Genomic DNA, 71,034 nt, shown 5'->3' with positions numbered 1-71,034 from the left:
GAAGGAAAACTGAAGTGGAAACTGCCGGACCATACTGAAGGCCGCCTTGGTCTTCTCACGTGTAGTTCTCCTCGGGAGATATTGGAGGACTTTCCAAGACCTGTCTTTCAGCAGAACCTCAATGCTCTTGCTCGGCCCAAGTACTAGTCAGCATATAGGCCTCAAAGAGATGTCCTGCAGAAATCAGCAATTCAGAAGGCCAGGTTGGGATGTGAATGATCCTGCAAGGGCGGCACAGACTGATGTGCCCTGGCAAACTGACAGAGCTCTACCTGCTGTCTCTAAGAAGGAACTGCACTTTATATCCTAACCTTCCACTGACTTGCCCGGGAAAGCTGGGGCTAGAAGGGTGCCGGAAGGAACGCAGAAGTGCACACCGCAGAACCATGCTGAAGATTGCGTGTGGCTTCTCACGTGGTGTTCTTCTCAGGAGAAAGGAGAGGACTTTCTAGGACCTGTCTTTCAGCAGAACCTCAGGGCACTTTCCAGGAAAAAGTGCCTGTCACGCTCCCGGCCTCCTGGAACAGTGCTGCCGAAATCAGCAGTGCAGAGAGCCAGACCGGCACGGGAAGAGTGTTGGCTATAAGGTGAAGCGTGGAGGGAACTGGAACTGGCAAGTGGACAAAGCTCTGGCTCCTGTCTCGTAGAAGGAAGTGCACCTTTTCTCCTACCCTTCCCTTGCCTTGCCTGGGAGAGCTGGCGCTCGAAGCACGCTGGAAGGAAAACTGAAGTGGAAGCTGCCCGACCACCCTGAGGACTGTGTTTGGTTTCACACCTGATGTTCTTTTCAGGAGAACGTAGAGGGCGTTCCGGGACCTGTCTTTCAGCCAAACCTCAGTGCACTTTCCAGGGCAAAGTGCCTGTCCCTGTACAGGCCTCCGAGCGATGTGCTGCCGAAATCAACAATGCAGAGAGGCAGATTGGGGTGTGAGAGGTATTGGATGGAAGTCCAAGCGTAGAGTGCACTGGCAAACGGACAAAGCTGTAGCTGCTTTCTCTGGGAAGGAAGTGCACTTTATATCCTAACCTTCCTTTGACTTGCCTGTGGGACAGTTGGACGTAAAAGCGTGCTTGAAGGTAAACTGAAGTAGAAACTGCCGGACCGTACTGCAGACTGCGAGTGGCCTCTCACGTGAGGTTCTTCTTAGGACCCAAAGGAGAGGAACAAGCAGAACCTTTCAGCAGAACTTCAGTGCCCTTTCGTAGCCAAAGCGCTAGTCACGGTGCAGGCCTCGTAGAAATGTGCTGCAGCAATCAGCCCTGGAGAGAGCCACACGGTGAGGTGAATTTCATTGCCTTTGTATGCATGAGTGCGTGCAGTGGACTCGCAAACTGACAACGGTCTTACCTGCTTGCTGTGAGAAGGAACTGCACTTTGCATCCGACCGTGCTTTCGCTTGCATGGGAGAACAGGCCCTAGAAGTGTGCTTGAAGGAAAACTGAAGTGGAAACTGCCGGACCATACTGAAGGCCGCCTTGGTCTTCTCACGTGTAGTTCTCCTCGGGAGATATTGGAGGACTTTCCAAGACCTGTCTTTCAGCAGAACCTCAATGCTCTTGCTCGGCCCAAGTACTAGTCAGCATATAGGCCTCAAAGAGATGTCCTGCAGAAATCAGCAATTCAGAAGGCCAGGTTGGGATGTGAATGATCCTGCAAGGGCGGCACAGACTGATGTGCCCTGGCAAACTGACAGAGCTCTACCTGCTGTCTCTAAGAAGGAACTGCACTTTATATCCTAACCTTCCACTGACTTGCCCGGGAAAGCTGGGGCTAGAAGGGTGCCGGAAGGAACGCAGAAGTGCACACCGCAGAACCATGCTGAAGATTGCGTGTGGCTTCTCACGTGGTGTTCTTCTCAGGAGAAAGGAGAGGACTTTCAAGGACCTGTCTTTCAGCAGAACCTCAGGGCACTTTCCAAGGCAAAGTGACTTTCACTGTACAGGCCTCCGAACGATGTGCTGCAGAAATCAGAAATGCTGGCTGGGGATCTAGCTCAGTGGTTCCGCCGCCTGCTTCGCAAGCAGAAGGACCCGAGTTCGATCCCCGGTACCGGAAAAAAAAAAAAAAAAAAAAAAAAAGGAAAGAGGAAAAAAAAGAAATTCAGAAATGCAGAGAGGCAGGTTGGGAGGTGAACGGTGTTGGCTATCAGTCCAAGAGTGGAGTGCACTGACAAACTGGCAAAGCTCTAGCTGCTTTCTCCGAGAAGGAACTGCGCTTTATATCCTAGCCTTCCCTTCCCTTGCGTGGGAGTGCCGGCGCTAGAAGTGTGCTTGAAGGAACACTGAAGGTCAAACTGCCGGACCACACTGAAGACTGACTGTGGCTTCTCACACGAAGTTCTCCTTAGGACAAGGCAGAGGACTTTCTAGGACCTGTCTTTCAGCAGAACCTCCGTGCCCTTTCCAGAAAAAAGTGCCTGTCACGCTCCCGGCCTCCTGGAACAGTGCTGCCGAAATCAGCAATGCAGAGAGCCAGACTGGCACGGGAAGAGTGTTGGCTATAAGGTGAAGCGTGGAGGGAACTGGAACTGGCAAGTGGACAAAGCTCTGGCTCCTGTCTCGTAGAAGGAAGTGCACCTTTTCTCCTACCCTTCCCTTGCCTTGCCTGGGAGAGCTGGCGCTCGAAGCACGCTGGAAGGAAAACTGAAGTGGAAGCTGCCCGACCACCCTGAGGACTGTGTTTGGTTTCACACCTGATGTTCTTTTCAGGAGAACGTAGAGGGCGTTCCGGGACCTGTCTTTCAGCCAAACCTCAGTGCACTTTCCAGGGCAAAGTGCCTGTCCCTGTACAGGCCTCCGAGCGATGTGCTGCCGAAATCAACAATGCAGAGAGGCAGATTGGGGTGTGAGAGGTATTGGATGGAAGTCCAAGCGTAGAGTGCACTGGCAAACGGACAAAGCTGTAGCTGCTTTCTCTGGGAAGGAAGTGCACTTTATATCCTAACCTTCCTTTGACTTGCCTGTGGGACAGTTGGACGTAAAAGCGTGCTTGAAGGTAAACTGAAGTAGAAACTGCCGGACCGTACTGCAGACTGCGAGTGGCCTCTCACGTGAGGTTCTTCTTAGGACCCAAAGGAGAGGAACAAGCAGAACCTTTCAGCAGAACTTCAGTGCCCTTTCGTAGCCAAAGCGCTAGTCACGGTGCAGGCCTCGTAGAAATGTGCTGCAGCAATCAGCCCTGGAGAGAGCCACACGGTGAGGTGAATTTCATTGCCTTTGTATGCATGAGTGCGTGCAGTGGACTCGCAAACTGACAACGGTCTTACCTGCTTGCTGTGAGAAGGAACTGCACTTTGCATCCGACCGTGCTTTCGCTTGCATGGGAGAACAGGCCCTAGAAGTGTGCTTGAAGGAAAACTGAAGTGGAAACTGCCGGACCATACTGAAGGCCGCCTTGGTCTTCTCACGTGTAGTTCTCCTCGGGAGATATTGGAGGACTTTCCAAGACCTGTCTTTCAGCAGAACCTCAATGCTCTTGCTCGGCCCAAGTACTAGTCAGCATATAGGCCTCAAAGAGATGTCCTGCAGAAATCAGCAATTCAGAAGGCCAGGTTGGGATGTGAATGATCCTGCAAGGGCGGCACAGACTGATGTGCCCTGGCAAACTGACAGAGCTCTACCTGCTGTCTCTAAGAAGGAACTGCACTTTATATCCTAACCTTCCACTGACTTGCCCGGGAAAGCTGGGGCTAGAAGGGTGCCGGAAGGAACGCAGAAGTGCACACCGCAGAACCATGCTGAAGATTGCGTGTGGCTTCTCACGTGGTGTTCTTCTCAGGAGAAAGGAGAGGACTTTCTAGGACCTGTCTTTCAGCAGAACCTCAGGGCACTTTCCAAGGCAAAGTGCCTGTCACGCTCCAGGCCTCCGAACAGTGCTGCCGAAATCAGCAGTGCAGAGAGCCAGACCGGCACGGGAAGAGTGTTGGCTATAAGGTGAAGCGTGGAGGGAACTGGAACTGGCAAGTGGACAAAGCTCTGGCTCCTGTCTCGTAGAAGGAAGTGCACCTTTTCTCCTACCCTTCCCTTGCCTTGCCTGGGAGAGCTGGCGCTCGAAGCACGCTGGAAGGAAAACTGAAGTGGAAGCTGCCCGACCACCCTGAGGACTGTGTTTGGTTTCACACCTGATGTTCTTTTCAGGAGAACGTAGAGGGCGTTCCGGGACCTGTCTTTCAGCCAAACCTCAGTGCACTTTCCAGGGCAAAGTGCCTGTCCCTGTACAGGCCTCCGAGCGATGTGCTGCCGAAATCAACAATGCAGAGAGGCAGATTGGGGTGTGAGAGGTATTGGATGGAAGTCCAAGCGTAGAGTGCACTGGCAAACGGACAAAGCTGTAGCTGCTTTCTCTGGGAAGGAAGTGCACTTTATATCCTAACCTTCCTTTGACTTGCCTGTGGGACAGTTGGACGTAAAAGCGTGCTTGAAGGTAAACTGAAGTAGAAACTGCCGGACCGTACTGCAGACTGCGAGTGGCCTCTCACGTGAGGTTCTTCTTAGGACCCAAAGGAGAGGAACAAGCAGAACCTTTCAGCAGAACTTCAGTGCCCTTTCGTAGCCAAAGCGCTAGTCACGGTGCAGGCCTCGTAGAAATGTGCTGCAGCAATCAGCCCTGGAGAGAGCCACACGGTGAGGTGAATTTCATTGCCTTTGTATGCATGAGTGCGTGCAGTGGACTCGCAAACTGACAACGGTCTTACCTGCTTGCTGTGAGAAGGAACTGCACTTTGCATCCGACCGTGCTTTCGCTTGCATGGGAGAACAGGCCCTAGAAGTGTGCTTGAAGGAAAACTGAAGTGGAAACTGCCGGACCATACTGAAGGCCGCCTTGGTCTTCTCACGTGTAGTTCTCCTCGGGAGATATTGGAGGACTTTCCAAGACCTGTCTTTCAGCAGAACCTCAATGCTCTTGCTCGGCCCAAGTACTAGTCAGCATATAGGCCTCAAAGAGATGTCCTGCAGAAATCAGCAATTCAGAAGGCCAGGTTGGGATGTGAATGATCCTGCAAGGGCGGCACAGACTGATGTGCCCTGGCAAACTGACAGAGCTCTACCTGCTGTCTCTAAGAAGGAACTGCACTTTATATCCTAACCTTCCACTGACTTGCCCGGGAAAGCTGGGGCTAGAAGGGTGCCGGAAGGAACGCAGAAGTGCACACCGCAGAACCATGCTGAAGATTGCGTGTGGCTTCTCACGTGGTGTTCTTCTCAGGAGAAAGGAGAGGACTTTCAAGGACCTGTCTTTCAGCAGAACCTCAGGGCACTTTCCAAGGCAAAGTGACTTTCACTGTACAGGCCTCCGAACGATGTGCTGCAGAAATCAGAAATGCTGGCTGGGGATCTAGCTCAGTGGTTCCGCCGCCTGCTTCGCAAGCAGAAGGACCCGAGTTCGATCCCCGGTACCGGAAAAAAAAAAAAAAAAAAAAAAAAAAAAAAGGAAAGAGGAAAAAAAAGAAATTCAGAAATGCAGAGAGGCAGGTTGGGAGGTGAACGGTGTTGGCTATCAGTCCAAGAGTGGAGTGCACTGACAAACTGGCAAAGCTCTAGCTGCTTTCTCCGAGAAGGAACTGCGCTTTATATCCTAGCCTTCCCTTCCCTTGCGTGGGAGTGCCGGCGCTAGAAGTGTGCTTGAAGGAACACTGAAGGTCAAACTGCCGGACCACACTGAAGACTGACTGTGGCTTCTCACACGAAGTTCTCCTTAGGACAAGGCAGAGGACTTTCTAGGACCTGTCTTTCAGCAGAACCTCCGTGCCCTTTCCAGGAAAAAAGTGCCTGTCACGCTCCCGGCCTCCTGGAACAGTGCTGCCGAAATCAGCAATGCAGAGAGCCAGACTGGCACGGGAAGAGTGTTGGCTATAAGGTGAAGCGTGGAGGGAACTGGAACTGGCAAGTGGACAAAGCTCTGGCTCCTGTCTCGTAGAAGGAAGTGCACCTTTTCTCCTACCCTTCCCTTGCCTTGCCTGGGAGAGCTGGCGCTCGAAGCACGCTGGAAGGAAAACTGAAGTGGAAGCTGCCCGACCACCCTGAGGACTGTGTTTGGTTTCACACCTGATGTTCTTTTCAGGAGAACGTAGAGGGCGTTCCGGGACCTGTCTTTCAGCCAAACCTCAGTGCACTTTCCAGGGCAAAGTGCCTGTCCCTGTACAGGCCTCCGAGCGATGTGCTGCCGAAATCAACAATGCAGAGAGGCAGATTGGGGTGTGAGAGGTATTGGATGGAAGTCCAAGCGTAGAGTGCACTGGCAAACGGACAAAGCTGTAGCTGCTTTCTCTGGGAAGGAAGTGCACTTTATATCCTAACCTTCCTTTGACTTGCCTGTGGGACAGTTGGACGTAAAAGCGTGCTTGAAGGTAAACTGAAGTAGAAACTGCCGGACCGTACTGCAGACTGCGAGTGGCCTCTCACGTGAGGTTCTTCTTAGGACCCAAAGGAGAGGAACAAGCAGAACCTTTCAGCAGAACTTCAGTGCCCTTTCGTAGCCAAAGCGCTAGTCACGGTGCAGGCCTCGTAGAAATGTGCTGCAGCAATCAGCCCTGGAGAGAGCCACACGGTGAGGTGAATTTCATTGCCTTTGTATGCATGAGTGCGTGCAGTGGACTCGCAAACTGACAACGGTCTTACCTGCTTGCTGTGAGAAGGAACTGCACTTTGCATCCGACCGTGCTTTCGCTTGCATGGGAGAACAGGCCCTAGAAGTGTGCTTGAAGGAAAACTGAAGTGGAAACTGCCGGACCATACTGAAGGCCGCCTTGGTCTTCTCACGTGTAGTTCTCCTCGGGAGATATTGGAGGACTTTCCAAGACCTGTCTTTCAGCAGAACCTCAATGCTCTTGCTCGGCCCAAGTACTAGTCAGCATATAGGCCTCAAAGAGATGTCCTGCAGAAATCAGCAATTCAGAAGGCCAGGTTGGGATGTGAATGATCCTGCAAGGGCGGCACAGACTGATGTGCCCTGGCAAACTGACAGAGCTCTACCTGCTGTCTCTAAGAAGGAACTGCACTTTATATCCTAACCTTCCACTGACTTGCCCGGGAAAGCTGGGGCTAGAAGGGTGCCGGAAGGAACGCAGAAGTGCACACCGCAGAACCATGCTGAAGATTGCGTGTGGCTTCTCACGTGGTGTTCTTCTCAGGAGAAAGGAGAGGACTTTCAAGGACCTGTCTTTCAGCAGAACCTCAGGGCACTTTCCAAGGCAAAGTGACTTTCACTGTACAGGCCTCCGAACGATGTGCTGCAGAAATCAGAAATGCTGGCTGGGGATCTAGCTCAGTGGTTCCGCCGCCTGCTTCGCAAGCAGAAGGACCCGAGTTCGATCCCCGGTACCGGAAAAAAAAAAAAAAAAAAAAAAAAAGGAAAGAGGAAAAAAAAGAAATTCAGAAATGCAGAGAGGCAGGTTGGGAGGTGAACGGTGTTGGCTATCAGTCCAAGAGTGGAGTGCACTGACAAACTGGCAAAGCTCTAGCTGCTTTCTCCGAGAAGGAACTGCGCTTTATATCCTAGCCTTCCCTTCCCTTGCGTGGGAGTGCCGGCGCTAGAAGTGTGCTTGAAGGAACACTGAAGGTCAAACTGCCGGACCACACTGAAGACTGACTGTGGCTTCTCACACGAAGTTCTCCTTAGGACAAGGCAGAGGACTTTCTAGGACCTGTCTTTCAGCAGAACCTCCGTGCCCTTTCCAGGAAAAAAGTGCCTGTCACGCTCCCGGCCTCCTGGAACAGTGCTGCCGAAATCAGCAATGCAGAGAGCCAGACTGGCACGGGAAGAGTGTTGGCTATAAGGTGAAGCGTGGAGGGAACTGGAACTGGCAAGTGGACAAAGCTCTGGCTCCTGTCTCGTAGAAGGAAGTGCACCTTTTCTCCTACCCTTCCCTTGCCTTGCCTGGGAGAGCTGGCGCTCGAAGCACGCTGGAAGGAAAACTGAAGTGGAAGCTGCCCGACCACCCTGAGGACTGTGTTTGGTTTCACACCTGATGTTCTTTTCAGGAGAACGTAGAGGGCGTTCCGGGACCTGTCTTTCAGCCAAACCTCAGTGCACTTTCCAGGGCAAAGTGCCTGTCCCTGTACAGGCCTCCGAGCGATGTGCTGCCGAAATCAACAATGCAGAGAGGCAGATTGGGGTGTGAGAGGTATTGGATGGAAGTCCAAGCGTAGAGTGCACTGGCAAACGGACAAAGCTGTAGCTGCTTTCTCTGGGAAGGAAGTGCACTTTATATCCTAACCTTCCTTTGACTTGCCTGTGGGACAGTTGGACGTAAAAGCGTGCTTGAAGGTAAACTGAAGTAGAAACTGCCGGACCGTACTGCAGACTGCGAGTGGCCTCTCACGTGAGGTTCTTCTTAGGACCCAAAGGAGAGGAACAAGCAGAACCTTTCAGCAGAACTTCAGTGCCCTTTCGTAGCCAAAGCGCTAGTCACGGTGCAGGCCTCGTAGAAATGTGCTGCAGCAATCAGCCCTGGAGAGAGCCACACGGTGAGGTGAATTTCATTGCCTTTGTATGCATGAGTGCGTGCAGTGGACTCGCAAACTGACAACGGTCTTACCTGCTTGCTGTGAGAAGGAACTGCACTTTGCATCCGACCGTGCTTTCGCTTGCATGGGAGAACAGGCCCTAGAAGTGTGCTTGAAGGAAAACTGAAGTGGAAACTGCCGGACCATACTGAAGGCCGCCTTGGTCTTCTCACGTGTAGTTCTCCTCGGGAGATATTGGAGGACTTTCCAAGACCTGTCTTTCAGCAGAACCTCAATGCTCTTGCTCGGCCCAAGTACTAGTCAGCATATAGGCCTCAAAGAGATGTCCTGCAGAAATCAGCAATTCAGAAGGCCAGGTTGGGATGTGAATGATCCTGCAAGGGCGGCACAGACTGATGTGCCCTGGCAAACTGACAGAGCTCTACCTGCTGTCTCTAAGAAGGAACTGCACTTTATATCCTAACCTTCCACTGACTTGCCCGGGAAAGCTGGGGCTAGAAGGGTGCCGGAAGGAACGCAGAAGTGCACACCGCAGAACCATGCTGAAGATTGCGTGTGGCTTCTCACGTGGTGTTCTTCTCAGGAGAAAGGAGAGGACTTTCTAGGACCTGTCTTTCAGCAGAACCTCCGTGCCCTTTCCAGGAAAAAGTGCCTGTCACGCTCCCGGCCTCCTGGAACAGTGCTGCCGAAATCAGCAGTGCAGAGAGCCAGACCGGCACGGGAAGAGTGTTGGCTATAAGGTGAAGCGTGGAGGGAACTGGAACTGGCAAGTGGACAAAGCTCTGGCTCCTGTCTCGTAGAAGGAAGTGCACCTTTTCTCCTACCCTTCCCTTGCCTTGCCTGGGAGAGCTGGCGCTCGAAGCACGCTGGAAGGAAAACTGAAGTGGAAGCTGCCCGACCACCCTGAGGACTGTGTTTGGTTTCACACCTGATGTTCTTTTCAGGAGAACGTAGAGGGCGTTCCGGGACCTGTCTTTCAGCCAAACCTCAGTGCACTTTCCAGGGCAAAGTGCCTGTCCCTGTACAGGCCTCCGAGCGATGTGCTGCCGAAATCAACAATGCAGAGAGGCAGATTGGGGTGTGAGAGGTATTGGATGGAAGTCCAAGCGTAGAGTGCACTGGCAAACGGACAAAGCTGTAGCTGCTTTCTCTGGGAAGGAAGGGCACTTTATATCCTAACCTTCCTTTGACTTGCCTGTGGGACAGTTGGACGTAAAAGCGTGCTTGAAGGTAAACTGAAGTAGAAACTGCCGGACCGTACTGCAGACTGCGAGTGGCCTCTCACGTGAGGTTCTTCTTAGGACCCAAAGGAGAGGAACAAGCAGAACCTTTCAGCAGAACTTCAGTGCCCTTTCGTAGCCAAAGCGCTAGTCACGGTGCAGGCCTCGTAGAAATGTGCTGCAGCAATCAGCCCTGGAGAGAGCCACACGGTGAGGTGACTTTCATTGCCTTTGTATGCATGAGTGCGTGCAGTGGACTCGCAAACTGACAACGGTCTTACCTGCTTGCTGTGAGAAGGAACTGCACTTTGCATCCGACCGTGCTTTCGCTTGCATGGGAGAACAGGCCCTAGAAGTGTGCTTGAAGGAAAACTGAAGTGGAAACTGCCGGACCATACTGAAGGCCGCCTTGGTCTTCTCACGTGTAGTTCTCCTCGGGAGATATTGGAGGACTTTCCAAGACCTGTCTTTCAGCAGAACCTCAATGCTCTTGCTCGGCCCAAGTACCAGTCAGCATATAGGCCTCAAAGAGATGTCCTGCAGAAATCAGCAATTCAGAAGGCCAGGTTGGGATGTGAATGATCCTGCAAGGGCGGCACAGACTGATGTGCCCTGGCAAACTGACAGAGCTCTACCTGCTGTCTCTAAGAAGGAACTGCACTTTATATCCTAACCTTCCACTGACTTGCCCGGGAAAGCTGGGGCTAGAAGGGTGCCGGAAGGAACGCAGAAGGGCACACCGCAGAACCATGCTGAAGATTGCGTGTGGCTTCTCACGTGGTGTTCTTCTCAGGAGAAAGGAGAGGACTTTCTAGGACCTGTCTTTCAGCAGAACCTCCGTGCCCTTTCCAGGAAAAAGTGCCTGTCACGCTCCCGGCCTCCTGGAACAGTGCTGCCGAAATCAGCAGTGCAGAGAGCCAGACCGGCACGGGAAGAGTGTTGGCTATAAGGTGAAGCGTGGAGGGAACTGGAACTGGCAAGTGGACAAAGCTCTGGCTCCTGTCTCGTAGAAGGAAGTGCACCTTTTCTCCTACCCTTCCCTTGCCTTGCCTGGGAGAGCTGGCGCTCGAAGCACGCTGGAAGGAAAACTGAAGTGGAAGCTGCCCGACCACCCTGAGGACTGTGTTTGGTTTCACACCTGATGTTCTTTTCAGGAGAACGTAGAGGGCGTTCCGGGACCTGTCTTTCAGCCAAACCTCAGTGCACTTTCCAGGGCAAAGTGCCTGTCCCTGTACAGGCCTCCGAGCGATGTGCTGCCGAAATCAACAATGCAGAGAGGCAGATTGGGGTGTGAGAGGTATTGGATGGAAGTCCAAGCGTAGAGTGCACTGGCAAACGGACAAAGCTGTAGCTGCTTTCTCTGGGAAGGAAGGGCACTTTATATCCTAACCTTCCTTTGACTTGCCTGTGGGACAGTTGGACGTAAAAGCGTGCTTGAAGGTAAACTGAAGTAGAAACTGCCGGACCGTACTGCAGACTGCGAGTGGCCTCTCACGTGAGGTTCTTCTTAGGACCCAAAGGAGAGGAACAAGCAGAACCTTTCAGCAGAACTTCAGTGCCCTTTCGTAGCCAAAGCGCTAGTCACGGTGCAGGCCTCGTAGAAATGTGCTGCAGCAATCAGCCCTGGAGAGAGCCACACGGTGAGGTGACTTTCATTGCCTTTGTATGCATGAGTGCGTGCAGTGGACTCGCAAACTGACAACGGTCTTACCTGCTTGCTGTGAGAAGGAACTGCACTTTGCATCCGACCGTGCTTTCGCTTGCATGGGAGAACAGGCCCTAGAAGTGTGCTTGAAGGAAAACTGAAGTGGAAACTGCCGGACCATACTGAAGGCCGCCTTGGTCTTCTCACGTGTAGTTCTCCTCGGGAGATATTGGAGGACTTTCCAAGACCTGTCTTTCAGCAGAACCTCAATGCTCTTGCTCGGCCCAAGTACCAGTCAGCATATAGGCCTCAAAGAGATGTCCTGCAGAAATCAGCAATTCAGAAGGCCAGGTTGGGATGTGAATGATCCTGCAAGGGCGGCACAGACTGATGTGCCCTGGCAAACTGACAGAGCTCTACCTGCTGTCTCTAAGAAGGAACTGCACTTTATATCCTAACCTTCCACTGACTTGCCCGGGAAAGCTGGGGCTAGAAGGGTGCCGGAAGGAACGCAGAAGTGCACACCGCAGAACCATGCTGAAGATTGCGTGTGGCTTCTCACGTGGTGTTCTTCTCAGGAGAAAGGAGAGGACTTTCTAGGACCTGTCTTTCAGCAGAACCTCCGTGCCCTTTCCAGGAAAAAGTGCCTGTCACGCTCCCGGCCTCCTGGAACAGTGCTGCCGAAATCAGCAGTGCAGAGAGCCAGACCGGCACGGGAAGAGTGTTGGCTATAAGGTGAAGCGTGGAGGGAACTGGAACTGGCAAGTGGACAAAGCTCTGGCTCCTGTCTCGTAGAAGGAAGTGCACCTTTTCTCCTACCCTTCCCTTGCCTTGCCTGGGAGAGCTGGCGCTCGAAGCACGCTGGAAGGAAAACTGAAGTGGAAGCTGCCCGACCACCCTGAGGACTGTGTTTGGTTTCACACCTGATGTTCTTTTCAGGAGAACGTAGAGGGCGTTCCGGGACCTGTCTTTCAGCCAAACCTCAGTGCACTTTCCAGGGCAAAGTGCCTGTCCCTGTACAGGCCTCCGAGCGATGTGCTGCCGAAATCAACAATGCAGAGAGGCAGATTGGGGTGTGAGAGGTATTGGATGGAAGTCCAAGCGTAGAGTGCACTGGCAAACGGACAAAGCTGTAGCTGCTTTCTCTGGGAAGGAAGGGCACTTTATATCCTAACCTTCCTTTGACTTGCCTGTGGGACAGTTGGACGTAAAAGCGTGCTTGAAGGTAAACTGAAGTAGAAACTGCCGGACCGTACTGCAGACTGCGAGTGGCCTCTCACGTGAGGTTCTTCTTAGGACCCAAAGGAGAGGAACAAGCAGAACCTTTCAGCAGAACTTCAGTGCCCTTTCGTAGCCAAAGCGCTAGTCACGGTGCAGGCCTCGTAGAAATGTGCTGCAGCAATCAGCCCTGGAGAGAGCCACACGGTGAGGTGACTTTCATTGCCTTTGTATGCATGAGTGCGTGCAGTGGACTCGCAAACTGACAACGGTCTTACCTGCTTGCTGTGAGAAGGAACTGCACTTTGCATCCGACCGTGCTTTCGCTTGCATGGGAGAACAGGCCCTAGAAGTGTGCTTGAAGGAAAACTGAAGTGGAAACTGCCGGACCATACTGAAGGCCGCCTTGGTCTTCTCACGTGTAGTTCTCCTCGGGAGATATTGGAGGACTTTCCAAGACCTGTCTTTCAGCAGAACCTCAATGCTCTTGCTCGGCCCAAGTACCAGTCAGCATATAGGCCTCAAAGAGATGTCCTGCAGAAATCAGCAATTCAGAAGGCCAGGTTGGGATGTGAATGATCCTGCAAGGGCGGCACAGACTGATGTGCCCTGGCAAACTGACAGAGCTCTACCTGCTGTCTCTAAGAAGGAACTGCACTTTATATCCTAACCTTCCACTGACTTGCCCGGGAAAGCTGGGGCTAGAAGGGTGCCGGAAGGAACGCAGAAGTGCACACCGCAGAACCATGCTGAAGATTGCGTGTGGCTTCTCACGTGGTGTTCTTCTCAGGAGAAAGGAGAGGACTTTCTAGGACCTGTCTTTCAGCAGAACCTCCGTGCCCTTTCCAGGAAAAAGTGCCTGTCACGCTCCCGGCCTCCTGGAACAGTGCTGCCGAAATCAGCAGTGCAGAGAGCCAGACCGGCACGGGAAGAGTGTTGGCTATAAGGTGAAGCGTGGAGGGAACTGGAACTGGCAAGTGGACAAAGCTCTGGCTCCTGTCTCGTAGAAGGAAGTGCACCTTTTCTCCTACCCTTCCCTTGCCTTGCCTGGGAGAGCTGGCGCTCGAAGCACGCTGGAAGGAAAACTGAAGTGGAAGCTGCCCGACCACCCTGAGGACTGTGTTTGGTTTCACACCTGATGTTCTTTTCAGGAGAACGTAGAGGGCGTTCCGGGACCTGTCTTTCAGCCAAACCTCAGTGCACTTTCCAGGGCAAAGTGCCTGTCCCTGTACAGGCCTCCGAGCGATGTGCTGCCGAAATCAACAATGCAGAGAGGCAGATTGGGGTGTGAGAGGTATTGGATGGAAGTCCAAGCGTAGAGTGCACTGGCAAACGGACAAAGCTGTAGCTGCTTTCTCTGGGAAGGAAGGGCACTTTATATCCTAACCTTCCTTTGACTTGCCTGTGGGACAGTTGGACGTAAAAGCGTGCTTGAAGGTAAACTGAAGTAGAAACTGCCGGACCGTACTGCAGACTGCGAGTGGCCTCTCACGTGAGGTTCTTCTTAGGACCCAAAGGAGAGGAACAAGCAGAACCTTTCAGCAGAACTTCAGTGCCCTTTCGTAGCCAAAGCGCTAGTCACGGTGCAGGCCTCGTAGAAATGTGCTGCAGCAATCAGCCCTGGAGAGAGCCACACGGTGAGGTGACTTTCATTGCCTTTGTATGCATGAGTGCGTGCAGTGGACTCGCAAACTGACAACGGTCTTACCTGCTTGCTGTGAGAAGGAACTGCACTTTGCATCCGACCGTGCTTTCGCTTGCATGGGAGAACAGGCCCTAGAAGTGTGCTTGAAGGAAAACTGAAGTGGAAACTGCCGGACCATACTGAAGGCCGCCTTGGTCTTCTCACGTGTAGTTCTCCTCGGGAGATATTGGAGGACTTTCCAAGACCTGTCTTTCAGCAGAACCTCAATGCTCTTGCTCGGCCCAAGTACCAGTCAGCATATAGGCCTCAAAGAGATGTCCTGCAGAAATCAGCAATTCAGAAGGCCAGGTTGGGATGTGAATGATCCTGCAAGGGCGGCACAGACTGATGTGCCCTGGCAAACTGACAGAGCTCTACCTGCTGTCTCTAAGAAGGAACTGCACTTTATATCCTAACCTTCCACTGACTTGCCCGGGAAAGCTGGGGCTAGAAGGGTGCCGGAAGGAACGCAGAAGTGCACACCGCAGAACCATGCTGAAGATTGCGTGTGGCTTCTCACGTGGTGTTCTTCTCAGGAGAAAGGAGAGGACTTTCTAGGACCTGTCTTTCAGCAGAACCTCCGTGCCCTTTCCAGGAAAAAGTGCCTGTCACGCTCCCGGCCTCCTGGAACAGTGCTGCCGAAATCAGCAGTGCAGAGAGCCAGACCGGCACGGGAAGAGTGTTGGCTATAAGGTGAAGCGTGGAGGGAACTGGAACTGGCAAGTGGACAAAGCTCTGGCTCCTGTCTCGTAGAAGGAAGTGCACCTTTTCTCCTACCCTTCCCTTGCCTTGCCTGGGAGAGCTGGCGCTCGAAGCACGCTGGAAGGAAAACTGAAGTGGAAGCTGCCCGACCACCCTGAGGACTGTGTTTGGTTTCACACCTGATGTTCTTTTCAGGAGAACGTAGAGGGCGTTCCGGGACCTGTCTTTCAGCCAAACCTCAGTGCACTTTCCAGGGCAAAGTGCCTGTCCCTGTACAGGCCTCCGAGCGATGTGCTGCCGAAATCAACAATGCAGAGAGGCAGATTGGGGTGTGAGAGGTATTGGATGGAAGTCCAAGCGTAGAGTGCACTGGCAAACGGACAAAGCTGTAGCTGCTTTCTCTGGGAAGGAAGGGCACTTTATATCCTAACCTTCCTTTGACTTGCCTGTGGGACAGTTGGACGTAAAAGCGTGCTTGAAGGTAAACTGAAGTAGAAACTGCCGGACCGTACTGCAGACTGCGAGTGGCCTCTCACGTGAGGTTCTTCTTAGGACCCAAAGGAGAGGAACAAGCAGAACCTTTCAGCAGAACTTCAGTGCCCTTTCGTAGCCAAAGCGCTAGTCACGGTGCAGGCCTCGTAGAAATGTGCTGCAGCAATCAGCCCTGGAGAGAGCCACACGGTGAGGTGACTTTCATTGCCTTTGTATGCATGAGTGCGTGCAGTGGACTCGCAAACTGACAACGGTCTTACCTGCTTGCTGTGAGAAGGAACTGCACTTTGCATCCGACCGTGCTTTCGCTTGCATGGGAGAACAGGCCCTAGAAGTGTGCTTGAAGGAAAACTGAAGTGGAAACTGCCGGACCATACTGAAGGCCGCCTTGGTCTTCTCACGTGTAGTTCTCCTCGGGAGATATTGGAGGACTTTCCAAGACCTGTCTTTCAGCAGAACCTCAATGCTCTTGCTCGGCCCAAGTACCAGTCAGCATATAGGCCTCAAAGAGATGTCCTGCAGAAATCAGCAATTCAGAAGGCCAGGTTGGGATGTGAATGATCCTGCAAGGGCGGCACAGACTGATGTGCCCTGGCAAACTGACAGAGCTCTACCTGCTGTCTCTAAGAAGGAACTGCACTTTATATCCTAACCTTCCACTGACTTGCCCGGGAAAGCTGGGGCTAGAAGGGTGCCGGAAGGAACGCAGAAGTGCACACCGCAGAACCATGCTGAAGATTGCGTGTGGCTTCTCACGTGGTGTTCTTCTCAGGAGAAAGGAGAGGACTTTCTAGGACCTGTCTTTCAGCAGAACCTCCGTGCCCTTTCCAGGAAAAAGTGCCTGTCACGCTCCCGGCCTCCTGGAACAGTGCTGCCGAAATCAGCAGTGCAGAGAGCCAGACCGGCACGGGAAGAGTGTTGGCTATAAGGTGAAGCGTGGAGGGAACTGGAACTGGCAAGTGGACAAAGCTCTGGCTCCTGTCTCGTAGAAGGAAGTGCACCTTTTCTCCTACCCTTCCCTTGCCTTGCCTGGGAGAGCTGGCGCTCGAAGCACGCTGGAAGGAAAACTGAAGTGGAAGCTGCCCGACCACCCTGAGGACTGTGTTTGGTTTCACACCTGATGTTCTTTTCAGGAGAACGTAGAGGGCGTTCCGGGACCTGTCTTTCAGCCAAACCTCAGTGCACTTTCCAGGGCAAAGTGCCTGTCCCTGTACAGGCCTCCGAGCGATGTGCTGCCGAAATCAACAATGCAGAGAGGCAGATTGGGGTGTGAGAGGTATTGGATGGAAGTCCAAGCGTAGAGTGCACTGGCAAACGGACAAAGCTGTAGCTGCTTTCTCTGGGAAGGAAGGGCACTTTATATCCTAACCTTCCTTTGACTTGCCTGTGGGACAGTTGGACGTAAAAGCGTGCTTGAAGGTAAACTGAAGTAGAAACTGCCGGACCGTACTGCAGACTGCGAGTGGCCTCTCACGTGAGGTTCTTCTTAGGACCCAAAGGAGAGGAACAAGCAGAACCTTTCAGCAGAACTTCAGTGCCCTTTCGTAGCCAAAGCGCTAGTCACGGTGCAGGCCTCGTAGAAATGTGCTGCAGCAATCAGCCCTGGAGAGAGCCACACGGTGAGGTGACTTTCATTGCCTTTGTATGCATGAGTGCGTGCAGTGGACTCGCAAACTGACAACGGTCTTACCTGCTTGCTGTGAGAAGGAACTGCACTTTGCATCCGACCGTGCTTTCGCTTGCATGGGAGAACAGGCCCTAGAAGTGTGCTTGAAGGAAAACTGAAGTGGAAACTGCCGGACCATACTGAAGGCCGCCTTGGTCTTCTCACGTGTAGTTCTCCTCGGGAGATATTGGAGGACTTTCCAAGACCTGTCTTTCAGCAGAACCTCAATGCTCTTGCTCGGCCCAAGTACCAGTCAGCATATAGGCCTCAAAGAGATGTCCTGCAGAAATCAGCAATTCAGAAGGCCAGGTTGGGATGTGAATGATCCTGCAAGGGCGGCACAGACTGATGTGCCCTGGCAAACTGACAGAGCTCTACCTGCTGTCTCTAAGAAGGAACTGCACTTTATATCCTAACCTTCCACTGACTTGCCCGGGAAAGCTGGGGCTAGAAGGGTGCCGGAAGGAACGCAGAAGGGCACACCGCAGAACCATGCTGAAGATTGCGTGTGGCTTCTCACGTGGTGTTCTTCTCAGGAGAAAGGAGAGGACTTTCTAGGACCTGTCTTTCAGCAGAACCTCCGTGCCCTTTCCAGGAAAAAGTGCCTGTCACGCTCCCGGCCTCCTGGAACAGTGCTGCCGAAATCAGCAGTGCAGAGAGCCAGACCGGCACGGGAAGAGTGTTGGCTATAAGGTGAAGCGTGGAGGGAACTGGAACTGGCAAGTGGACAAAGCTCTGGCTCCTGTCTCGTAGAAGGAAGTGCACCTTTTCTCCTACCCTTCCCTTGCCTTGCCTGGGAGAGCTGGCGCTCGAAGCACGCTGGAAGGAAAACTGAAGTGGAAGCTGCCCGACCACCCTGAGGACTGTGTTTGGTTTCACACCTGATGTTCTTTTCAGGAGAACGTAGAGGGCGTTCCGGGACCTGTCTTTCAGCCAAACCTCAGTGCACTTTCCAGGGCAAAGTGCCTGTCCCTGTACAGGCCTCCGAGCGATGTGCTGCCGAAATCAACAATGCAGAGAGGCAGATTGGGGTGTGAGAGGTATTGGATGGAAGTCCAAGCGTAGAGTGCACTGGCAAACGGACAAAGCTGTAGCTGCTTTCTCTGGGAAGGAAGGGCACTTTATATCCTAACCTTCCTTTGACTTGCCTGTGGGACAGTTGGACGTAAAAGCGTGCTTGAAGGTAAACTGAAGTAGAAACTGCCGGACCGTACTGCAGACTGCGAGTGGCCTCTCACGTGAGGTTCTTCTTAGGACCCAAAGGAGAGGAACAAGCAGAACCTTTCAGCAGAACTTCAGTGCCCTTTCGTAGCCAAAGCGCTAGTCACGGTGCAGGCCTCGTAGAAATGTGCTGCAGCAATCAGCCCTGGAGAGAGCCACACGGTGAGGTGACTTTCATTGCCTTTGTATGCATGAGTGCGTGCAGTGGACTCGCAAACTGACAACGGTCTTACCTGCTTGCTGTGAGAAGGAACTGCACTTTGCATCCGACCGTGCTTTCGCTTGCATGGGAGAACAGGCCCTAGAAGTGTGCTTGAAGGAAAACTGAAGTGGAAACTGCCGGACCATACTGAAGGCCGCCTTGGTCTTCTCACGTGTAGTTCTCCTCGGGAGATATTGGAGGACTTTCCAAGACCTGTCTTTCAGCAGAACCTCAATGCTCTTGCTCGGCCCAAGTACCAGTCAGCATATAGGCCTCAAAGAGATGTCCTGCAGAAATCAGCAATTCAGAAGGCCAGGTTGGGATGTGAATGATCCTGCAAGGGCGGCACAGACTGATGTGCCCTGGCAAACTGACAGAGCTCTACCTGCTGTCTCTAAGAAGGAACTGCACTTTATATCCTAACCTTCCACTGACTTGCCCGGGAAAGCTGGGGCTAGAAGGGTGCCGGAAGGAACGCAGAAGTGCACACCGCAGAACCATGCTGAAGATTGCGTGTGGCTTCTCACGTGGTGTTCTTCTCAGGAGAAAGGAGAGGACTTTCTAGGACCTGTCTTTCAGCAGAACCTCCGTGCCCTTTCCAGGAAAAAGTGCCTGTCACGCTCCCGGCCTCCTGGAACAGTGCTGCCGAAATCAGCAGTGCAGAGAGCCAGACCGGCACGGGAAGAGTGTTGGCTATAAGGTGAAGCGTGGAGGGAACTGGAACTGGCAAGTGGACAAAGCTCTGGCTCCTGTCTCGTAGAAGGAAGTGCACCTTTTCTCCTACCCTTCCCTTGCCTTGCCTGGGAGAGCTGGCGCTCGAAGCACGCTGGAAGGAAAACTGAAGTGGAAGCTGCCCGACCACCCTGAGGACTGTGTTTGGTTTCACACCTGATGTTCTTTTCAGGAGAACGTAGAGGGCGTTCCGGGACCTGTCTTTCAGCCAAACCTCAGTGCACTTTCCAGGGCAAAGTGCCTGTCCCTGTACAGGCCTCCGAGCGATGTGCTGCCGAAATCAACAATGCAGAGAGGCAGATTGGGGTGTGAGAGGTATTGGATGGAAGTCCAAGCGTAGAGTGCACTGGCAAACGGACAAAGCTGTAGCTGCTTTCTCTGGGAAGGAAGGGCACTTTATATCCTAACCTTCCTTTGACTTGCCTGTGGGACAGTTGGACGTAAAAGCGTGCTTGAAGGTAAACTGAAGTAGAAACTGCCGGACCGTACTGCAGACTGCGAGTGGCCTCTCACGTGAGGTTCTTCTTAGGACCCAAAGGAGAGGAACAAGCAGAACCTTTCAGCAGAACTTCAGTGCCCTTTCGTAGCCAAAGCGCTAGTCACGGTGCAGGCCTCGTAGAAATGTGCTGCAGCAATCAGCCCTGGAGAGAGCCACACGGTGAGGTGACTTTCATTGCCTTTGTATGCATGAGTGCGTGCAGTGGACTCGCAAACTGACAACGGTCTTACCTGCTTGCTGTGAGAAGGAACTGCACTTTGCATCCGACCGTGCTTTCGCTTGCATGGGAGAACAGGCCCTAGAAGTGTGCTTGAAGGAAAACTGAAGTGGAAACTGCCGGACCATACTGAAGGCCGCCTTGGTCTTCTCACGTGTAGTTCTCCTCGGGAGATATTGGAGGACTTTCCAAGACCTGTCTTTCAGCAGAACCTCAATGCTCTTGCTCGGCCCAAGTACCAGTCAGCATATAGGCCTCAAAGAGATGTCCTGCAGAAATCAGCAATTCAGAAGGCCAGGTTGGGATGTGAATGATCCTGCAAGGGCGGCACAGACTGATGTGCCCTGGCAAACTGACAGAGCTCTACCTGCTGTCTCTAAGAAGGAACTGCACTTTATATCCTAACCTTCCACTGACTTGCCCGGGAAAGCTGGGGCTAGAAGGGTGCCGGAAGGAACGCAGAAGGGCACACCGCAGAACCATGCTGAAGATTGCGTGTGGCTTCTCACGTGGTGTTCTTCTCAGGAGAAAGGAGAGGACTTTCTAGGACCTGTCTTTCAGCAGAACCTCCGTGCCCTTTCCAGGAAAAAGTGCCTGTCACGCTCCCGGCCTCCTGGAACAGTGCTGCCGAAATCAGCAGTGCAGAGAGCCAGACCGGCACGGGAAGAGTGTTGGCTATAAGGTGAAGCGTGGAGGGAACTGGAACTGGCAAGTGGACAAAGCTCTGGCTCCTGTCTCGTAGAAGGAAGTGCACCTTTTCTCCTACCCTTCCCTTGCCTTGCCTGGGAGAGCTGGCGCTCGAAGCACGCTGGAAGGAAAACTGAAGTGGAAGCTGCCCGACCACCCTGAGGACTGTGTTTGGTTTCACACCTGATGTTCTTTTCAGGAGAACGTAGAGGGCGTTCCGGGACCTGTCTTTCAGCCAAACCTCAGTGCACTTTCCAGGGCAAAGTGCCTGTCCCTGTACAGGCCTCCGAGCGATGTGCTGCCGAAATCAACAATGCAGAGAGGCAGATTGGGGTGTGAGAGGTATTGGATGGAAGTCCAAGCGTAGAGTGCACTGGCAAACGGACAAAGCTGTAGCTGCTTTCTCTGGGAAGGAAGGGCACTTTATATCCTAACCTTCCTTTGACTTGCCTGTGGGACAGTTGGACGTAAAAGCGTGCTTGAAGGTAAACTGAAGTAGAAACTGCCGGACCGTACTGCAGACTGCGAGTGGCCTCTCACGTGAGGTTCTTCTTAGGACCCAAAGGAGAGGAACAAGCAGAACCTTTCAGCAGAACTTCAGTGCCCTTTCGTAGCCAAAGCGCTAGTCACGGTGCAGGCCTCGTAGAAATGTGCTGCAGCAATCAGCCCTGGAGAGAGCCACACGGTGAGGTGACTTTCATTGCCTTTGTATGCATGAGTGCGTGCAGTGGACTCGCAAACTGACAACGGTCTTACCTGCTTGCTGTGAGAAGGAACTGCACTTTGCATCCGACCGTGCTTTCGCTTGCATGGGAGAACAGGCCCTAGAAGTGTGCTTGAAGGAAAACTGAAGTGGAAACTGCCGGACCATACTGAAGGCCGCCTTGGTCTTCTCACGTGTAGTTCTCCTCGGGAGATATTGGAGGACTTTCCAAGACCTGTCTTTCAGCAGAACCTCAATGCTCTTGCTCGGCCCAAGTACCAGTCAGCATATAGGCCTCAAAGAGATGTCCTGCAGAAATCAGCAATTCAGAAGGCCAGGTTGGGATGTGAATGATCCTGCAAGGGCGGCACAGACTGATGTGCCCTGGCAAACTGACAGAGCTCTACCTGCTGTCTCTAAGAAGGAACTGCACTTTATATCCTAACCTTCCACTGACTTGCCCGGGAAAGCTGGGGCTAGAAGGGTGCCGGAAGGAACGCAGAAGTGCACACCGCAGAACCATGCTGAAGATTGCGTGTGGCTTCTCACGTGGTGTTCTTCTCAGGAGAAAGGAGAGGACTTTCTAGGACCTGTCTTTCAGCAGAACCTCCGTGCCCTTTCCAGGAAAAAGTGCCTGTCACGCTCCCGGCCTCCTGGAACAGTGCTGCCGAAATCAGCAGTGCAGAGAGCCAGACCGGCACGGGAAGAGTGTTGGCTATAAGGTGAAGCGTGGAGGGAACTGGAACTGGCAAGTGGACAAAGCTCTGGCTCCTGTCTCGTAGAAGGAAGTGCACCTTTTCTCCTACCCTTCCCTTGCCTTGCCTGGGAGAGCTGGCGCTCGAAGCACGCTGGAAGGAAAACTGAAGTGGAAGCTGCCCGACCACCCTGAGGACTGTGTTTGGTTTCACACCTGATGTTCTTTTCAGGAGAACGTAGAGGGCGTTCCGGGACCTGTCTTTCAGCCAAACCTCAGTGCACTTTCCAGGGCAAAGTGCCTGTCCCTGTACAGGCCTCCGAGCGATGTGCTGCCGAAATCAACAATGCAGAGAGGCAGATTGGGGTGTGAGAGGTATTGGATGGAAGTCCAAGCGTAGAGTGCACTGGCAAACGGACAAAGCTGTAGCTGCTTTCTCTGGGAAGGAAGGGCACTTTATATCCTAACCTTCCTTTGACTTGCCTGTGGGACAGTTGGACGTAAAAGCGTGCTTGAAGGTAAACTGAAGTAGAAACTGCCGGACCGTACTGCAGACTGCGAGTGGCCTCTCACGTGAGGTTCTTCTTAGGACCCAAAGGAGAGGAACAAGCAGAACCTTTCAGCAGAACTTCAGTGCCCTTTCGTAGCCAAAGCGCTAGTCACGGTGCAGGCCTCGTAGAAATGTGCTGCAGCAATCAGCCCTGGAGAGAGCCACACGGTGAGGTGACTTTCATTGCCTTTGTATGCATGAGTGCGTGCAGTGGACTCGCAAACTGACAACGGTCTTACCTGCTTGCTGTGAGAAGGAACTGCACTTTGCATCCGACCGTGCTTTCGCTTGCATGGGAGAACAGGCCCTAGAAGTGTGCTTGAAGGAAAACTGAAGTGGAAACTGCCGGACCATACTGAAGGCCGCCTTGGTCTTCTCACGTGTAGTTCTCCTCGGGAGATATTGGAGGACTTTCCAAGACCTGTCTTTCAGCAGAACCTCAATGCTCTTGCTCGGCCCAAGTACCAGTCAGCATATAGGCCTCAAAGAGATGTCCTGCAGAAATCAGCAATTCAGAAGGCCAGGTTGGGATGTGAATGATCCTGCAAGGGCGGCACAGACTGATGTGCCCTGGCAAACTGACAGAGCTCTACCTGCTGTCTCTAAGAAGGAACTGCACTTTATATCCTAACCTTCCACTGACTTGCCCGGGAAAGCTGGGGCTAGAAGGGTGCCGGAAGGAACGCAGAAGTGCACACCGCAGAACCATGCTGAAGATTGCGTGTGGCTTCTCACGTGGTGTTCTTCTCAGGAGAAAGGAGAGGACTTTCTAGGACCTGTCTTTCAGCAGAACCTCCGTGCCCTTTCCAGGAAAAAGTGCCTGTCACGCTCCCGGCCTCCTGGAACAGTGCTGCCGAAATCAGCAGTGCAGAGAGCCAGACCGGCACGGGAAGAGTGTTGGCTATAAGGTGAAGCGTGGAGGGAACTGGAACTGGCAAGTGGACAAAGCTCTGGCTCCTGTCTCGTAGAAGGAAGTGCACCTTTTCTCCTACCCTTCCCTTGCCTTGCCTGGGAGAGCTGGCGCTCGAAGCACGCTGGAAGGAAAACTGAAGTGGAAGCTGCCCGACCACCCTGAGGACTGTGTTTGGTTTCACACCTGATGTTCTTTTCAGGAGAACGTAGAGGGCGTTCCGGGACCTGTCTTTCAGCCAAACCTCAGTGCACTTTCCAGGGCAAAGTGCCTGTCCCTGTACAGGCCTCCGAGCGATGTGCTGCCGAAATCAACAATGCAGAGAGGCAGATTGGGGTGTGAGAGGTATTGGATGGAAGTCCAAGCGTAGAGTGCACTGGCAAACGGACAAAGCTGTAGCTGCTTTCTCTGGGAAGGAAGGGCACTTTATATCCTAACCTTCCTTTGACTTGCCTGTGGGACAGTTGGACGTAAAAGCGTGCTTGAAGGTAAACTGAAGTAGAAACTGCCGGACCGTACTGCAGACTGCGAGTGGCCTCTCACGTGAGGTTCTTCTTAGGACCCAAAGGAGAGGAACAAGCAGAACCTTTCAGCAGAACTTCAGTGCCCTTTCGTAGCCAAAGCGCTAGTCACGGTGCAGGCCTCGTAGAAATGTGCTGCAGCAATCAGCCCTGGAGAGAGCCACACGGTGAGGTGACTTTCATTGCCTTTGTATGCATGAGTGCGTGCAGTGGACTCGCAAACTGACAACGGTCTTACCTGCTTGCTGTGAGAAGGAACTGCACTTTGCATCCGACCGTGCTTTCGCTTGCATGGGAGAACAGGCCCTAGAAGTGTGCTTGAAGGAAAACTGAAGTGGAAACTGCCGGACCATACTGAAGGCCGCCTTGGTCTTCTCACGTGTAGTTCTCCTCGGGAGATATTGGAGGACTTTCCAAGACCTGTCTTTCAGCAGAACCTCAATGCTCTTGCTCGGCCCAAGTACCAGTCAGCATATAGGCCTCAAAGAGATGTCCTGCAGAAATCAGCAATTCAGAAGGCCAGGTTGGGATGTGAATGATCCTGCAAGGGCGGCACAGACTGATGTGCCCTGGCAAACTGACAGAGCTCTACCTGCTGTCTCTAAGAAGGAACTGCACTTTATATCCTAACCTTCCACTGACTTGCCCGGGAAAGCTGGGGCTAGAAGGGTGCCGGAAGGAACGCAGAAGTGCACACCGCAGAACCATGCTGAAGATTGCGTGTGGCTTCTCACGTGGTGTTCTTCTCAGGAGAAAGGAGAGGACTTTCTAGGACCTGTCTTTCAGCAGAACCTCCGTGCCCTTTCCAGGAAAAAGTGCCTGTCACGCTCCCGGCCTCCTGGAACAGTGCTGCCGAAATCAGCAGTGCAGAGAGCCAGACCGGCACGGGAAGAGTGTTGGCTATAAGGTGAAGCGTGGAGGGAACTGGAACTGGCAAGTGGACAAAGCTCTGGCTCCTGTCTCGTAGAAGGAAGTGCACCTTTTCTCCTACCCTTCCCTTGCCTTGCCTGGGAGAGCTGGCGCTCGAAGCACGCTGGAAGGAAAACTGAAGTGGAAGCTGCCCGACCACCCTGAGGACTGTGTTTGGTTTCACACCTGATGTTCTTTTCAGGAGAACGTAGAGGGCGTTCCGGGACCTGTCTTTCAGCCAAACCTCAGTGCACTTTCCAGGGCAAAGTGCCTGTCCCTGTACAGGCCTCCGAGCGATGTGCTGCCGAAATCAACAATGCAGAGAGGCAGATTGGGGTGTGAGAGGTATTGGATGGAAGTCCAAGCGTAGAGTGCACTGGCAAACGGACAAAGCTGTAGCTGCTTTCTCTGGGAAGGAAGGGCACTTTATATCCTAACCTTCCTTTGACTTGCCTGTGGGACAGTTGGACGTAAAAGCGTGCTTGAAGGTAAACTGAAGTAGAAACTGCCGGACCGTACTGCAGACTGCGAGTGGCCTCTCACGTGAGGTTCTTCTTAGGACCCAAAGGAGAGGAACAAGCAGAACCTTTCAGCAGAACTTCAGTGCCCTTTCGTAGCCAAAGCGCTAGTCACGGTGCAGGCCTCGTAGAAATGTGCTGCAGCAATCAGCCCTGGAGAGAGCCACACGGTGAGGTGACTTTCATTGCCTTTGTATGCATGAGTGCGTGCAGTGGACTCGCAAACTGACAACGGTCTTACCTGCTTGCTGTGAGAAGGAACTGCACTTTGCATCCGACCGTGCTTTCGCTTGCATGGGAGAACAGGCCCTAGAAGTGTGCTTGAAGGAAAACTGAAGTGGAAACTGCCGGACCATACTGAAGGCCGCCTTGGTCTTCTCACGTGTAGTTCTCCTCGGGAGATATTGGAGGACTTTCCAAGACCTGTCTTTCAGCAGAACCTCAATGCTCTTGCTCGGCCCAAGTACCAGTCAGCATATAGGCCTCAAAGAGATGTCCTGCAGAAATCAGCAATTCAGAAGGCCAGGTTGGGATGTGAATGATCCTGCAAGGGCGGCACAGACTGATGTGCCCTGGCAAACTGACAGAGCTCTACCTGCTGTCTCTAAGAAGGAACTGCACTTTATATCCTAACCTTCCACTGACTTGCCCGGGAAAGCTGGGGCTAGAAGGGTGCCGGAAGGAACGCAGAAGTGCACACCGCAGAACCATGCTGAAGATTGCGTGTGGCTTCTCACGTGGTGTTCTTCTCAGGAGAAAGGAGAGGACTTTCTAGGACCTGTCTTTCAGCAGAACCTCCGTGCCCTTTCCAGGAAAAAGTGCCTGTCACGCTCCCGGCCTCCTGGAACAGTGCTGCCGAAATCAGCAGTGCAGAGAGCCAGACCGGCACGGGAAGAGTGTTGGCTATAAGGTGAAGCGTGGAGGGAACTGGAACTGGCAAGTGGACAAAGCTCTGGCTCCTGTCTCGTAGAAGGAAGTGCACCTTTTCTCCTACCCTTCCCTTGCCTTGCCTGGGAGAGCTGGCGCTCGAAGCACGCTGGAAGGAAAACTGAAGTGGAAGCTGCCCGACCACCCTGAGGACTGTGTTTGGTTTCACACCTGATGTTCTTTTCAGGAGAACGTAGAGGGCGTTCCGGGACCTGTCTTTCAGCCAAACCTCAGTGCACTTTCCAGGGCAAAGTGCCTGTCCCTGTACAGGCCTCCGAGCGATGTGCTGCCGAAATCAACAATGCAGAGAGGCAGATTGGGGTGTGAGAGGTATTGGATGGAAGTCCAAGCGTAGAGTGCACTGGCAAACGGACAAAGCTGTAGCTGCTTTCTCTGGGAAGGAAGGGCACTTTATATCCTAACCTTCCTTTGACTTGCCTGTGGGACAGTTGGACGTAAAAGCGTGCTTGAAGGTAAACTGAAGTAGAAACTGCCGGACCGTACTGCAGACTGCGAGTGGCCTCTCACGTGAGGTTCTTCTTAGGACCCAAAGGAGAGGAACAAGCAGAACCTTTCAGCAGAACTTCAGTGCCCTTTCGTAGCCAAAGCGCTAGTCACGGTGCAGGCCTCGTAGAAATGTGCTGCAGCAATCAGCCCTGGAGAGAGCCACACGGTGAGGTGACTTTCATTGCCTTTGTATGCATGAGTGCGTGCAGTGGACTCGCAAACTGACAACGGTCTTACCTGCTTGCTGTGAGAAGGAACTGCACTTTGCATCCGACCGTGCTTTCGCTTGCATGGGAGAACAGGCCCTAGAAGTGTGCTTGAAGGAAAACTGAAGTGGAAACTGCCGGACCATACTGAAGGCCGCCTTGGTCTTCTCACGTGTAGTTCTCCTCGGGAGATATTGGAGGACTTTCCAAGACCTGTCTTTCAGCAGAACCTCAATGCTCTTGCTCGGCCCAAGTACCAGTCAGCATATAGGCCTCAAAGAGATGTCCTGCAGAAATCAGCAATTCAGAAGGCCAGGTTGGGATGTGAATGATCCTGCAAGGGCGGCACAGACTGATGTGCCCTGGCAAACTGACAGAGCTCTACCTGCTGTCTCTAAGAAGGAACTGCACTTTATATCCTAACCTTCCACTGACTTGCCCGGGAAAGCTGGGGCTAGAAGGGTGCCGGAAGGAACGCAGAAGGGCACACCGCAGAACCATGCTGAAGATTGCGTGTGGCTTCTCACGTGGTGTTCTTCTCAGGAGAAAGGAGAGGACTTTCTAGGACCTGTCTTTCAGCAGAACCTCCGTGCCCTTTCCAGGAAAAAGTGCCTGTCACGCTCCCGGCCTCCTGGAACAGTGCTGCCGAAATCAGCAGTGCAGAGAGCCAGACCGGCACGGGAAGAGTGTTGGCTATAAGGTGAAGCGTGGAGGGAACTGGAACTGGCAAGTGGACAAAGCTCTGGCTCCTGTCTCGTAGAAGGAAGTGCACCTTTTCTCCTACCCTTCCCTTGCCTTGCCTGGGAGAGCTGGCGCTCGAAGCACGCTGGAAGGAAAACTGAAGTGGAAGCTGCCCGACCACCCTGAGGACTGTGTTTGGTTTCACACCTGATGTTCTTTTCAGGAGAACGTAGAGGGCGTTCCGGGACCTGTCTTTCAGCCAAACCTCAGTGCACTTTCCAGGGCAAAGTGCCTGTCCCTGTACAGGCCTCCGAGCGATGTGCTGCCGAAATCAACAATGCAGAGAGGCAGATTGGGGTGTGAGAGGTATTGGATGGAAGTCCAAGCGTAGAGTGCACTGGCAAACGGACAAAGCTGTAGCTGCTTTCTCTGGGAAGGAAGGGCACTTTATATCCTAACCTTCCTTTGACTTGCCTGTGGGACAGTTGGACGTAAAAGCGTGCTTGAAGGTAAACTGAAGTAGAAACTGCCGGACCGTACTGCAGACTGCGAGTGGCCTCTCACGTGAGGTTCTTCTTAGGACCCAAAGGAGAGGAACAAGCAGAACCTTTCAGCAGAACTTCAGTGCCCTTTCGTAGCCAAAGCGCTAGTCACGGTGCAGGCCTCGTAGAAATGTGCTGCAGCAATCAGCCCTGGAGAGAGCCACACGGTGAGGTGACTTTCATTGCCTTTGTATGCATGAGTGCGTGCAGTGGACTCGCAAACTGACAACGGTCTTACCTGCTTGCTGTGAGAAGGAACTGCACTTTGCATCCGACCGTGCTTTCGCTTGCATGGGAGAACAGGCCCTAGAAGTGTGCTTGAAGGAAAACTGAAGTGGAAACTGCCGGACCATACTGAAGGCCGCCTTGGTCTTCTCACGTGTAGTTCTCCTCGGGAGATATTGGAGGACTTTCCAAGACCTGTCTTTCAGCAGAACCTCAATGCTCTTGCTCGGCCCAAGTACCAGTCAGCATATAGGCCTCAAAGAGATGTCCTGCAGAAATCAGCAATTCAGAAGGCCAGGTTGGGATGTGAATGATCCTGCAAGGGCGGCACAGACTGATGTGCCCTGGCAAACTGACAGAGCTCTACCTGCTGTCTCTAAGAAGGAACTGCACTTTATATCCTAACCTTCCACTGACTTGCCCGGGAAAGCTGGGGCTAGAAGGGTGCCGGAAGGAACGCAGAAGTGCACACCGCAGAACCATGCTGAAGATTGCGTGTGGCTTCTCACGTGGTGTTCTTCTCAGGAGAAAGGAGAGGACTTTCTAGGACCTGTCTTTCAGCAGAACCTCCGTGCCCTTTCCAGGAAAAAGTGCCTGTCACGCTCCCGGCCTCCTGGAACAGTGCTGCCGAAATCAGCAGTGCAGAGAGCCAGACCGGCACGGGAAGAGTGTTGGCTATAAGGTGAAGCGTGGAGGGAACTGGAACTGGCAAGTGGACAAAGCTCTGGCTCCTGTCTCGTAGAAGGAAGTGCACCTTTTCTCCTACCCTTCCCTTGCCTTGCCTGGGAGAGCTGGCGCTCGAAGCACGCTGGAAGGAAAACTGAAGTGGAAGCTGCCCGACCACCCTGAGGACTGTGTTTGGTTTCACACCTGATGTTCTTTTCAGGAGAACGTAGAGGGCGTTCCGGGACCTGTCTTTCAGCCAAACCTCAGTGCACTTTCCAGGGCAAAGTGCCTGTCCCTGTACAGGCCTCCGAGCGATGTGCTGCCGAAATCAACAATGCAGAGAGGCAGATTGGGGTGTGAGAGGTATTGGATGGAAGTCCAAGCGTAGAGTGCACTGGCAAACGGACAAAGCTGTAGCTGCTTTCTCTGGGAAGGAAGGGCACTTTATATCCTAACCTTCCTTTGACTTGCCTGTGGGACAGTTGGACGTAAAAGCGTGCTTGAAGGTAAACTGAAGTAGAAACTGCCGGACCGTACTGCAGACTGCGAGTGGCCTCTCACGTGAGGTTCTTCTTAGGACCCAAAGGAGAGGAACAAGCAGAACCTTTCAGCAGAACTTCAGTGCCCTTTCGTAGCCAAAGCGCTAGTCACGGTGCAGGCCTCGTAGAAATGTGCTGCAGCAATCAGCCCTGGAGAGAGCCACACGGTGAGGTGACTTTCATTGCCTTTGTATGCATGAGTGCGTGCAGTGGACTCGCAAACTGACAACGGTCTTACCTGCTTGCTGTGAGAAGGAACTGCACTTTGCATCCGACCGTGCTTTCGCTTGCATGGGAGAACAGGCCCTAGAAGTGTGCTTGAAGGAAAACTGAAGTGGAAACTGCCGGACCATACTGAAGGCCGCCTTGGTCTTCTCACGTGTAGTTCTCCTCGGGAGATATTGGAGGACTTTCCAAGACCTGTCTTTCAGCAGAACCTCAATGCTCTTGCTCGGCCCAAGTACCAGTCAGCATATAGGCCTCAAAGAGATGTCCTGCAGAAATCAGCAATTCAGAAGGCCAGGTTGGGATGTGAATGATCCTGCAAGGGCGGCACAGACTGATGTGCCCTGGCAAACTGACAGAGCTCTACCTGCTGTCTCTAAGAAGGAACTGCACTTTATATCCTAACCTTCCACTGACTTGCCCGGGAAAGCTGGGGCTAGAAGGGTGCCGGAAGGAACGCAGAAGTGCACACCGCAGAACCATGCTGAAGATTGCGTGTGGCTTCTCACGTGGTGTTCTTCTCAGGAGAAAGGAGAGGACTTTCTAGGACCTGTCTTTCAGCAGAACCTCCGTGCCCTTTCCAGGAAAAAGTGCCTGTCACGCTCCCGGCCTCCTGGAACAGTGCTGCCGAAATCAGCAGTGCAGAGAGCCAGACCGGCACGGGAAGAGTGTTGGCTATAAGGTGAAGCGTGGAGGGAACTGGAACTGGCAAGTGGACAAAGCTCTGGCTCCTGTCTCGTAGAAGGAAGTGCACCTTTTCTCCTACCCTTCCCTTGCCTTGCCTGGGAGAGCTGGCGCTCGAAGCACGCTGGAAGGAAAACTGAAGTGGAAGCTGCCCGACCACCCTGAGGACTGTGTTTGGTTTCACACCTGATGTTCTTTTCAGGAGAACGTAGAGGGCGTTCCGGGACCTGTCTTTCAGCCAAACCTCAGTGCACTTTCCAGGGCAAAGTGCCTGTCCCTGTACAGGCCTCCGAGCGATGTGCTGCCGAAATCAACAATGCAGAGAGGCAGATTGGGGTGTGAGAGGTATTGGATGGAAGTCCAAGCGTAGAGTGCACTGGCAAACGGACAAAGCTGTAGCTGCTTTCTCTGGGAAGGAAGGGCACTTTATATCCTAACCTTCCTTTGACTTGCCTGTGGGACAGTTGGACGTAAAAGCGTGCTTGAAGGTAAACTGAAGTAGAAACTGCCGGACCGTACTGCAGACTGCGAGTGGCCTCTCACGTGAGGTTCTTCTTAGGACCCAAAGGAGAGGAACAAGCAGAACCTTTCAGCAGAACTTCAGTGCCCTTTCGTAGCCAAAGCGCTAGTCACGGTGCAGGCCTCGTAGAAATGTGCTGCAGCAATCAGCCCTGGAGAGAGCCACACGGTGAGGTGACTTTCATTGCCTTTGTATGCATGAGTGCGTGCAGTGGACTCGCAAACTGACAACGGTCTTACCTGCTTGCTGTGAGAAGGAACTGCACTTTGCATCCGACCGTGCTTTCGCTTGCATGGGAGAACAGGCCCTAGAAGTGTGCTTGAAGGAAAACTGAAGTGGAAACTGCCGGACCATACTGAAGGCCGCCTTGGTCTTCTCACGTGTAGTTCTCCTCGGGAGATATTGGAGGACTTTCCAAGACCTGTCTTTCAGCAGAACCTCAATGCTCTTGCTCGGCCCAAGTACCAGTCAGCATATAGGCCTCAAAGAGATGTCCTGCAGAAATCAGCAATTCAGAAGGCCAGGTTGGGATGTGAATGATCCTGCAAGGGCGGCACAGACTGATGTGCCCTGGCAAACTGACAGAGCTCTACCTGCTGTCTCTAAGAAGGAACTGCACTTTATATCCTAACCTTCCACTGACTTGCCCGGGAAAGCTGGGGCTAGAAGGGTGCCGGAAGGAACGCAGAAGTGCACACCGCAGAACCATGCTGAAGATTGCGTGTGGCTTCTCACGTGGTGTTCTTCTCAGGAGAAAGGAGAGGACTTTCTAGGACCTGTCTTTCAGCAGAACCTCCGTGCCCTTTCCAGGAAAAAGTGCCTGTCACGCTCCCGGCCTCCTGGAACAGTGCTGCCGAAATCAGCAGTGCAGAGAGCCAGACCGGCACGGGAAGAGTGTTGGCTATAAGGTGAAGCGTGGAGGGAACTGGAACTGGCAAGTGGACAAAGCTCTGGCTCCTGTCTCGTAGAAGGAAGTGCACCTTTTCTCCTACCCTTCCCTTGCCTTGCCTGGGAGAGCTGGCGCTCGAAGCACGCTGGAAGGAAAACTGAAGTGGAAGCTGCCCGACCACCCTGAGGACTGTGTTTGGTTTCACACCTGATGTTCTTTTCAGGAGAACGTAGAGGGCGTTCCGGGACCTGTCTTTCAGCCAAACCTCAGTGCACTTTCCAGGGCAAAGTGCCTGTCCCTGTACAGGCCTCCGAGCGATGTGCTGCCGAAATCAACAATGCAGAGAGGCAGATTGGGGTGTGAGAGGTATTGGATGGAAGTCCAAGCGTAGAGTGCACTGGCAAACGGACAAAGCTGTAGCTGCTTTCTCTGGGAAGGAAGGGCACTTTATATCCTAACCTTCCTTTGACTTGCCTGTGGGACAGTTGGACGTAAAAGCGTGCTTGAAGGTAAACTGAAGTAGAAACTGCCGGACCGTACTGCAGACTGCGAGTGGCCTCTCACGTGAGGTTCTTCTTAGGACCCAAAGGAGAGGAACAAGCAGAACCTTTCAGCAGAACTTCAGTGCCCTTTCGTAGCCAAAGCGCTAGTCACGGTGCAGGCCTCGTAGAAATGTGCTGCAGCAATCAGCCCTGGAGAGAGCCACACGGTGAGGTGACTTTCATTGCCTTTGTATGCATGAGTGCGTGCAGTGGACTCGCAAACTGACAACGGTCTTACCTGCTTGCTGTGAGAAGGAACTGCACTTTGCATCCGACCGTGCTTTCGCTTGCATGGGAGAACAGGCCCTAGAAGTGTGCTTGAAGGAAAACTGAAGTGGAAACTGCCGGACCATACTGAAGGCCGCCTTGGTCTTCTCACGTGTAGTTCTCCTCGGGAGATATTGGAGGACTTTCCAAGACCTGTCTTTCAGCAGAACCTCAATGCTCTTGCTCGGCCCAAGTACCAGTCAGCATATAGGCCTCAAAGAGATGTCCTGCAGAAATCAGCAATTCAGAAGGCCAGGTTGGGATGTGAATGATCCTGCAAGGGCGGCACAGACTGATGTGCCCTGGCAAACTGACAGAGCTCTACCTGCTGTCTCTAAGAAGGAACTGCACTTTATATCCTAACCTTCCACTGACTTGCCCGGGAAAGCTGGGGCTAGAAGGGTGCCGGAAGGAACGCAGAAGGGCACACCGCAGAACCATGCTGAAGATTGCGTGTGGCTTCTCACGTGGTGTTCTTCTCAGGAGAAAGGAGAGGACTTTCTAGGACCTGTCTTTCAGCAGAACCTCCGTGCCCTTTCCAGGAAAAAGTGCCTGTCACGCTCCCGGCCTCCTGGAACAGTGCTGCCGAAATCAGCAGTGCAGAGAGCCAGACCGGCACGGGAAGAGTGTTGGCTATAAGGTGAAGCGTGGAGGGAACTGGAACTGGCAAGTGGACAAAGCTCTGGCTCCTGTCTCGTAGAAGGAAGTGCACCTTTTCTCCTACCCTTCCCTTGCCTTGCCTGGGAGAGCTGGCGCTCGAAGCACGCTGGAAGGAAAACTGAAGTGGAAGCTGCCCGACCACCCTGAGGACTGTGTTTGGTTTCACACCTGATGTTCTTTTCAGGAGAACGTAGAGGGCGTTCCGGGACCTGTCTTTCAGCCAAACCTCAGTGCACTTTCCAGGGCAAAGTGCCTGTCCCTGTACAGGCCTCCGAGCGATGTGCTGCCGAAATCAACAATGCAGAGAGGCAGATTGGGGTGTGAGAGGTATTGGATGGAAGTCCAAGCGTAGAGTGCACTGGCAAACGGACAAAGCTGTAGCTGCTTTCTCTGGGAAGGAAGGGCACTTTATATCCTAACCTTCCTTTGACTTGCCTGTGGGACAGTTGGACGTAAAAGCGTGCTTGAAGGTAAACTGAAGTAGAAACTGCCGGACCGTACTGCAGACTGCGAGTGGCCTCTCACGTGAGGTTCTTCTTAGGACCCAAAGGAGAGGAACAAGCAGAACCTTTCAGCAGAACTTCAGTGCCCTTTCGTAGCCAAAGCGCTAGTCACGGTGCAGGCCTCGTAGAAATGTGCTGCAGCAATCAGCCCTGGAGAGAGCCACACGGTGAGGTGACTTTCATTGCCTTTGTATGCATGAGTGCGTGCAGTGGACTCGCAAACTGACAACGGTCTTACCTGCTTGCTGTGAGAAGGAACTGCACTTTGCATCCGACCGTGCTTTCGCTTGCATGGGAGAACAGGCCCTAGAAGTGTGCTTGAAGGAAAACTGAAGTGGAAACTGCCGGACCATACTGAAGGCCGCCTTGGTCTTCTCACGTGTAGTTCTCCTCGGGAGATATTGGAGGACTTTCCAAGACCTGTCTTTCAGCAGAACCTCAATGCTCTTGCTCGGCCCAAGTACCAGTCAGCATATAGGCCTCAAAGAGATGTCCTGCAGAAATCAGCAATTCAGAAGGCCAGGTTGGGATGTGAATGATCCTGCAAGGGCGGCACAGACTGATGTGCCCTGGCAAACTGACAGAGCTCTACCTGCTGTCTCTAAGAAGGAACTGCACTTTATATCCTAACCTTCCACTGACTTGCCCGGGAAAGCTGGGGCTAGAAGGGTGCCGGAAGGAACGCAGAAGGGCACACCGCAGAACCATGCTGAAGATTGCGTGTGGCTTCTCACGTGGTGTTCTTCTCAGGAGAAAGGAGAGGACTTTCTAGGACCTGTCTTTCAGCAGAACCTCCGTGCCCTTTCCAGGAAAAAGTGCCTGTCACGCTCCCGGCCTCCTGGAACAGTGCTGCCGAAATCAGCAGTGCAGAGAGCCAGACCGGCACGGGAAGAGTGTTGGCTATAAGGTGAAGCGTGGAGGGAACTGGAACTGGCAAGTGGACAAAGCTCTGGCTCCTGTCTCGTAGAAGGAAGTGCACCTTTTCTCCTACCCTTCCCTTGCCTTGCCTGGGAGAGCTGGCGCTCGAAGCACGCTGGAAGGAAAACTGAAGTGGAAGCTGCCCGACCACCCTGAGGACTGTGTTTGGTTTCACACCTGATGTTCTTTTCAGGAGAACGTAGAGGGCGTTCCGGGACCTGTCTTTCAGCCAAACCTCAGTGCACTTTCCAGGGCAAAGTGCCTGTCCCTGTACAGGCCTCCGAGCGATGTGCTGCCGAAATCAACAATGCAGAGAGGCAGATTGGGGTGTGAGAGGTATTGGATGGAAGTCCAAGCGTAGAGTGCACTGGCAAACGGACAAAGCTGTAGCTGCTTTCTCTGGGAAGGAAGGGCACTTTATATCCTAACCTTCCTTTGACTTGCCTGTGGGACAGTTGGACGTAAAAGCGTGCTTGAAGGTAAACTGAAGTAGAAACTGCCGGACCGTACTGCAGACTGCGAGTGGCCTCTCACGTGAGGTTCTTCTTAGGACCCAAAGGAGAGGAACAAGCAGAACCTTTCAGCAGAACTTCAGTGCCCTTTCGTAGCCAAAGCGCTAGTCACGGTGCAGGCCTCGTAGAAATGTGCTGCAGCAATCAGCCCTGGAGAGAGCCACACGGTGAGGTGACTTTCATTGCCTTTGTATGCATGAGTGCGTGCAGTGGACTCGCAAACTGACAACGGTCTTACCTGCTTGCTGTGAGAAGGAACTGCACTTTGCATCCGACCGTGCTTTCGCTTGCATGGGAGAACAGGCCCTAGAAGTGTGCTTGAAGGAAAACTGAAGTGGAAACTGCCGGACCATACTGAAGGCCGCCTTGGTCTTCTCACGTGTAGTTCTCCTCGGGAGATATTGGAGGACTTTCCAAGACCTGTCTTTCAGCAGAACCTCAATGCTCTTGCTCGGCCCAAGTACCAGTCAGCATATAGGCCTCAAAGAGATGTCCTGCAGAAATCAGCAATTCAGAAGGCCAGGTTGGGATGTGAATGATCCTGCAAGGGCGGCACAGACTGATGTGCCCTGGCAAACTGACAGAGCTCTACCTGCTGTCTCTAAGAAGGAACTGCACTTTATATCCTAACCTTCCACTGACTTGCCGGGAAAGCTGGGGCTAGAAGGGTGCCGGAAGGAACGCAGAAGTGCACACCGCAGAACCATGCTGAAGATTGCGTGTGGCTTCTCACGTGGTGTTCTTCTCAGGAGAAAGGAGAGGACTTTCTAGGACCTGTCTTTCAGCAGAACCTCCGTGCCCTTTCCAGGAAAAAGTGCCTGTCACGCTCCCGGCCTCCTGGAACAGTGCTGCCGAAATCAGCAGTGCAGAGAGCCAGACCGGCACGGGAAGAGTGTTGGCTATAAGGTGAAGCGTGGAGGGAACTGGAACTGGCAAGTGGACAAAGCTCTGGCTCCTGTCTCGTAGAAGGAAGTGCACCTTTTCTCCTACCCTTCCCTTGCCTTGCCTGGGAGAGCTGGCGCTCGAAGCACGCTGGAAGGAAAACTGAAGTGGAAGCTGCCCGACCACCCTGAGGACTGTGTTTGGTTTCACACCTGATGTTCTTTTCAGGAGAACGTAGAGGGCGTTCCGGGACCTGTCTTTCAGCCAAACCTCAGTGCACTTTCCAGGGCAAAGTGCCTGTCCCTGTACAGGCCTCCGAGCGATGTGCTGCCGAAATCAACAATGCAGAGAGGCAGATTGGGGTGTGAGAGGTATTGGATGGAAGTCCAAGCGTAGAGTGCACTGGCAAACGGACAAAGCTGTAGCTGCTTTCTCTGGGAAGGAAGGGCACTTTATATCCTAACCTTCCTTTGACTTGCCTGTGGGACAGTTGGACGTAAAAGCGTGCTTGAAGGTAAACTGAAGTAGAAACTGCCGGACCGTACTGCAGACTGCGAGTGGCCTCTCACGTGAGGTTCTTCTTAGGACCCAAAGGAGAGGAACAAGCAGAACCTTTCAGCAGAACTTCAGTGCCCTTTCGTAGCCAAAGCGCTAGTCACGGTGCAGGCCTCGTAGAAATGTGCTGCAGCAATCAGCCCTGGAGAGAGCCACACGGTGAGGTGAATTTCATTGCCTTTGTATGCATGAGTGCGTGCAGTGGACTCGCAAACTGACAACGGTCTTACCTGCTTGCTGTGAGAAGGAACTGCACTTTGCATCCGACCGTGCTTTCGCTTGCATGGGAGAACAGGCCCTAGAAGTGTGCTTGAAGGAAAACTGAAGTGGAAACTGCCGGACCATACTGAAGGCCGCCTTGGTCTTCTCACGTGTAGTTCTCCTCGGGAGATATTGGAGGACTTTCCAAGACCTGTCTTTCAGCAGAACCTCAATGCTCTTGCTCGGCCCAAGTACTAGTCAGCATATAGGCCTCAAAGAGATGTCCTGCAGAAATCAGCAATTCAGAAGGCCAGGTTGGGATGTGAATGATCCTGCAAGGGCGGCACAGACTGATGTGCCCTGGCAAACTGACAGAGCTCTACCTGCTGTCTCTAAGAAGGAACTGCACTTTATATCCTAACCTTCCACTGACTTGCCCGGGAAAGCTGGGGCTAGAAGGGTGCCGGAAGGAACGCAGAAGTGCACACCGCAGAACCATGCTGAAGATTGCGTGTGGCTTCTCACGTGGTGTTCTTCTCAGGAGAAAGGAGAGGACTTTCTAGGACCTGTCTTTCAGCAGAACCTCAGGGCACTTTCCAAGGCAAAGTGACTTTCACTGTACAGGCCTCCGAACGATGTGCTGCAGAAATCAGAAATGCTGGCTGGGGATCTAGCTCAGTGGTTCCGCCGCCTGCTTCGCAAGCAGAAGGACCCGAGTTCGATCCCCGGTACCGGAAAAAAAAAAAAAAAAAAAAAAAAAAAGGAAAGAGGAAAAACAAGAAATTCAGAAATGCAGAGAGGCAGGTTGGGAGGTGAACGGTGTTGGCTATCAGTCCAAGAGTGGAGTGCACTGACAAACTGGCAAAGCTCTAGCTGCTTTCTCCGAGAAGGAACTGCGCTTTATATCCTAGCCTTCCCTTCCCTTGCGTGGGAGTGCCGGCGCTAGAAGTGTGCTTGAAGGAACACTGAAGGTCAAACTGCCGGACCACACTGAAGACTGACTGTGGCTTCTCACACGAAGTTCTCCTTAGGACAAGGCAGAGGACTTTCTAGGACCTGTCTTTCAGCAGAACCTCCGTGCCCTTTCCAGGAAAAAGTGCCTGTCACGCTCCCGGCCTCCTGGAACAGTGCTGCCGAAATCAGCAATGCAGAGAGCCAGACTGGCACGGGAAGAGTGTTGGCTATAAGGTGAAGCGTGGAGGGAACTGGAACTGGCAAGTGGACAAAGCTCTGGCTCCTGTCTCGTAGAAGGAAGTGCACCTTTTCTCCTACCCTTCCCTTGCCTTGCCTGGGAGAGCTGGCGCTCGAAGCACGCTGGAAGGAAAACTGAAGTGGAAGCTGCCCGACCACCCTGAGGACTGTGTTTGGTTTCACACCTGATGTTCTTTTCAGGAGAACGTAGAGGGCGTTCCGGGACCTGTCTTTCAGCCAAACCTCAGTGCACTTTCCAGGGCAAAGTGCCTGTCCCTGTACAGGCCTCCGAGCGATGTGCTGCCGAAATCAACAATGCAGAGAGGCAGATTGGGGTGTGAGAGGTATTGGATGGAAGTCCAAGCGTAGAGTGCACTGGCAAACGGACAAAGCTGTAGCTGCTTTCTCTGGGAAGGAAGTGCACTTTATATCCTAACCTTCCTTTGACTTGCCTGTGGGACAGTTGGACGTAAAAGCGTGCTTGAAGGTAAACTGAAGTAGAAACTGCCGGACCGTACTGCAGACTGCGAGTGGCCTCTCACGTGAGGTTCTTCTTAGGACCCAAAGGAGAGGAACAAGCAGAACCTTTCAGCAGAACTTCAGTGCCCTTTCGTAGCCAAAGCGCTAGTCACGGTGCAGGCCTCGTAGAAATGTGCTGCAGCAATCAGCCCTGGAGAGAGCCACACGGTGAGGTGAATTTCATTGCCTTTGTATGCATGAGTGCGTGCAGTGGACTCGCAAACTGACAACGGTCTTACCTGCTTGCTGTGAGAAGGAACTGCACTTTGCATCCGACCGTGCTTTCGCTTGCATGGGAGAACAGGCCCTAGAAGTGTGCTTGAAGGAAAACTGAAGTGGAAACTGCCGGACCATACTGAAGGCCGCCTTGGTCTTCTCACGTGTAGTTCTCCTCGGGAGATATTGGAGGACTTTCCAAGACCTGTCTTTCAGCAGAACCTCAATGCTCTTGCTCGGCCCAAGTACTAGTCAGCATATAGGCCTCAAAGAGATGTCCTGCAGAAATCAGCAATTCAGAAGGCCAGGTTGGGATGTGAATGATCCTGCAAGGGCGGCACAGACTGATGTGCCCTGGCAAACTGACAGAGCTCTACCTGCTGTCTCTAAGAAGGAACTGCACTTTATATCCTAACCTTCCACTGACTTGCCCGGGAAAGCTGGGGCTAGAAGGGTGCCGGAAGGAACGCAGAAGTGCACACCGCAGAACCATGCTGAAGATTGCGTGTGGCTTCTCACGTGGTGTTCTTCTCAGGAGAAAGGAGAGGACTTTCAAGGACCTGTCTTTCAGCAGAACCTCAGGGCACTTTCCAAGGCAAAGTGACTTTCACTGTACAGGCCTCCGAACGATGTGCTGCAGAAATCAGAAATGCTGGCTGGGGATCTAGCTCAGTGGTTCCGCCGCCTGCTTCGCAAGCAGAAGGACCCGAGTTCGATCCCCGGTACCGGAAAAAAAAAAAAAAAAAAAAAAAAAGGAAAGAGGAAAAACAAGAAATTCAGAAATGCAGAGAGGCAGGTTGGGAGGTGAACGGTGTTGGCTATCAGTCCAAGAGTGGAGTGCACTGACAAACTGGCAAAGCTCTAGCTGCTTTCTCCGAGAAGGAACTGCGCTTTATATCCTAGCCTTCCCTTCCCTTGCGTGGGAGTGCCGGCGCTAGAAGTGTGCTTGAAGGAACACTGAAGGTCAAACTGCCGGACCACACTGAAGACTGACTGTGGCTTCTCACACGAAGTTCTCCTTAGGACAAGGCAGAGGACTTTCTAGGACCTGTCTTTCAGCAGAACCTCCGTGCCCTTTCCAGGAAAAAAGTGCCTGTCACGCTCCCGGCCTCCTGGAACAGTGCTGCCGAAATCAGCAATGCAGAGAGCCAGACTGGCACGGGAAGAGTGTTGGCTATAAGGTGAAGCGTGGAGGGAACTGGAACTGGCAAGTGGACAAAGCTCTGGCTCCTGTCTCGTAGAAGGAAGTGCACCTTTTCTCCTACCCTTCCCTTGCCTTGCCTGGGAGAGCTGGCGCTCGAAGCACGCTGGAAGGAAAACTGAAGTGGAAGCTGCCCGACCACCCTGAGGACTGTGTTTGGTTTCACACCTGATGTTCTTTTCAGGAGAACGTAGAGGGCGTTCCGGGACCTGTCTTTCAGCCAAACCTCAGTGCACTTTCCAGGGCAAAGTGCCTGTCCCTGTACAGGCCTCCGAGCGATGTGCTGCCGAAATCAACAATGCAGAGAGGCAGATTGGGGTGTGAGAGGTATTGGATGGAAGTCCAAGCGTAGAGTGCACTGGCAAACGGACAAAGCTGTAGCTGCTTTCTCTGGGAAGGAAGTGCACTTTATATCCTAACCTTCCTTTGACTTGCCTGTGGGACAGTTGGACGTAAAAGCGTGCTTGAAGGTAAACTGAAGTAGAAACTGCCGGACCGTACTGCAGACTGCGAGTGGCCTCTCACGTGAGGTTCTTCTTAGGACCCAAAGGAGAGGAACAAGCAGAACCTTTCAGCAGAACTTCAGTGCCCTTTCGTAGCCAAAGCGCTAGTCACGGTGCAGGCCTCGTAGAAATGTGCTGCAGCAATTAGCCCTGGAGAGAGCCAGATTGTGATCTGAATTTTATTTTATGTATATCCAAGTGTGGAGTTGACTTGCCAACTGCAACGTTCTACTTGCTATCTCTGAGAAGGAGCTGCACTTTATATCCTAACCTTCCCATGACTAGCATTGGAGAGCTTTTCCTAGACGTGTGCTTGAAGGAATGCGTGTGGCTTGTCACCTGTTGTTCTTAGGACAAAGTGGAGGACTTTCCAATAACCTGTTTTTCAGCAGAACCTCAATGCACTTTCTAAGCCAAAGTACCATTCAGCACTTAGGACTCGTAGCGATGTGCTGCAAAAATCAGAAATGCAGATGCCAAATCACCCCACTCCAGACAGGCTGGTCTGCACATGCCCTGCCAAGGTCCTGTATCACACAGAACACGCCGAATCAGCCTGCTGGAGACAGGCAGTTGTGTGCACGCCCTACCGTGGTCCAGAGTGGCACAGAATATCCCGAATGAGCCCACTGCAGACAGGCACGTCTGCCCACGCCCTACTGAGGTCCCCTGTCAGTTGGAATAAGCCGAATCAGCCCGGTGCAAACAGGAAGGTCTGTGCATGCCCTACCAAGGTCCTGAGTCACGTGGAAGACACCGAATCACCCCACTGCAGACAGGTAGCCACCTCTTTCCACACTACAAAGATGCAGAGGACAACAGACCACCAGGCCAAGGAACTGCTGTTCCCAGCCCAGAGGTAGGGGCTTCTGAGCCATCGTCCCACTGCTCCTAGTCCAGAGGAAGGGACTTCCAGGTCACCATCCCTCCCGCTGCTCCCAGCCCAGAGGAAAGGGATCTTGGGCCACCTTCTGTCCTGCTGCTCCTGGCTCAGAGGAAGGAGCTTCCAAGCCACCATCCCTCCCACCGCTCCTGGCACAGAGGGAGGGGCTTCTGAGCCACCATCCCACTGCTTCTGCTCCAGAGGAAGGGGCTTCTCAGCCACCATCCCTCCCACTGCTCCCAGCCCACAGGAAAGGGCTTATGGGTCACCATCCCTAACGCAGCTTCCGGCCCCTGTCCCACATCACCCAGCTCAGAGGAGGTCATCCGTGCAGGTACTAACAGCTCCCCGCCCCAGTCAAAATGAGAAAACAGGTAAATAAGTCTCAAAATCAGACTTCCAGATCACCTACAACAACCACAAAGGGAAATTAGATGGAGCATTCTGATACTCAACCACCTGGACCCACTGAACTGGCAACAAAAGGGGATCTGGAAAAAATGAAATCAGAAATAATTTCTCAGATAACAGGAGAAATTGTGCCCCTAGTGCAAGACATGATTAATAAATCTAGAGAGGAGCTCAGGAACATTATGGAATCCCAACATAGGAAACAAATGGAATCCATAAAACAGATGCAAATAGATTTCCAGGATATGAAAAACACTGAAAGTCTACACAGCAGAATGAGCCAATGTGAGGACAGAATTTCAGATATAGAAGATAAGATTGCAATTAGTGACCAGGAAAAGAAAAATTGCTTCAAAATTATAAGGGAACATGAGAAATCAATCCAGCAGCTGCTAGATGATGCAAAGAAGAATAACATAAGACTGATTTGAGTCAATGAAGAAACAGGAGAGAGTGGAGATGACATAAAAAATCTCCTCACAGAAATAATGGGAGAAAACTTCCCAAGCAGGGGAAAAGAGCTTGACATACAGATAAGGGAGGCATATAGGACTCCAAATAGCCTTGATCAAAAAAAATCTACACCTAGGCATATAATTGTTAAGATTCCAGAAACTCAACAGAAGAACAAAGTTCTCCAAGCAGTCAGAGAAAAGAAACAAATCACATACAAAGGAAAGCCCATCAGAATCACAGCAGACTTCTCAATGCAAACCCTCAAGGCAAGAAGAGCTTGGAGTGATGTATTTCAAGCCCTAAAAGAAAACAGCCTCTAACCCATATTGATGTACCCTGCAAAACTATCTTTTAAAATGGATGGAGAAATAAGATACTTTCATGACAAAGAGTACCTTAGGAACTTCGTGAATACCAAACCAGCACTCCAAAGAATTTGACACAATATCCTAGGAACAGATATTGAGGATCACAACCCCAGGAAGCAAAGCAGAATGAACACATCTGGCATGACAAGAAATTAAATGGAAAGGGGGAGAACCCAACAAAAAGAAAAAGTCATGGCAATGACAAGTCAATACATTTCAGTTATGACCATCAACATTAATGGTCTCAATTCACCAATCAAAAGAAATAGACTGGCAGAATGGGTCAAGAAGCAAAATCCAACAATATGCTGCATACAAGAAACACAATTCAAAAGGAAACTCATAGACTGAAAGTTAAAGGGTGGAAAACAATACTCCATGTGACAGGAACCTGAAAAAAAGCAGGAGTAGCTATCCTCTTGGCAGATCATGTAGATTTCAAACCAACCCTGATTAAGAGAGATGAAGAAGGACACTACATCCTTGTAAAGGGAAGAATCCAAGAGGAAGAGATGACAAACATAAATATCTATGCACGAAACACTAGTGTGCCCAACTATATAAAACAAATACTAATGGACATGAAAAGTCATATATGCACTAATACAATTGTAGTGGGGGACCTCAACACCTCCCTGTCACAAATAGATCTAGTCTAAAAATCAGTAAAGAAATACTAGAACTCAATCGAACTCTTGAACAAATGAACTTAACAGATGTTTACAGAGTCTTCCACCCCACAAAATCAGAATACACATTCTTCTCAGCTGCACATGGGTCATTCTCCAAAATAGACCACATACTCACACATAGAACATGTTTAAGTGCAAAGGAATTGAAGTTGTCCCCTGTACATTGTCAGACCATAGTGTGATGAAATTGGAGATCCATAGCAAAAGAAACTCAAAATATTTCATAAACACATGGAAATTGAACAACACACTTCTGAATAACCAATGGGTCACAGAGGAAATTAAAGAAGAAATCAGACAGTTCCTTCAATGAAATGACAATGACGTTACAACATATTGGAATCTATGGGACACAATGAAAGCTGTCTTGCAAGGGAAATTCATAGCAGTGAATACGCATATTAGGAAAACAGAACAATCCCAATTAAACAACCTGATGCTGAACCTCAAGCTTCTAGAAAAACGAGAGCAGGACAACCCCAAAGCTCATACAAGGGAGGAAATTATAAAGATCAGAGGGGAAATCAATGCAATGGAGACTAACAGAACAATACAAAAAATCAATGAAGCCAAGAGTTGGTTCTTCAAAAGAATCAACAAAATTGACAAACCTTCAGCCAACCTTGTCAGAAAAAGGAAAGAAAAGGCCCAAATCCATGCAATTAGGATTGAAAAGGGTGAAATTACAACAGACCCAGCAGAAATCCAGAGGATCATCAATACCTATTTCCAGAACCTATACGCCAATAAGATCGACAACACAGAAGAAATGGACAGATTCCTAGATACATATGAAGTACCAAAGTTGAACGAAGAAGACCTAAAAATTCGGAACAACCCAATATCAACCAATGAAATTGAAAATGTAATTCAACACTTATCAACTAAGAAAAGCCCGGGCCCTGATGGCTTCACTGCTGAATTCTACAAGACATTTAGAGAGGAACTGCTGCCACTACTGTTTCAACTCTTCAGTGAAATTGAAAGGGAAGCAATACTCTCAAATTCATTCCTGGAAGCAAGCATCATCTTGATCCACAAAGCAGAGAAAGACCCAACTGAAAAAGAGAACTATAGGCCAATCTCACTAATGAACATAGATGCAAAAATCCTTAATAAGATAATGGAAAGAGAATGCAGAAGATCATCAAGAAGATCATAGACCCTGATCAAGTGAGATTCATCACAGGGATGCAGGGATGGTTCAATATACAAAAATCAATCAATGTAATACACTATATCCACAGAGCCAAAGACAAAAACCATATGATTATCTCCATAGATGCAGAAAAAGCATTTGACAAAATCCAACATGCATTTATGATAAAAACCCTACAAAAAATTGGAATAGATGGTCTCTACCTCAAACTGATAGAAGCCATCTATGAAAAACCAACAGCCAATATCGTACTAAATGGTCAAACACTGAAATCCTTCACACTAAAATCAGGAACAAGATAAGGATGTCCACTATCACCACTCTTGTTCAATATAGTTCTGGAAACATTAGCCACGGCAATTAGACAAGAGAAAGAAATAAAAGGAATAAAGATAGGTAATGAAGAAGTCAAATTGTCACTATTTGCAGATGACATGATACTCTATATAGAAGACCCCAAGAACTCCACCAAAAGTCTTCTAGACTTAATAACCAAATTCACTCAAGTAGCTGGTTACAAGGTCAACACACAAAAATCAATAGCTTTCTTCTACACCAATGACAGACTCACTGAGAGAGAAATAGGGCAAATAATTCCTTTCACATTAGCATCCAAAAAACTGAAATACCTAGGAATCATCCTAATGAAAGAAATCAAAGACCTCTTCTCTGAAAACTATGGCACTCTGAAAAGAGAGATTGAAGATGATATCAGAAAATGGACAGACATCCCCTGCTCCAGGGTAAGAAGAATTAATATAGTGAAAATGGCCATACTTCCAAAACTGCTATATAGATTAAATGCTATCCCAGTTGAGATCCCAGCAGCACACTTCATAGACCTTGAGAAAACAATCCAAAAATTCATTTGGAACAAGAAGAGACCAGAATAGCCAAATCAATTCTAGGTAACAGAGACATGGCAGGGGGTATCACAATCCCCAACCTGAAAATATATTACAAAGCTACCATGATAAAAACAGCATGGTACTGGCAAAGAAACAGACTTGAGGACCAGTGGAACAGATTACAAGATGCAGAAACGCCAGACACACTCAGCCATCTCATCTTTGATAAAGGAGCCAAACACCCTCACTGGAGGAAAGATAGTCTCTTTAATAAATGGTGCTGGAAAAATTGGGCTTCAACTTGCCAAAGATTAAAACTAGACCTATATCTCTCACCATGCACTAAACTAAAATCAAAATGGATTAAAGATCTAAATATTAAAATAGAAACTCTGAACCAGTTGGAACAGAGGTTAGGTAGAACCCTTGAAGACATTGGTGTAGGAAAAGATTTTATGAACAAAACCTCAGTTGCCTGTGAACTAGCACAAACAATCAACAAATGGGATCTCTTCTTATTAAAAGGCTTCTGCACAGCAAGAGAAACCACCAGCAGTGTGAAGAGACAACACATAATGTGGGAAAAAACCTTCACCTGCTCTTCCTCAGACAAAGGTCTACTATCTCGAATCTATAAAGAACTTACAAAGATCAGACCTCCCAAATTTAAAGACCCAATCAGAAAATGGGCATCTGAAATGAGCAGACATTTCTCACACAAAGAAGTAGAAATAGCAAATAAATACATGAAAAAATGTTCAACATCACTGGTCATTCGAGAGATGCAAATGAAAACAATGCTGAGATTCCACTTCACTCCAGAAAGAATGGCTGCTATCATGAAATCAACCAATAACCAATGCTGGCAGGGCTGTGTGGAAAGAGGAACCCTGCTCCACTGCTGGTGGGAGTGTAGACTGGTGCAACCACTGTGGAAATCAGTATGGAGATACCTCAAAGAACTAGGACTGGAAGTCCCATTTGACCTTGCTATTCCACTGCTGGGGATCTTCCCCAAAGAATTAAAAGAATCATACCACAGTGATATATGTGCGCCCATGTTCATAGCAGCACAGTTTGTGATAGCTAAAACTTGGAAACAGCCCAAATGCCCATCAACTGGAGACTGGATAAAGAAAATGTGGTTTTTTAATAAAATGGAGTACTACTCAGCCATAAAATATGAGAAATTAGAGACATTAATAGCTAAGTGGATGGTCATTGAGGCAATACTCTTAAGTGAAATAAATAGGACACACATGTGTAAATACCAAATAGTTTCTCTGGTGTGAGAAACTGAAAGTGTAAATAAGGACTAAATGTATAATAGGTAATGTGAAATAGGAAGTAAAGGGGCAAAGGGGAAGGAAGTGGGAGGGCTAGGGGAAAGGACAGAAGGGAATGGGATTAATATGAGAAAACGGAAAAATAGGAACAAAATCTTTGTAAATAGGGAGGACTGGAGGGATTGAAGGGAGGGCTGGGCAAGGGTGAAAAATAAGAACCAAGAGAGATTATGTAAAGGTGCAAATTTCCAAGGATGAATGTCATTATATTGTATACCTAAAATGTACCAATGATTAGAATGAATAATCGATAATGTAAAATAGGAAGAAAAGGTCCAAAGGGGTAGTGGTCGTGGGAGGGGCAGGGGAAAGGAAAGAAGGGAAAGGAAAAATGCTGAGAAATGGAAAAAATGGAAATAAAGTCTTTGTAAATAGGGAAGGGTGGAGGGCATGAAGGGAGGGCTAGGAATGGGGAAAAAATAAGAACCAAGATGCATTACGTAAAGGTACAATTCCCAATGAGAAATGTAATTGTGTTGTATACCTACAATGTACCAATAAAAGAATTTAATACATTAAAAAAAAAAAGAAGTACCTTGGAAGACAAATTAATGAAACTAACTCTATAGGAAATATAAAATTTTGAATAGCACTTATTACAAAAAGTATATTCCTAGCTTGAAAACCTAACTATATGACAACAGGCTCATATACATTTTAACTGATAAATTATATCAAACATTTAAAGCAGAAAAGAGAAGGAACACTTCTCCCCTTATTTTAGGAAATCAACATTATACTAATACTAAAACTGGATAAAGATAATAGAAGAAAAAAGTATGAACATAGATAGAAATTTGTGTAACAAACCAATTAGAAGTCAGATCTGGCAGTATGTAGAAAGTGGTTTTATTATAGGGATGGCAGTGTTGGTTCAGCATTGGAAGATCCACCCCCAGAAGTCATCATTTTAATGGAGGAAAGGAAAAACCCATATGATCCTGTCACTAGTTGGAGAAAAAGTATTGGACTAAATTCTACAGCTATTCATGGTAAATGCTATCAGGAGACTAGAAGTAGAACAGAACCTTCTCAACAGATTAAAGACACATGCTCCATACTTCCAGCAAAAATGCCTTATATGAATGTAGAAGATACAATGTTTCTCCCTAAGGTGGGGAACAAGGGCAGATTATACCTACTCTTCATCTGTCCATTAAACTTTGAAACATAGGCCTAAACCAAAATAGTCTGGAAATAAAATGACACAATTAGCACATGACTGGCAAAGTAGATGCAAAATCTTTGTATGTAGATGAAATGATCATCTACAGAGAAAACACTAAAAAATCTCTAGGACACCCTAGAACTTGTATTTGAATTTAGCAGGATTAGAAAACACAAGGTATATATAAAAATTCAGGTCTATATACTTGCTATAAATGAAAAATTCGATATTGAAATTTAAAAGCTATGTAAGAGTACAAAGGACCTAGAAAAGTAAAAAGAAAAAGAAAAAAAAGTGTTGCAAGATGTTTAGTACCTAATTTGAAGACTTCCTGTAAAGCTACAGTAATCAAGGCAGTGTTGGTATAAGGAAAGACATATAGATCATTGGAATAAAACAGAGAATCTAGAAATAGAACCACACATATATGGTCCACTGAGTTTTGAAAGATTATTTAACATTTACATTTTATAGAATATAAATTCATCCCAAGAGCTGAGGAAGACAGTGTTTTCAGCAAATGGCATTAGAACACCTGGCATCCGTATATAAAATTAAACTCAACCCTTTATTTCCATACATAAAAAATAACTTGAAAGGATCTATGAACCTAAATATGAAAGCCTAAAAGTATAAAACTTTAAGGAAGAAATTATATGGGAAAATATTTATGAATTTAGGGTAGGCAAGAACTTCCTAGGATATAAAAAACATGATGTATAAAAGAAAAAAAATTGATGAGATTTCATCAAAATTTAGAACTTTAAATGACATTGTTAAAATGAAAAGTAGTCCTTAAACAGACCATAATTACAATGCATATAACCTATGACCAGAATACACAAAGAACTCTTACAGCTCATTAATAGACATCCTAATTAAAAAGTAGACACAAGATGATAGCCAGTACAGCACAAGGAAAGGTGTGCAACACTAGAATCAGAAAAATGCTAATCAGTACAAGATTGAATTATACACTCATTAGGGAGATGAAGTTAAAAGTTTTAAAAGCCTTGTCATGACTTTTTCTTTTTGTTGGATTCTCCCGCTTTGAGTTTAATTTGTCAAGCCCAATGGATTCATTCTGCTGGGCTTCCTGGGGTTATGATCCTCATTGTCTTTTCCTAGGATATTGTGTAAAATTTTTTGGAGTGTTTGTTTGGTATTCATGAATTTCCTAAGGTTCTCTTTATCATGAAAGTATCTTATTTCTCCATCAATTTTGAAAGATAGTGTTGCAGGGTACATCAATCTGGGTTGGAGGCTCTTTTCCTATAGGGCTTGAAATACATCACCCCAAGCTCTTCTTACCTTAAGGGTTTGCATTGAGAAGTCTGCTGTGATTCTGATGGGCTTTCCTTTGTATGTGATTTCTTTTCTCTCACTGCTTGTAGAATTTTGTTCTTCTGTTGGGTTTCCGGAATCCTATTATATGCCTCTGTGTAGATTTTTTTATCAAGGCTAGTTGAAGTCCATATTATATGCCTCACTTATCTGTATGTCAAATTCTTTTCCCCTGCTTGGGAAGTTTTCTGTCATCACTTCTGTGAAGTTTTTTTATGTCATCTGCACTCTCTCCTGTTTCTTCATTGACCCCGGTCAGTCTTATGTTATTCTTCTTTGCATCGTCTAGCAGCTGTTGGATTGGTTTCTCGTGGTCCCTTACAATTTTAAAGCAATTTTTCTTTTCCTGGTCCTTAATTGCAATCTTATCTTCTATATCTGAAATTCTGTCCTCACATTGGTTCATTCTGCTGTGTAGACTTTCAATGGAGTTTTTAAATCTCCTGGAAATCTGTTTGCATCTGTTTTATGGATTCCATTTGTTTCCTATGTTGGGATTCCATCATGTTCCTCAGCTCTATTTTTTTGTGTTCTCTCTAGATTTATTAATCATGTCTTGCACTATGGGCACAATCTCTGCTATTATTGTGAGAAATTATTTCTGATTTCATTTTTTCCAGATCCTCTTTTGTTGCCCTGTTCATGGAGTCCAGGTGGTTGAGCATCAGATTGTTCCATCTCTTTTCCCCTTGGGGTTGCTGTACGTGATCTGGAAGTCTGTTCTTGAGGCCTGTTTATGTGTCTTCTCATTTCCATAGCAGGGGGTGCTTCTGGCACCCGCACGGCTCTCGTTCTCTGCCCTAGGAGCATGGAATGGTGGCGGAGGGGCCTCCTTCCGGATGCTGGGACTGGCACACCTTCTCTGCCCAAGGAGCATGGAATGGTGGCAGAGCCTCCTTCCAGGTGCTGGGACTGGCTCACTTTCTCTGCCCTAGGAACTTGGAATGGCAGTGGGGAGCCTCCTCCTGGGTGCTGGGATAGACTCACCTCCTCTGCTCTAGGAGCTGTGGAATGGTGGAGGGGAGCCTCCTCGTGTGTGTCTAGCACCATTTATTGAAGAGGCTTTCTTCCAATGAAGGTGTTAGCGCCTCTGTCAGAGATGTGGCTATGTTTGGAGTTGTTTCTGCATATTCTAAACTGTTCCGTTGATTCTCCAGTCTGGTTTTTGGGGTTTGTGTGTGTGTGTGTGTGTGCGCCAGTATCCTGCTGTTTTTATCACAATTGCTTTGTAGTATAATTTCAAGTTGGAGATTGTGATGCTTCTTGCCTTGCCTTTGTTGCCCAGAATTGCTTTTGCTATTCTAGGTCTCTTCTGGAGCCAAATGAATTTTAGGACTGTTTTCTTTAATTCTGTGAGATATACTATTGGAATTTTGATTGGGATTGCATTAAATCTGTGTAAGTTTTTGAAGTATGGTCATTTTCACTATATTGGTTCTTCCTACTCAAGAACAAGGGATATCTTTCCATTTTCTCTATATTCATAGTCATTGTCTGCCTCATTTTTAATGATCATTTAGTTTTTCTTTCATGTATTATTCAGTGAGTTACATTTACATGTTTTAATGTTGGACCAACCTTTTATTCCTGGGAGAGACTTTACTTGGGTGTGATGTTTTTATGTACTGCCAGATTTCATTTGCTAATATAAAGTCCCTGTGATTTTACATAGTAACTTCCATATACTTTTCTCACTGCTTTTGAGTAGAAACTAAGAATGTCTTGGAGAAACTAAGAATGTCTTAAGTGCTGTCCCAAATTTGCCACTGAGAAAATACTTAATTAAAAAAAAAAAATCCCTCAAAATCACATGATCTGGCTGAGGGTGTAGCTCTGTGATAAAGTACTTTCCTAGCACACACAGGCCTTCAATTCAGTCTCTAGCATGAAGGGGAAAGATGGATTAAAAATACAGTTTGCATTTGGTGTACCAATGATGATAAAGTGTAAATTTTTAAAGGAGCCCTAGGTAACTTGCATAATAAAAAATCCCAGTAGTAAAGATGTTAGCTGATTTGCTCCCCTCGGTTTAGAGTGGCTGGCCCCAAATTCCTACCTAAAATGGTTAAGGGATGCAATGAAACTAGAGGTAGAGCTAGGGGTCTTTGAACCTTCAATTATAAACTAGTCATTTCCTTATTAATGTTACAGAGCAACAAAAATAGAAATTTTTCTAAAGGTATTTTTATTCACATTCTACATAAGAGTGAGAAATTAATTGTTAAATATCTACAGCAGGGAGCTAAGGCTGTGTGCCCCGTCCACCCCTCCACTGCTGTGCAGGCTATAGGGCTGTGCATTAGGGTTCCGTCTCCCACATGAAACTGTGGAAGGTGTGTATCATAAGTAGGTGGGGTTTCTGCTCCCAGAAGAAAGTGGAAAAGGAAAATAAACATTCTCATTTCAAAGCAATTTGTGTTAGAGATAACCAGCAAAGTTCTTTTTTTAGTTGTATGGTTTATGAATAATGTCAAACTTATTTGAAAATCAGATCATTTAGAAGGTTTCTTGCATGTTGAATGGTTAAAACTGATTATTGAACTAAAGAAAAATTTTAGAAAGAAAACGAAAGAATGCAACTTTTTTACAGAATAGTATAAATGTTTATTTTCTGTATGATTTACTTTCCTGTCCTGTTTTTACAATATAGAAAAGCGTATTCTTTGAATAGCTCTAGTAAATATAAATTTAATCATTCTATCTTGGGATGTAAATAGAGCTAAAAAGTTATATACCCAATCTTCCCCAAATAGTCTTTTAAAATGGTTGAATGTGGCTATTAATGTGGTTCAACAATTTGATGCAAATGCCTAAATACAAAAAGTTGTTTAGTAAGTACTGCACAGGAAGAAAAAGGGCTTAATACTTCAGATAGCCTCTTGAAAATCAAAACCTAGTAGCATGTGATTGCACCTTCAAATTTTTACAAGCAAAACATTCTTAAGCAATGCCATCATACATAATCTACAATTGTAATCAAAATTCACATTTTCTGCACACTGTATATAAATACACATCACAATGGTGCAATTAGAATTAACACAGAATATATACAAAATGAACAAAGTTTAGGTTTAGACCAAAAATTTATTGCAATTTTTGAAAAATAACTTGATTAGGTATTATTTTATCCTCTTACACTAATTTACATTTATACAAATTTTAATTAGGCATACTAGATTGAGGTGCTAAGAATGTCTGCACTATCTACATTTAAAGTTACTGCACTATACTTCTTTAAATCCAGATTTCAAAAGGAGGATACTTTAATGAACAATGGAATCCTCTTTTGGATTACTTAATTTCTATTGCCTATATCTTGCATGTTGATATGAACATATATACACAATACATACAACTATAGAGTCCTTGTAGAAAATATAATAATCATATATACTGATAATTACTGAGGATTAAGGTACCTAACAAAATGCCTAAATTCCAACATGGTTTGTTTTGTCATAAAATCAAGAGTCCTACTACAATAGGCTCTTAAATTCATAATTTAATTACTGAAAATGATTTAGCCTATTTTACCAATTACATGAAAACACACATGCCTTCAGCTTACCAAATCACTGGCTAAAAACAATGCCATAATAAACTTCCCTCATAAAAAGAAATTCCATTATAATTTTGAAAGCTTTGCTAGGAGACCTATTTCAGTAATCAAGTAAAAGCCATATATTGGTCTGAAAGTTCTTAGTTCAAACGTCAACAAAGAGAGCCATATAGAGAAAAATCCTTCCTTAAATTCATCTCTTACAGCTTCAATATTCCTTATTTCTCCATCCAAGCTAAATTTTATACTTGATAATTATATGAAGTTCTATAATATCTCTACATAATTTTTACTTATATTCACACACCTCTCACTTTACTAGTAGCCAGTAATCACTTTGACACAACTTATTTCAAACACATACCACTTCTGTGAAAATGGAGACAGCTCAGAGCATTCTTAGCCATTCCTCATTACAGAAACACAATGCACACCTTCTGATAATTATTTACTGTCTCTTCACTTGTGCGTTTGTGTGAAAAACAATTTTTATTTTAAAATTGTGCCTGGGGATTGCTGCCTCTTTTGATATTCCAGAATCCAGGCAAAAAGCTGATTTTTTTTAAAAAGAGTGTTTTTTGGAACACAAAATGCCATTTGAATACATTCCATAAGAATTTATGTAGACCTTTTACCTGTGTATATTCTAGATTAGAAGCAAAGAATGACTGCACAGGACCAATGGTGTTTTGACTTTTTCTACTGAACAAAGCCATACAACACCACATATAAATTACTTAATTTATAAAATGTTCTTTGTTGATAGTATCAGAAAGTTAGAATATCTAATCGTTAAGAAACCCAAGCAAATTAAAAATCTATATAATAAAAATTAAAAAGAAAAATTCAATTTAGAAGGGGTGTAAACAGAATTAACTAAGATTCCAAGTTCGATCCCCAGTACCAAAAAAAAAAGAATTAACTAAGATTTAAAATGTATTAATTTCCTCAATTAAAATTTCTTCTCTTTCAGTATTATAATTTCAGATCTCTTAAAACAAGGACTGAGTTGAAATACAGTAATCGTTAACTTATCCAGAAAATCAAGGGTCCTTGAACCCTACATTTTCTGTACAGTTCCATTTCTCCATCTTTTATGCACAGGTCAGCAGTTCATGGCACAAGGGTCACTTTTCGCTTTTCCTGCAGAGTTGATGACACTCATCAGACAGCGTCCAAATTCCTCCAGTATCATTCGCTCAGCAGCTGCCTTTGACTTCCCCTTCTTGTCTGCTTGCTCTGCCTGGGCAAGCAGGCAGTTACATGTGGCTTCAGCTACTTCCTTGGTGACAAAGGTGAATGGCAACCTGAAATGATGTTGAGAGAGAAACAGAAAGGTGGTGATGCCTGAGCAACGACAGCAGCAAGATCTTCTCCATAGAGTCCAGTATCTGAGTGCCACACCATACACAAACATCCTAAAGAGCTTTGGGGTCATGCTGGGTTTAGCACGGACATATCTAAAACACCATTCAGGAAATACAGTATTTAACACAGAATACATGATCGATTACTGACACAAAACACGTGGTCAATGACCTACCTACATGTAGTAAGTAGGTAATTCACCACTAATACCAGATTTCTCATTGGGCTCACTAAAGAAATAATTCTACATGTCCCATGGACATCTTTGTAATTGAAGTCCTTGCAGCTCATGAGCAAGACTGTGCCACTGTGGGTCTCTCTTTATTCAGAGCTGTTTGTCCAGAGCCAAAAATGGCACCTGACCGAGGCAATATGCCCAAGGAATGGCTGAGTAATACTGGGAATACTGTATGATTCCCAATACTAAGGACCATCGCTGGGGCAACCTTTAAAGAAAGCACTTTCCCACATTCCCTCATACCAAATGAAACAACCACACATGCACACCAGCACCTTGCTGTTCCTCAAAACACACGACACAAGGGGAAAACCAAACCCTGTTCTCTACCATGCCCTTTTTAAAGACCTGAACCACTGAGCAGTGAATTAGACAGCAGCTCCTCCTAAGCCTATGCTATTGTGGCCAGGTCTCCAAGCCTGAGAGATTAAACCAGGAAACCTGACCTAACCACAAACTCAGCAGCCCATCAGTGAACAGTCACTCCTAGAATACTGCCATCTATGTCAAGGAAGCCTGAAGGTAAGGCCCACTCTCACAAGGGAACATAATTGAAATTCAGGATGCCATACTATTGCACAGAATCTTTAATGTACAAAAAACCATTTGAAATTAAATCATGGTAACATTGTAGAATTACTAATACTACATAATAAAAGTGTTCACTACAAAATACTTGGAAATTAAAGGGGACTAAAAGGAAAGAAAGAGAATTCCAGAAGTACTGGTGCACACCTGTAACCTCAGCACTGGGGAGGCTGAGGCAGGAGGATCATGAATCCAAGGCCAGCCTGGGCTACACACTGAGACCCTGTCTCGAAAAGTACCAATCAATCAATCCAAAAAACCCACAAGAGTTCCAGATTTTAAACACTCGAACAAAGGTTTATTAACATGCTGATGTAACTTTATACTGGCTTTTTTAAAAAGAAGGTTTTTATTGTATTGTGTAACTTCGTATTTTCATTTCCTAGCATAAATATTTTCCCAAGTGGAAAAATTTTATGTTTTACCTTACTATACCTTTAATCTCCACATGAAGATTAGACTTACTCATCTAAAAGATTATTAAAAGGCCAACAAGTATTCATGCCATAACCCTAACTAATGTATCTGCCCATTTCCACTTCTGTCAAGAAACATCTGTGTAGTCCAGGTGTGAGAGTTCATCAGAATAGCTGAACTATTTTGTACAAAAAGACAGCCTTATTTATTTTTATTTTTTTTCTGGTACCAGGGATTGAACTCAGGACCTTGTGTTTATAAGGCAAGAGCCAGAACCACTGAGCTAAATCCTCAGCCCCTTTTTCATTTTTTTTTTAATGGGACCGAGGATTAACTTCAGGACCTTCACACTGAGCAATATCTCCAGTCTTTTCATTTTTTTTTCACTATGAAACAGGGTCTTGCTAAGTCTCTCAGTTGCCTGGGCTAGGCTCTATTTGTGATCCTCCTGCCTCAGCCTCCTTGAGTGCTGGGATTACAGGTGCATGCCACCACAACTGGCCAAAAGCCTTACTTTTATAAGCATTGGATCTTAGTTCGACTTAAAGGGCTTATTCCACTTAACTTCTCAAATTAATCTAATAACAATAAAAGACTACAATATCAGAGTATGATGGGTAGTTCCAATAGGATGGGAAAAGTGCTTCAAGAATATAGAAAAAGGGCCAGGGATTTAGCTCAGTGGTTTTGCTGCCTGCTGTGCAAGCGCAAGGACCCAAGTTCGATCCCCGGTACCAAAAAAAGAATATCGAAAAAGAGGTAAGAAAATGCAAAGATATGAGTAATTAACCTCATCAAAAAAGGTGTAAAAAATTTGGTTTTTTATAGGTGTTTCTCAAATTACATAGTACTGCCTCTTAGTAGGGAGAAATCTAATTAAATTAAGCACAACAAACTAAAGCATCACTTTGTATTTTAGAATTGCACAACGTATCTGACAGTGATTTTTCTGTTATCCTTAAATTCCTTTAAAAACAACTAAAGATGGAAAGAAATACAAAATTCAGATTTGAACTCAGCTTTGAATCCCCCAAAAGAAACATTACCAAAAATAAGAATTTGAGAAACATTATAGAAAGACTTTTAGAAGATGCAAACTTACTTTCCTCCTCCACTATTCAAAGCTGGCGCTGGCCGAGTAAGCAGGTCGGAAATCTGAGAGGACAGCTTGGTCTTGGCCGCTGTCTGCTGCTGCACCCTAACTTCAGCTGCATCTGCCAAGTGCATCAGTGTCTTTCTTTCTGGGCTTTCTTCAAAATTTTTACAGCCAATACACTTGCATATCGAGGAACACATTATTTTTGCCTAAAAGATTAACAAAAGAGGAAGTTTCCTAATCAAAACCTATAAGCAGATGCCACAATCAAATCAACAAATAATATTACCTGGCCAACTGACATTAAGGTTAGATGGAAGCACCTTTTGTGACAAAGACTAATTAGGATAACTACACATGTGGACCAGTCAGGAGAGGCTGAACTGTTCAGGTCCTTTCCTGTCAACTCCACCCACTGAGTACAGATTCTCTCCCACCAGGAATGACACAGGTTCTCTGTAAGGAGTGTGAATGAGACACTAAGGTATCACCAATGACAGCTATTCAGAACCCAGCCACTTTAAACAAATCATCATTGACATGCCAGTGACCACACAGTTTCACACGAAAAGGATTTCAACCATACTAGAGTAGTGATGGTGAGCCTTTTAGAGCTCTCAATGATAACACCTGCTGTGGCACATACGCCATAGGTTTGCCACCATTGTTAATGGGTTTATTTTCTGCTTTTTGGTGAACCTAGGAATCAAACACAGGGTCACTTTACCACTGAGCCACATCCCTAGCCCTGTGTATTTATTATTTTGGGGGCAAGGCCTCCCTAAATTGCCCAGGCTGGCTTTGAACTTGGAAATCAGACCCCGAACAGCTGGGATTACAGACATGTGCCCTCCATGCCTGGCTGATGTGCCACGTTGACTAGATACTTCCCTCACTGAACTATCTTCCCTCTCCAGATCCCCAACCTCCTCAATGATCAGGAACCAGTGTGTCCTTCCATGTAAAACATAAAATATATTTACATGAAACGGAGGCCTTACGTCCAAATAGCAGTTAATAAATACAGAATTCTCTCTTTGAGTTTTTAGTTTGTTTTACACAATCATGTACCTGCCTTTCAGCATCTTGCTTTCGTACATGGCAAGAACTAATGGGGTTCCTCTAACCTGTCACCTGGCACAGCTGGAATACATTATCTTTAATGGCTGGGTGGAATTCCTGGTATATATGTGCCACATTTTATTGGGCATTTATTCCTCCACTGATGGGTATTCAGTTTCTCGTTCCATTATCCACAAATAATGCATGAAAAGATTTGGGGCGGTAAAAATTATGATGTTATTTTTCTGAGTTAGTTTTAGAACAGGGCTCACTAGTCAAAGTATATGTAGCTTTCAATTTTAAGAGATGTGGTCAGATTTTTTTTTCAGCTGTAATACTTCACATTTCATCACCAATGTATAAATTAAGGCTTTCTATGTTCCCTACAACAATGGATGTAATAACTTAGTATTTGACGATCTCATTGAGGAGAGCACTGTTCTTTACATTTTCTTGGCTCTTAATGAATTCCTTTCATGTAAATTTAAATAAGCAAAACTACTGTCTATCTCCGTATAGCACCTAGCAAGATAAATTGACCATATTATGAATACATTTACTCTGCTTCTTTGTGTGCATGCATATGTACGAGTGTGTATAGAGAGGGAATGAAGATTGAATCCCAGGTACTCTCTCACTGAGCTCCATCCCCAGCCCTGTCTGTCTATCTGGCTGGCTGTCTATGCTATCCTCCTGCCTCAACCTCTCCAGTGCTAGGAATATAGGTGTGTACCACCACCATACCCGGCTGCCCTGGTTCTTTCTTACAATACACAAATGAGTTCTATTTATCAAAGCATTAATGACTATACATTTGAATTAAATGGATTACTGTCAGCCTGTGTGGGAATCCAACCAAGTGACATTTTTATTAAGCCCTGAAGACAGAAAAAAATCCCTGGCCTTGAAGCAGGGGGAGGTATCAGTGGTGATAATTTGGACTGTTTTTTTAATTTGTTTTTTGTGGTGCTGGGGATCATGTCCAGGGCCTTGTACACTAGGCAAGTGCTTTACTACTGAGTTCCATCCCCAGCCTAGGACAACCCTTGGTCTCAGGACTATGCCCAGAGCACAGGCTGTTGCACACACACATGTATTTCAGAAAAGCCTGCAGAGAGCAGCAGGCAATGCTGTCTCTTGGTTGAAGACACCACTGTAGTTTGTAAACCTCTGTGACATTGCTATTTTTATTGAAACTTGACATGCAGGTGCTGTGGTGTTCATGCTGTCAGTCATGAAGCAGCAAATCAGCAGCAAGACCCCAGCTGTACCAACGAGCACAAGGCTCACTGCCCTGAAGCCGATTCCTCCTCAGCTGGGGCCCTGGAACCAGCTGTATTATTTCCAACACTAACACAAAATGACTCCCAATTGTCATGGAACACTTTTGCAGTGTGTTCAACTAAAGCTGTTTGCCAAAGGCAGTTAGGAGATGCTCCCTGCAGCATCTCACCTCGTAGCACTCACAGTAGTTCTTGAGACACCCTGAGCGCTTACAGTTACAGCCCTTGCTGTGCCGTCGGTCTGACTCTCCCTCCTTCCCTTTCCCAATCTTCGGCTTGAAGGCTTCTGGATTTCTGTCCAGGCAGGCCTGCCAAACACACCAGTGTCAACTGCACTGAAGTCACAGCACATTATGCATACACACCACATAGGTTATTAGACTTTCTTTATAAGACAACTGGGTTCTTTAAAATAAAACCAGAAGAAACTAGATTTTTGTCAGATAAAAAATAAAAAATAATCACCTTTATTGCTTTTTGCCTTTCATTTTCATGTTCCAAATTGTTGTAACAATTAGTACAATTGCAGTTGTTGCAAAATTCACCATTTGCAAAGCAATCACAATATCTGGAAGGTGAAAACCAGTCTAAGATTAAAAGTCGATGAAATAAAGCTAGTAACTAGATAATTATATATATACACATGCATTATGCTTGTGATAAAGCATTTCAGAAACAAATTTACCCAGCACCACCTAGTTGCAGAGTTAAAAAAAACAGGTGGTCAGGCTCAAAATTTAAGTCACCAACTCCTAGAATTTGGGCCTAGAAACTTAGTCTAAATAGTAACAGTTGTCAGCATAAGATCTATAGGATTTTATGTGCCCCAAAGTGAATTATTTCAGAATCCTGATAAAGGAAAAACACAGCTTAAGCCAGAGCAGTGTTGCTTTGCCTTCTGAGTCCCTCAAAGGCAGTGCCACCCCTGAACTACTGCATCTTCTAGCTGAGCACTGCAGACCAAACACGAGGTCGTAAGTGTCTGTCATTAAGGACATGAACTGTGTCTGTCTCATGCTGCATGTCCCTAGCCGATAACTCATGTATCACCACAGAGAACTCCAAAGCACTGCCTTTCATCCATGAAGGAAACTATACTTCTATACTGCTATAGGTGCTCATGCACTTGTATGTTTATTTAAATTACTTAGACTTATGAAATTGGCCTGTTAAGAGTTTAAATTAGGTCCATTTGTTTTTAAGAGCATTTCTAATTATATAAGGTAAGCAAACAATAGAAAAAACACTTACAATTTCAAACACAGAGATTTTGTACAATTACAGGGCTTTCTGGGCCGACTGGCAGACTCTGATGGGATTATCCTATACAGACACACAAAAATATACATTTTAATCCATTTAACATAACCATTTAAAACTATGAAAGTCTCCAATCTATTAATTTCTCCTGAAATAAATCTTGAACAAAAGTATTCATCTCTAATAAAAGTCTATTTTGTAAATATGTATTTTAAAGTTATCAATAGCTATAAAGAACACTTCTCATATACCCTTCCTTCTGAAAGAACAAAACTTGAAAACAGGTCAAAACCCTTGGACTTCAATTATACAAGACAGGGGCCAGGGATTTAGCTCAGTGGGTCCGCCACCTGTCTTGCATGCACAAGGACCCGAGTTCGATCCCCAGTACCAAAAAAAAAAAAAAAAAAAAAAAAATATATATATATATATATATATATATACACACACACACAAGACAGTGAGAAGGGTGGGGGAGGACCGGGCTTTGGAAAAGGACAGGTGCCCTGGAATTAACCATGCAAGCACTGCTTCCACACCCAGACTGCAAAGATGGAACCAAGACGTCAACAAACAGGAAGAAAAACCAAAAACCTCACATAATTTAAAAATAGTTAACATCATTTTAAACACATATGCAGAATGACAGAGTGAGAGACAGAAAGAGAATAAATGTGGAAAAGTTGGTGGATCTGAGTAAAGGGTATCTGGAGATCTTTGTTTCTATAACTTGTTTGTTTGATATTTGAAAATAAAAAGCACTTTAGAGGACTGTTTATATAGCTTTAAGGGAAAAAAAATCAAATGTGATGTATTTTGGAATAAATATACTTAATGTTGGATTTAAGTCAACCCGACAACTTAAAGCACTCACCCATTGAATGGAAGCCTTGCCTGGGTCTGGATCCCAGGCGTCCCAGTGAAGTTAGAGTTGCTTGCTATGGACACATATGAAGACTGCTGTAGCTGTGTGTAAAGAAGGTGAGTTAAGATCATATCTGAAAAATAGACAACACTCTGAGATGCAGTGATCATGAGAAGCACAAATTCATCAACCAAAGTAGAAAACAATATAATGAAGAAGTCATATAAACACTTCCTGCAACTACTTTATTTTTTTGAGACAGGGTCTAACTATGTAGCCCAGGCTGGCCTCAAAATCAAGATACAGCCTTCTGCCTCAGCCTCTCTAGTGCTGAGATTACAGGTATGCACCACCATGCCCAGCTTCATGGAGCTCTTTGTAAGACCCAAACCAATACTAGAGGTGAAATAACATGAACAATTTAGTATACTAATACTAAATACTATAAATGTAAAAAAATTATTTCCTAAGAGTATGTTAGAACTATGGGAAATTCTAGATGGATACCCTACAAATACTGAAATAAACTTTATTGGTTAGAAAAATGCACATAAAATACATACTATATTGATCACACTACAAATCATAGATAATGAAGTTAAGTGCATAAGTGAGCTTCATTTTATGGGATTTCTTTTTCTTTATCCCTTTTTTTCTTTCTTTTCTCCCTCCCTCCCTTCTTCCTACCCTTCTTGCAGTGCTGGTGGTGGAACATGACCTTGTGCGTGCTGGGTAAACATTCTATACCAACTCAGCTACATTCCCAGCCCTACACTGACTTCTAAACATAGAAAAGGTATAATAAAAATACTGACTGGGTGTGGTGGTGCACATGGCAGCCTCAGCACCCCGGGAGGCTGAAACAGGAGGCTGACAAGTTTGAGCCCAGTCTGGGTAACTTAGCAAGACTGTCTCAAAGACAAAAAACAAACAAAAAAGGTCTGGGGATGTTGCTCCATACAGAGGGCCCAGTTCAATCCCCAGTACCACAAGGGGGTGTGGTTGGAGGACTTGAAAGAACATTTGTTGCTTGTAGTGGTATATGCCAGTAATCCTAGCAGTTTGGGAAGCTGAGTCAGGAAGATGACAAGTTTGATTCCTGCCTGGGCAACTTAGTGACATGCTGTCTCAAACAATAAAAGGGGCTGTGGATGTAGCCCAGTGGTAGTGCACCTGAGTTTGATCCCTAGTGCTAACAAAACAAAACAAACCTGAACATCAGTCCACATACATTTCATTAAAGTACAAGTATTTCTTTCTATTTCCTCTCTGACAATGGAAGTCAATCCATTCAATACTTAGAACACTGTTTAATCTTTGCATGACAAAGAAAAACCTCCATCTGCTTCCTGCTAGTGGTGCACCACACCTGGACAAAAGGCTAGTGCATGACTTCCATTCTATCGAGGGCTCAATGACAGTGGCTCAGCCACTAAAGACACCTGGAAAATCCTCCCATGGTTTACTTTCCAAACACAAGCCAGTGGCATCCTATTGTGAAGAAGAGCAATATCACAGTCATAGTCTTTCTAAAGACACTGGGACTTTGCCAACTTTAACTTTCTCCATCTCCAAGTCTTGCCTGTCACCAACCAGCACACAGCTCCAAACTGCCTACTTTTTTTATCTGACTTGTGTCATATATTCCTAAATGCTGAAAACACATAGAAATAAACTCACATGCTTCAGATAACACTTCAAGATTTTAGAAAGAGCCATGTTAATCCTGATTCTGATGCTCCTGAATAGTTTCAGAATGTGGTGGTACTAGACGTCCTAGACCCGATCTCATTTCTGGAACACAGTGACTTCACCTTCTCCACATACCTGAGTGACATACTGAGCCGGAAGCACTGCATAGCCCACATTCCCTGTCCCTGGGGCTGGGGCCAGGACTGTTCCTGGAGGCAGGTTGGTGAGGTTGGGCTGGATCTGGGGCAGTGGTGTGGCGGGCATGATGAGCCGCTGCTGGGGCTGGGTATTGGTTACAATCTGTGAAGTTGGGTTGATTGGTTTTGGAACAACCTAAAAAAGGGAAATTTTGTGCTCAATGGTCACAATAATAAATTTTATAGCTGTTCAATTCAGTATCAATCTCTTATACCTAAATCTCAACTCTGAACTTGAACAGTAAATTATCATTTGGGAGAAACCAAGAAAGAAGTTATGTGATACTCACTTGTTTGACAGCCTGCGCTGGGACAAAGGGGACTGACATCCGCACTGGGGTTGCATTAACAACCACAGGCTTTGCTTTTAAAAGAAGAAAAAAATATGAACAATTTATAGAAAATAGTACTCAAAACCCTTAGAATACTTAGCTCCCTTCAAGTTATACTCAGCAAGGAGTATAAGGAATCCCATGTGCTGCCTACTTTGCATCATCTTTTACCAGTTACTGCTCAGAACTGTCCACCCTGTCCACCAGAGAACTCACATCTGAGCAGCCACAGTCTGCTGAGGAGAGAATGTCTATAGGCTCAAGATGCTCTACTGAAACTATTTCAATCTGTACGTACACGACTTACACACTCAGTGTTCAATCCAGCCAAATGCAATGTATAAATAAAAGAACTGCAACTCATAAGCTTGGATGACAACACTGCTCTCTACATTACTATTTCTAATTGCTGTGTTTCTATCCAAACCAGAGAAAAATATTGTTCTTGCATAATTCAATATTTATAGAATAAATACTAAAAGGCAGCATGGCAAAATGACTAAGAATACGGGTACTAAAATCATAGACCCAGGGAGCTCAAATCCCGGTTGTGACACTTTTTTAAACTCTATCTCCCTGACTCCTTGTTGCCATCTGGTTAAGCATCTATTCTCACAGCATCCAGACTTAGTATGTTACCATCAGAAATGATTAGAACAGTGCCTAACAGGGCCAGGGATTTAGCTAAGTGGTGCCGCCACCTGCCTTGCAAGCTCAAGGTCCCAAGTTCCATCCCCAGTACCCAAAAAAATTTTAAATTAAAAAAAATAGAACAGCGCCTAATACACAGTAAGTGCTCCATGATTGTTAGTTTCCATTACTGTCACTGCTGTTATTACAATCATAGCTACTATGGAAATTGCATCACTGCCAGTGTTCCGGGGAAACTAAAGCATAGGACCCTCTGCTTGCAAGGAGATTACATTCTAGTAGAATAGATCAGCCAAGTCCCAAGTAAAAGAAATACTACTGAAGAAAATAAAACAAATTCTGGGATTTCAAAGGATAGAGAATGCAAGTCTTATTGGCAGAGATTAAGAATATAGAAGTCTTTCTCCTAGCTAGGGCTGATGGTGCATGCCTATAATTCCAGTACTCTGGGAGGCTGAGGCAGGGAGAAACACAAGTCTAAGCCCAATCTGGGCAATTCAGTGAGACCCTGTCTCAATAATAACAAGGGCTGAGGTTGTAGCTCGTTGCAAAGGCCCTGGGTTCAACCCCCAGTACAAAAGAAAAAAAAAACTGAGAAGTGGAGGGGGTGCAGAGGTGGAAAGATGAGACCTAGGGAGGCAAGGAACATGACTTCCACCACAAGGTGGGGAGCTGCAGTGCAGGGGATAGGCAGGGCACAGGGAGTGGCCACTGCAGGGCTCTCAGGAACCAGGAAAGTAATGATTGTGAGAGGCACATACTCAAGGACAAGTTGACCTAAGGAGGACGAACATGATACAGAGAAGTAACAGGTAACATGCAAGAAGAGGTCAGTGCTGTCCAGGGGAAGGGGAAGTGCCGCTCTTGAAGCCTCCTCCTGTCATCCCACATGGGAAGAGTATAAGAAGGATGACATCTCTCTGGGCCTCGAGATGGGTGGAGACAGTAAGATCACACTGCTGTCACAATAATGGAAAGACCCCAGAAGGCCTATCATGACAGTAAGAGTTTTTTTGTTTATACTTTTTTTCCCATACTGGGGATCGAACTTGGGACCTTGCACTTGCAAGGCAGGCGCCAGAACCACTGAGCTAAATCCCTGGCCCCTTTGTTTATACTTTTGATGAAGACAAGAGGGCTGATAGCTGAGGACAGAAGAGCTGAGAGTACTGAGAGAGATCTGGCAAGAGGGATCTGAAAGTGCAGGCCACAGCACCAGGTACACACTAGGGGAGCTCCAGAGTGGTAGGAACAGTGACAGCTGCACAACTCTTGGCATTCACTGAAATCCTGTACTCTGTACACTTAAAAGGGTGAATTCTGAGCCAGTGTAGAAGTGCACACCTATAATCTCAGAACTCTGGGATGCTGAGTCAGGAAGACTGCAAGTTCAAGGTTGACCTGGGCAACTTAGTGAGACCCTGTCTCAAAATAAAAACGAAAGAGTGAATTTTATGGTACATATATAAACTATATCTCGCTAAGTTTGTGACACAGAAGGAGTATATGACTGTGAAATAAGGGAATGCTGACAAAGCCAGGCACAGTGGTAAACATCTGTAGTCTCAGCTACTCAGGAGGCTGAGGTGGAAGATTCACCGAGCCCATGAGTTCAAGGACAGCCTGGGCAACAGAGCAAGACTCTGTTTCAAGATAAAAAAAAATAAAAGAGAGGAGCAGTGACATCCAACATCCACCCAAGGCTGCTTCTGCTCTGGCTTGGTTCTTCTCAGTGAGAGGAAAGCATTAGTGAAGTTACACTAACTGCTGCAGACTGTCTCAGCCACACTAGGAGTGACAGGGCAAATGTGGCATGCACCTGCAACACAGGCAGCACCCTCTACACCTGCTCCTGAGCACACAGGGCAGTCCTGAAGCCAGGGCAAGATCCTGCAGAGTAGAGGACTCATTTCCTGTCTGTTGTTGAGAGTGTGGGCAGGCGTGGCCCACTGTACCTGCATCCAACCCACCAGAGGCGGGCAGAAACACAGGCACTAAGAGCACACGGAGTCTCCCTGACCCACGGAATGAGGGCAAAGTGAAAGGAATGGTCAGACACAGCACCCTAACAACGTGGAGAGGGGAGGGCATAAAATGAAGCCAACAGCCGTGTTTCTCCTCCTCCTCCGTCAGTGTTTCCTGCTTCAGTGTATGACTACTGCAGTTTTCAGAAAAGCTGGCATCATCTTCCATTGTGCAGTTCTCAAAGGAACGCTAAACAACTCTTTTTTTTTTTTTGGTACCAGAGATCGAACTCAGGACCTTGCACTTGTGAGGCAGGCGGTGGAACTACTGAGCTAAATCCCCGGCCCAACAGCTCTTTACAATAGCGTCTTTTCAAGCTTCAGTAACCAGGCCAGAAAGTGTCTGAGGCTTTCTAGTTTGTGAGATAAGCATCTGCCCTCCTCAGAGAGCAGAGTCCCTGCTGAGGAAGCCAGCCAGGCAACCCGGGGCCCAGAGACACCACTCCTCACACAGCTCTGGGGAAAAATGTGCAAGACAAGCCCTGCTCCTGTGGCCTTTAAGTAAATCCTTCTCGGGAAATGAGGACTCCAGAAAGGCTTGTTAATATATTTGATGAACCAGAGCAACTCATTAGAGTACCCTAAAAACACTATAAATTTATCTCATTATCCCTATAAAGTAATATAACATATGTACTCAGATCTTTTACAGAACAGGAAAGAAACACAAATACAGGTGAATATAAGATAAACTGTACAGCCAGGATGTGTGATGGGTTTGAAGAAATACAGAGAGGAGGAAAGGAAGTGAAGAGACAGACAACGTGGGAGGGAGAATGCAAGAAAAGGAAGTCAGCTGGGCATGGTAGCACGTGCCTATAATCTCAGCACCGAGGCAGGAGACTGTAAGTTCAAGTCTAGCTGGGCAACTTAGCAAGATCCTGACTCAAAATAAAAAATATAAAGGGGTAGAGCAGCCTAGTTCGGGGAAGAGGGAAGAAAATGAGGGGAAGGGAAGAGGCCCAAGGAATAAGCTGGGGAAACAGCAGCACTGCCAGAAGAGGAAAAAAGTAGAGAGACACAAAAGATAGACACAAAGTTAGAAAAGGCAGCACTGGGACATACACTAGAATCCTAAATGTGCAGTCTATTCCTTCACTTTCCTGGGTCTTCAGCTTCCTTTCATCTATATCAAAAATTTGTTCATGCCAATAAGAAAAGTGTTAACTCTGTCTTAAAAAAATGGATTCTCCACACTTGTACACACGCACGCGCGCGCGCAATAGAACCAACAGCATCAAATGACTATCTCCATCATCATAACATCTAAGCACACTAGGCTGGATACATATGAAAATGTGTTTACTCCATTGTCTCAAAGGTGAGTGAGCTACCAATAGGTAGTCTTTGTACCCTACCACTGAGCTATCAGAGCTGTATTCCCAGACCCTCTATTACTTTAATAAACAATTAATCATTCACTAGCCATCAACTGCCTTTTTTGGTTTTTTGTTTGTTTTTGTTTTTTGAGACAGTGTCTTGCTATGTAGTTCAGATTGGCCTTGAACTTGCTATGTAGTCCAAGCTGGCCTCAAACTCCCAGTGATTGATCCTCCTGCCAATCCAAGTGCTGGAATTACAGATGTATACCACCACACCTAGCCTCAACTGCTTTTTGACATTGGTAAAATATAAAGTGGTTTTTTCATAGAAAAACTCAAGCCCTAAACTATAAATATCCTTTTTCACGACATTCAGTTTTTTACAAAGTAGAAAAATATGAGAAAGATTATTTATGTGTCTGATGCAGGTCGTAGGAAGGATTAAACAGAAACACAGAAAATAGAAGGACCACAAAGAGGGATATCTTCTAGGAAAACTACAACTGAGCAAGAACATGTTAGTCACTTTTTATTAGCAATTACTGATTCAAAATAAGTACTACTCAAAATTAGAGAAAAGCAATATTAAATTCCTACTTATTTGTACCTTGCCTATTGGTCATTTCAACTGACCCGAACCCTACCAAGGAGCTGCGTAGTTTTAAAACTAAAATAAATAATTTAAGTCTATTCCAATGGCATTAATGGTGGGATTTAAACCAGTGATAAAATAGCAAACCACACATTTCCAAGTACAGTCACTGGGACTATCCAGTATTATAGCACAACTCTAGCCACCGACCTTTAGCAGGAGGAAATGTTAGTTACATGCCACTCTAATCTATTGCACTGTCTCCTGCAACAGCTGTGAAGTCCAGCTGCCAGCTGAAATGAGCACTTAATTAAAACTTCAGCAAGAACAGGATCGATGCTCTGTAATAACCCCAGAAGCACTCACCACTATTTTTGAAAAGTGGGTATTCACCTTGCTGCAGAGGCGGAGTGTTGGTGCTGGGGTTTTGACTGGCAGGTGGGGTGGAGCTGCTGGCGGTGGTGGCAGTGACAAGTCGGACATAATGGAACTTGCTGCCAGGCACTTGGATTTGTTGGACATTGGGCGAAGTGGCCAGAGGAATAATTGTCTTAAACTGCGACGTGCTCACACCTCCTACAGTGATGGTCTGCATGGCTGATTTCACCGCCTGTTAATTAACATGACAAGACACAGCTAGCATTAATCCAGATGCAACTTTCCTGCTCTTTGAACTTAGGACAGTTGCCCAAGTAATAAAGAATGCTCCTGATTGGGATTTGTTGTTGTTTTTGTGTTGTGTTCTTTTGTTTTTGACTTCAGGACGCCATAGACTATTCTCTGAGTCTGTAAATAAAGCTTGGAAGCAGGGAGGGAAAAGAAAAAAAAAAAAAAGAACGTTCCTGGGCTTTATCAAAACTGCTAAAAGAAACAAGCTGTTCAAAGAGAAACAAAAGACAATAATAATGAATGTAAGGGTGAAATCTAAATTTATGAGTTCTACCTCCCATCACCAATAGTTAACTCCCTTGACAATCCAGATCACATGACTTGCTATAGAGAAATTATTACTTAATTTATAAGAACTTACACAATTTTGACAGATAAAATTTGTAAGAAAAAACATTTTTTAATTTCCACAATTAAGTTCCATATTCCAAAGAGAGAAAAGAGGATATAGATATCTCCCCCAGAGTAAAATAATAATGTTTATATAAGGTCCGGTCAATGCTGAAAGACTTACAATATCCACTCCCAGATACAAAAGTACCCACTTACCATACAGGCAGGATGCAAATTCAGTACACAAGCACCCCAATACTGGTTATCTAGGGAAACTTATCAGTTTTTAGGTGAATTGGATCTTAGACAATATAATCATTTTAATTAACTTTAATCCTTTCCTTCAGTTTGACAGAAAGCAGTAAGACTGCCCCCAAAGCAAAACAAAACATCAGATGGAGAGAAGAAACCAGTCCTCCGGGAGGTCCCTAACTCACATATAGTACACTGCATCCAAAGCTGGTTGCATTTATTATTCTCTAAAAGGCTATGTCCCCACCTGCTTTACAGAAAGCCTTCAGGGTAGATGACAATAGCCATACGATGGAGGCTCTTTCCTATATTCACTATGAGAAGAACAACTTATGAAAATCATTCTTAAATGTCTGAACATTTCTATAAAAGCCAAAGAAAAAAGAAAAAAGAATGTCCTTTGATATTCAGTCAAATTGATGAGTCAAGGAGATTATTTTGGCATAATTCATGTATTATCATTTGGCTGAGGCATCAAGAGCAGCTCAATAAAGATGGAGCTAAACAATATCCACAGCAGTCAGTGAATGAAAACAGAAAGCAAAATGCACAGATATGGAAGCTACTGAAAGCTCCAGTAACCTACAGGGCCACTATGTACACTGCATCAGCTATCAACTCAAAATGGGAGTGAGTACTGCCCTAAGAACAAGATGCTTCAAACAGTAACAGTTCTGGGCTTGATACATACAGAAAACAATAATAAAAATATCACATGGATGAACTGGTTTGAATCTAGCAACCACATTATGAGATAGGTGTAGCCTGGTAAGTTTGCATAGTGCTGTCTTTTTCCCTAAGTTGTGCATACTTAAGGCTTATCTGTAAGGGACACATATACATGCTAAATGGTTACAAGAGGGAGGCAAATTAACATGCCCCTCATCTGCCCTTTTTGTTTTTGTGGCAAGAGCAGCTAGAATCTGTTAATATAGCAGGAGCCCTAAATATAGTCCAATTGTATGACCTATAGTCCTTATGTTTTGTTGCAACAGGATCCTTGGACTAGTTCATCCTCCATTTCTGCTACTTTTGTATCCTCTCACCTCCTCCTCACTCCCTCTGCTGCAGCCCATCTCCAGTCTCCCTGGGAAATGCAGTTTTATTCTGTCTCTGTATATGTACTCTTTCGTTTAGATTCCATTAAGTGACATCATACACTCAAACTGTGGCAAATGGCAAGTTGTTTTTTAAAGTCAAATAATATTCCAGAGAGAGAGAGAGAGAGACGGGGGGCGGGGGGGGGGTGTTTCTATACCCATTCATTCATTCATTAGTAGACACTTAGGCTGTTGTGAGTGACCTGCAGGGACATGGGCTGCCTATCTGGGAGGTGATGATTCACTCCCTTTGGGTGTACATCCACAACAGAGTAGCTGGGTCACATGGTGGTGCCTTTCTTCCCTAGAGGTGCTGCTGTGTGTCCCAGGCTGGTCTCAAACTCCCAGGTTCAGCCTCCTGAATGGATGGGGGTGGCTGCACACACCAACACACAGGCTGATGTTGCTGATGATCCCTTTAGAAACCTTCAGTCTTCCCTCGAGGCTGCACCAATCTGCGTTCCCATTCACTGCTATGTGGGGCTCCTTCCTCCCAACATGCTGGTTGACACCAATCTTTCACCATTTTGTTAGCAGACATCTTACCAGGCATGAGGTGGACTCACACTGCCCTAATGATGTTGAGCACCTTTTCATCCATCTGCTGGCCATTTTTATATCTTCTTTGGTGAAATACCTATTTAGGCCCTTTGCTCATTTTTCATTTGGTTTATTTATTTTTCTTTCATGAGTTGTAGGAGTTCTTTTGGGTTCTTTTT

General features: G+C 47.4%; 1 protein-coding gene across 2 annotated transcripts; it reads right to left on the bottom strand.

The window, feature by feature from the left end:
* Positions 1 to 51,998: 51,998 nt before the first annotated feature.
* LOC147821771 (protein lin-54 homolog) lies at positions 51,999 to 68,604 on the bottom strand. Of its 2 annotated transcripts, none has more exons than XM_087199344.1 (9): positions 68,355 to 68,603; positions 63,331 to 63,404; positions 62,979 to 63,176; positions 61,161 to 61,252; positions 60,278 to 60,349; positions 59,492 to 59,594; positions 59,197 to 59,334; positions 56,688 to 56,890; positions 51,999 to 54,281 (listed from the first exon to the last, which is right to left on the bottom strand). In XM_087199344.1, the coding sequence occupies exons 1-9, from the start codon at positions 68,554 to 68,556 to the stop codon at positions 54,080 to 54,082; spliced, it is 1,284 nt and encodes a 427-aa protein (XP_087055470.1). In that variant the 5' UTR covers positions 68,557 to 68,603; the 3' UTR covers positions 51,999 to 54,079. The 2 variants fall into 2 exon arrangements, with proteins under 2 accessions (XP_087055470.1, XP_087055469.1); XM_087199343.1 differs by having other exon boundaries at positions 52,000 to 54,281; positions 68,328 to 68,604.
* Between the last annotated feature and the right edge of the window lie 2,430 nt (positions 68,605 to 71,034).

This window comes from Heterocephalus glaber, unplaced genomic scaffold (assembly GCF_053883595.1).
Source record: "Heterocephalus glaber isolate CG9 unplaced genomic scaffold, H.glaber_assembly_v1.0 deba00001700, whole genome shotgun sequence".
Lineage (NCBI taxonomy): Eukaryota > Metazoa > Chordata > Mammalia > Rodentia > Bathyergidae > Heterocephalus > Heterocephalus glaber.
This window is presented reverse-complemented; position numbering and strand designations above follow the sequence as displayed.

What these genes read in the sequence shown, in the direction of transcription:
- LOC147821771 (XM_087199343.1), bottom strand. Translation starts at nt 68,556, where the DNA reads ATGCAGACCATCACTGTAGGAGGTGTGAGCACGTCGCAGTTTAAGACA. An exon ending in CCCACTTTTCAAAAATAGTG is followed by an intron (nt 63,405 to 68,327) that starts GTGAGTGCTTCT and finishes TTCTTTTAAAAG; the next exon opens with CAAAGCCTGTGGTTGTTAAT. An exon ending in AAAGGCAAAAAGCAATAAAG is followed by an intron (nt 59,335 to 59,491) that starts GTGATTATTTTT and finishes TGTGTTTGGCAG; the next exon opens with GCCTGCCTGGACAGAAATCC.